The sequence below is a fragment of the Salmo trutta genome, chromosome 11, assembly GCF_901001165.1.
Source record: "Salmo trutta chromosome 11, fSalTru1.1, whole genome shotgun sequence".
NCBI classification, from domain to species: domain Eukaryota; kingdom Metazoa; phylum Chordata; class Actinopteri; order Salmoniformes; family Salmonidae; genus Salmo; species Salmo trutta.
The window spans coordinates 4,173,175-4,245,091 of NC_042967.1; the positions used below are offsets into that span (position 1 = coordinate 4,173,175).

Here is a 71,917-nt window from a genome sequence, read left to right on the forward strand (position 1 = left end):
AACAAAAAGTTGAATCATGATGACGTCAGTGATCTTCAGGTCGTAGCTCTAGAAAGAGGCCCGAGTTCTGGATTTACAATTGCGAGTTGGATGAAAGTTCCAAAATTTTCCCAGTCGTAGCTCGTTTTTCCCGAGTTCCCAGTTGTCTTGAACTAACTAAAGTCAGATTTTGCAGTTCCGAGTTAACAATTGTTTTGACCGCGGCACAAATCATACTTCATTGACAGCATGGCCAATGTTGAATGTTTATCATTTTAAACTAGGAAAAGAGACTCTTAATCTTAGACTTGGGACCACACAGCCATCCCACTGAATAGCAGGATTGACATATTTCATTTGTGAGCTAATATATTTAATTTGTGTGTAGCCTCCTGTAAGATGAGAAAATTCACTGTGTGCTCTCATCCATGTGCACATACACACACGTCAAACAATAGTCACACACACAAACCTTTATAATAGAAGAGTAGGCTAATATCACACACACACACACACAAACTACACACATGTTTTCCCTGACATACAGTACAGATATTATTGCACTGTAACACACACACACACACGGATACACACATACACACACTGATATACACACATACACACACACACACACACACACGCCATTTGCAGAGCTCCTCTCTCCCCCTCTATCTCTGTCAGACACACACAAATACACACGCACAGACACTCATTCTCCCTCCTACGCAAGCGCACAGACAGACGCACACACACACACACACACACACACAGCCAGACAGACAGACACACACACACATTTCCCTCTCTCGCCTTTCACACACACAGCTCTCTCATATACCCATCCCCCCTTTCTTTCTCACACACACATGTCCTTTCTCTCTCTCACTCACTCGCATACACACACATCCTCTCTCTCTCTCTCACACACATAGGCACACACACACAGTCACACATAGGCACACACATACAGGCTCACACACACAGTCACACACATACAGGCACACACACACACAACCGCATGCACATGCGCACACACACACACACACACACACACACACACACACACACACACACACACACACACACACACACACACACACACACACACACACACACACACAGGCACACATACAAACACAAAAGCACACGTACAGACACACACTCACACACAGAGGCATGCACACATTCTCTCTCCCGCTTGCTCTCCCTCTCACACACGAACACATGCAGACACATGCATGCGCACACACATTTTCTCTCCTGCTTGCCCTCCCTCCCTCCCTCCCTCACAACACACACACATTTTCTCTCTTGCTCGCTTTTACTCTCTCCTCCTCTCTCCTTACCTCTGTCTCTCACCCCCCCCCTTTCCACAGGCATCCTGGCTGCCACTCCTTCTCTAACAACCACACACTCACACTCACTCACCCTACTATCTGTGCACACAAACACCCCCCCCTCTCTCTCTCTCACACACACACACACACACACACACAAACACACACACACACACACACACACACACACACACACACACACACACACACACACACACACACACACACACACACACACACCCCTAAAACACACACCCCACCTATTTTACCCAAACATACATCCTGTCTTTCCTTTACAGTTAAACATCAACACACACACCACACACACACATACACAAACCCAAATGTAACCCAGCCTTTTTTTTCTTACTTGAGCCTCTCCCTCTCCCTCCTGCTCAAAAATCATTAATGCGCGCACACACACACACACACACACACACACACACACACACACACACACACACACACACTCACCCACACATATCCACCCCCACACACACATACACACACACACTACTCATCACTTGCATCGAGAATGTTCTTAAGCCATCCGGTCCTTAAGCCAAACCGATCCAAGAGACAATTCAAAATATAATCTACATACATTTATTTCATCCTTTCTGCATATCTCAAAGTCATACATGAATAATAAATATGGTTTCTATATCTTCCCACACCACACCAGAGTTTATATGAAACACAACAAAAGAAAATCAGCAACAGGAAATGTTAGTACGTTAGTTTGGAGTGTTTTAACAAAGTATCCATCAGTACTATGTCTAACTACTTTATATACCAGGGTTGGCTGGCATTCTCTAGTCACTCGTAGGCTCAGTCACTGGTAAACTTTCATTTACAAAGCCATTTTGGGTTTACTAGCATTTTATTTGTGCATTTTTATTGTTCAGAAATGTGGTGGGTACTCTCTTCGTTCGCAGGACTTTATCCTGCCAACTGTTCCAAATTTCCAAACTGAATTTGGTAAAAGGGCTTTTATGTACTCTGCGCCATCGGCTTGGAACGCCTTACAAAATACTTTTAAACTGGAAGAACTTGTTCCGATTGGTGTTTTTAAATCATTGATTAAGGATTTTGAGGCTGATTCCCTGACCAGTCAATGTTTTTAATTCGCTGTTTTATGATTTTGTTATACTCTTGTTCATTTCTATGCTGTTTTACTAGATTACCTGTAGTTTTTCATGTTTTCTGTCTGTAATGACAGACAACATGTCATTAATTGTGTAATGACTTGGTGCTGCCTATCTTGTCCAGGAGCCCTTCCTGGTTAAATAAAGGTTAAATACATTTTTAAAACTACTGTCTCTCAATCTCATCAATGAGGCCTAAACAACAGATACAGGGTTAGATCTGTTTGCATCCTCCTACTGGTTAATATTAGGATTGGGGATAAGGTAATCTGATCCTACATCTGTGGTTAGGGGCAACTGGCACTACACCAAGAGGTCATGGAAAAGGGCTAGTTGCTCCAGCAACCGTATGTATTCAAGTCAGCGTAAAAATGGAGGAGACTTTGCTACAGTGCATCTCAGTCTACAAAGGTACTAAAAACAATCCAGTCTGGCAATTTCAATTTTTCTTAAAAGTCACACACACAAGAATAGGGATGGCCATCCCTCCTCTTGGAGAGCTATTGTCTGCAGGCTTTTCCTCCAACCCTGCACGAACACACCTGATTCTACTGATCAGCTGCTCAAACCGCTCTAATTTGAATTGCGAACATGGTTTAACAACATCCCTCCTTCCAGCCCTACCAATTTGATGGCTACGCACAGATATTATAAGGGTCTGTTTCAACGGGGTTCATATAGTAATGATTGGGTTTTAAAAAATAATATATATATGTAGCAACCAAAAAAATGTTAACAAATCAAAATTTATTTTATATTCTTCAAAGTAGCCACCCTTTGCCTTGACGACAGCTTTGCACACTCTTGGCATTCTCTCAACCAGCTTCACCTGGACTGCTTTTCCAACAGTCTTGAAGGAGTTCCCATATATGCTGAGCACTTGTTGGCTGCTTTTCCTTCACTCTGCAGTCTAACTCATCCCAAACCATCTCACTTGGGTTGAGGTCGGGTGATTGTGGGGGCCAGGTCATCTGATGCAGCACTCCATCACTCTCCTTCTTGGTCAAATAGCCCTGACACAGCCTGGAGGTGTGTTGGGTCATTGTCCTGTTGAAAAACCAATGATAGTCTGACTAAGCGCAAACCAGATGGGATGGTGGATTGCTGCAGAATGCTGTGGTAGCCATGCTGGTTAAGTGTACCTTTAATTCTAAATAAATCACTGAGTGTCACCAGCAAAGCACCCCCACTCCATCACACTTCCTCCTCCATGCTTCACGGTGGGAACCACACATACGGAAATCATCCGTTCACCTACTCTGCATCTCACAAAGAACCAAAAATCTCAAATTTGGACTCAACAGACCAAAGGACAGATTTCCACTTGTCTAATGTCCATTGCTCATGTTTCTTGGCCTAAGCAAGTCTCTTATTATTATTGGTGTCCTTTTAGTAGTGGTTCCTTTGCAGTAATTTGACCATGAAGGCCTGAATCACGCAGTCTCCTCTGAACAGTTGATGTTGAGATGTCTGCTACTTGAACTCTGTAAAGCATTTATTTGGGCTGCAATCTGAGGTGCAGTTAACTCTAACGAACTTATCCTCTGTAGCAGAGGTAACTCTGGGTCTTCCTTTCCTGTGGCGGTCCTCATGAGAGCCAGTTTCATCATAGCGCTTGATGGTTTTTGCAACTGCACTAGAAGAAACTTTCAAAGTTCTTGAAATATTTTGGATTGACTGACCTTCATGTCTTAAAGTAACGATGGGCTTTTGTTTCTCTTTGCTCATTTGAGCTGTTCTTGCCATAATATGGACCTGGTCTTTTACCAAATAGGGCTATCTTCTGTATACCAGCCCTACCTTGTCACAACACAACTGATCGGCTCAAACGCATTAAGAAGGAAAGAAATTCCACAAATTAACTTTTAACAAGGCACACCTGTTAATTGATATGCATTCCAGGTGACTACCTCATGAAGCTGGTTGAGAGAATGCCAAGAGTGTGTAAGCTGTCATCAAGGCAAAGGGTGGCTACTTTGAAGAATCTCAAATATAAACTATATTTTGATTTGTTTAACACTTTTTTGTTGTGTTGTTTCATAGTTTTGATGTCTTCACTATTATTCTACAATGTAGAAAATAGTAAAAATAATTTAAAAAACCCAGAATAATTAGGTGTGTCCAAACTTTTGACTGGTACTATATATATATATATATATATATATATAGTTTTTTCTACCTTAAACCGGTTCAGAACTGGATTAGCAGAGTCTGGAGTTAGAGAAGGGCTGGAGCAAAAGCCTGCATTCTCAGTGGTTCTCAAGTAGGAGGAGCTGCACAGCTGGCATGTTTTGGTCCCTCTACTCACCACTAGAGGGCAGGGCACAGCCTGTATTGGACAGCTAAACTCATCACATCACTTCAAGGCACAATATGTGAGATTACCATCCACCAGTAATAAAAAGTTCTGGGACGAAGTTTCCCCTGGGTACAGATCTAGGATCAGCTTCCACTCCCCAATCCTAACCTTAACCATTAGTGGGAAAAATGCAAAACTGACCCAAGATCTGGTTTAAAGGGCAACTACACCGAATGAAATAGCCTACCCTTTCTCATACCTTGTCATAACCCAAAAAATGACCAATGTTCCATTGTTTGTAGTCTCTAAATGGGTAGGAAACCATTTAAGACTATTGGGATGCATCTTAATGTGAAACAATTTGTGGTGATTTCCATCTAATGCATGATACCGGCTCACAAGGACTGGAAATTGATATCACCGTCTTGAACCAGAAATCTACACTCCATTATCAAAGTGGATCCTGTGGCTGTCACCAACATTCCATCTCATTTGTGGGATTGTTTTGGGATCCAGGGGCCAGTTCATCAGAACATTTAATCCATATCAAAATGGACCTGTGTTGTATAAAATTCTGTTACCCTAATCAGATTGGAAATTTTACGGTATGGCCAAACAAAATTTTAGTTAGTTACTAGCCTAACGTTCTAACCGCTAGGCTACATGCCACCCAGTGGCCTATGTTTGTTAGCGGCAAGTGAAGCTACAGCGCAGAGCCCTTGTTAGAAAAGTATGTCTTGAATGACCAAAATTGCTTCAAAATCAACTCTGTTTTGTCACACATTGGTTGTACAGTATGTAGTAATATACCTTCTCATGCTTTCTCTTGTGTCCTTGTCACCACTGTATATATTTCTTTATTAACTTTAACATATACTCCTCTCCCTCTTTTCACAGAATCTTTATACTGGCTGTTGTCACTCTTTTCCTTCTCCTCTTCTTTCCATCTCTCTCTCTCAGACTTTCGGACTCCTGCATGCCTTCTCTCTTTCTTCTTCCACATCAGATCCTCCTACCTCATCCTCTCAAGCTACCTCTCTATCTCTCTCCCTTTCTTTCCATCGCTACCTCTCTCCCTCCCACTCTCTCTCCCCTGCTCTCTCGTTCCTCACTCACAGGCTACTTCTTCCAATCTCTACAATCTCATCTCAGGTTCCTCCTCCCTCTTGGCCTCCCTCTCGTTCCGCGCTCCTTGGGGGCGGCTCCGTCGGAGTGCAGGGCCTTCAGGGTCTTGGAGGCGGCGAGCGTCCAGTACTCCAGCTCGTTGAAGATGCGGTAGATCCAGAGCTTTAGCTGAAACGGGCCGCCGTTCACCGGACTACCTATCTACTCACGGGGGGGGGGGGGGGGGGGGGGGGGTTAGGGAGGGACAGACATAGACAGAGAGCAGACAGAGAGAGGGAGAGGAAAAGAGATGTGTTAGGACAGTGTTTCCCAATCTGTTCCCCGGAGATCCCGAGGGTGTCACGCCCTGACCTTAGAGATCCTTGTTATTCTCTATGTTTGGTTAGATCAGGGTGTGAAACGGGTAGGAAATTCAATGTTTTTTGTTTCTTTGTTTTTGGGCCGAGTGTGGTTCCCAATCAGAGGCAGCTGTCTATCGTTGTCTCTGATTGGGAATCATACTTAGGCAGCCTGTTTTCCACCTGAGTTTGTGGAATCTTGTTTTCTGTTTAGTATCTGTGCCTGACAGGACTGTGCGCTTTCGTTTTTGCCTTTTGTATTTTGTTTAAGTGTTTTTTGAATAAAAGTATCATGAACACTTTCCACGCTGCGCTTTGGTCCACTCTTCCTACCACCAACGAGAGCCGTTACAGAGGGTTGTATATTTTTGTTCTAGCACAAGCACACCTGATTCAACTGGTGGACTAACTAACGCCTGGTCAACCCCGGGATGTGCCCCATGAATAGATTAGGAAACACTGCACTAGAACATACAGTGGGGTCTGAAATTATTGACACCCTTGATAAAGATGATCAAACATGACTGTATAAAATAAATAATTAAAATACTGAGCTACTATAATATTATAACCGCAAAAAAATGGGGAAAATACATTATTTTATAATAATACAATTGCTCAGAGAAAGAGACTTTGTTTTACAAGTAATATTTTTCCTCCAATGAGGAATGATCTTAGACCATTCCTCATTGATATCCTTCGTCTGCACTTATAAACTGCCCTCTTCTATTCAAACCACAGGTTTTCAATGGTTTAGCAAGAGGGCGCCGACAGACATGGAAGCTCTGATTCTAGCTCCTAAGCAACTTTGCAGTATTATGATTTTTTTGTGTGTTATTTATTACATTATCAGCCCAGAATGTTTTTTGTGTTATTACATACAGATGGAAATAATTTTTGGATATCAGCGCGGCGGTAACTCACCAGCATTACGACCAGGAATACAACTTTCCAGAATTGGATCCTTTGTTCGCGCACCCCCCAGGGCAATTTAACTTATCCCAGAGGCTGCTCCAAGACGCCACCGGTGGAGAAGAGGTATTCGGAGTGGACTTCTAGTCCGACTCAGGAGGCATGCACACCATCCACCGCTTCCGAGTATATTACTTGCTAATGTTCAGTCTCATGACAACAAAGTAGACGAGCTCAGGATGAGGATCTCCTTCCAGAGAGACATCAGGGACAAGGGCAAGACAAGGGTAAGCCATTTAAGCATGTCAAACCTCACAAGACTGCCGGCCCAGACGCCATCCATAGACACATCCTCAGAGCATGCGCAGACCAGCTGGCTGGAGTGTTTACGGACATATTCAATCTCTCCATATCCCAGTCTGCTGTCCCCACTTGCTTCAAGATGTCCACCATTGTTCCTGTACCCAAGAAAGCAAAGGTAACTGAAATAAATTACTATCGCCCCGTAGCACTCACTTCTATCATCATGAAGTGCTTTGAGAGGCTAGTTAACCTGTCTGGGCTAGGGGGCAGTATTTTCACGGCCGGATTAAAAATGTACCCGAATTAAACTGGTTACTACTCTTTCCCAGAAACGAGAATATGCATATTATTAGTAGATTTGGATAGACAACACTCTGAAGTTTCTAAAACTGTTTGAATGATGTCTGTGAGTATAACAGAACTCATATGGCAGGCAAAAACCTGAGAAAATTCCAAGCAGGAAGTGGCCTGTCTGCGAATTTGTAGTTCTTCTTTCTAGACCCTTTCGAAACTACAGTATCCCTGGGGTTACGTTGCACTTTCTAAGGCTTCCATTGGCTCTCTAAAGCCTTCAGAACGCGGATTGAGGCGTCTCCTGTCTCTGGGCAGAGTATGGTAGCTCAGTTTGTCAGTGGTCTGCCCGGTGACTAAGAGATTGGAAATGCGCGGTCCCGCGACCATGTTGTTTTTTCTTTTCCTTTTTGAATGAATACACTATTGTCCGGTTGGAATATTATCGCAATTTTACGAGAAAAATATCATAAAAATTGATTTTAAACAGCGTTTGACATGCTTCTAAGTACGGTAATGGAACATTTTGAATTTTTTTGTCTCGATATGCATTCGCGCGTTACCCTTTGGATAGTGACCTGAACGCACAAACAAAACAGAGGTATTTGGACATAACTATGGATTACTTGGAACAAAAACAACATTTCTTGTGGAAGTAGCAGTCCTGGGAGTGCATTCTGACGAAGATCAGCAAAGGTAATACCATTTTTCTAATAGTAATTCTGAGTTTAGTGAGCACCGAAGTTGGCGGGGTCAAAATAGCTAGCCGTGATGGCTGAGCTATATACTCAGAATATTGCAAAATGTGCTTTCGCCGAAAAGCTATTTTAAAATCTGACATAGCGATTGCATAAAGGAGTTCTGAATCTATAATTCTTAAATAATTGTTATGTATTTTGTCAATGTTTATGGTGAGTAATTTAGTAAATTCACCAGAAGTTTTGGGTGGGAATGCATGTTCTGAACATCCCACGCCAATGTAAAAAGCTGTTTTTGGATATAAATATGAACTTGATTGAACAAAACATGCATGTATTGTATAACATAATGTCCTAGGAGTGTCATCTGATGAAGATCATCAAAGGTTAGTGCTTCATTTAGCTGTGTTTTGGGTTTATGTGACATATACGCTTGCTTGGAAAATGGCTGTGTGATTATTTGTGGCTATGTACTCTCCTAACATAATTTAATGTTTTGCTTTCGCTGTAAAGCCTTTTTGAAATCGGACAATGGGGTTAGATTAACGAGAGTCTTGTCTTTAAAATGGTGTAAAATAGTCGTATGTTTGAAAAATTGAAATTATTGCATTTTTGAGGTTTTGTATTTCCCGCCACCCTCTTCCACTGGCTGTTGAATAGAGTGGGACGGTGACGTCCCACCTAGCCCATAGAAGTTAAGGATCATATCACCTCTACCTTACCTGACAACCTAGACCCACTTCAATTTGCATACCACCCCAATAGATGGACAGATAATGCAATCGCCATCGCACTGCACACTGCCCTATCCCATCTGGACAAGAAGAATACCTACATCATAAAGCTGTTCATTGACTATAGCTCAGTCTTCAACACCTTAGTACCCTCCAAGCTCATCATTAAGCTCGGGGCCCTGGGTCTGAACCCCGCTCTGTGCAACTGGGTCCTGGACTTCCTGACGGGCCACCCCCAGGTGGTGAAGGTAGGAAACAACACCTCCACTTTGCTTATCCTCAACACTGGGGCCCCACAAGGGTGCGTGCTCAGCCTTCTCCTGTACTCCCTGTTCACCCATGACTGCGTGGCCACGCACGCCTCCAGCTCAATCATCAAGTTTGCAGACGACACAACAGCAGTAGGCCTGATTACCAACAATGACGAGACCACCTACAGGAAGGAGGTGAGGGTTCTGGCGGAGTGGTGCTAGGAAAATAACCTCTCCCTCAACGTCAACAAAATGAAGGAGCTGATCGTGGACTTCAGGAAACAGCAGAGGGATCACGCCCCTATCCACATCGACGGGACCGCAGTGGAGAAGGTACGGCAACTGCACTGCCCGCAACCGCAGGGCTCTCCAGAGGGTGGTGCGGTCTGCCCAACGCATCACCAGGGGCACACTACCTGCCCTCCAGGACACCTACAGCACCCGATGTCACAGGAAGGCCAAAAGATCATCAAGGACATCAACCATCCGAGCCACGGCCTGTTCACCCCCATATCATCCAGAAGGCAAGGTCAGTACAGGTGCATCAAAGCTGGGACCGAGAGACTGAAAAACAGCTTCTATCTCAAGCCCATCATACTGTTAAATAGTAATCACTAGCCAGCTACCACCCGGTTACTCAACCCAGCACCTTAGAGGCTGCTGCCCTATATTCATAGACTTGGAATCACTGGTCACTTTAATAATTGAACACTAGTAACTTTAATAATGTTTACATACTGCTTTACTCATCTCATATGTATATACTGTATTTTATTCTACTGTATTTTAGTCAATGCCACTCCTACATTGCTCGTCCTAATATTTACACTACCGTTCAAAAGTTTGGGGTCACTTAGAAATGTCCTGGTTCTTGAAAGAAAATACATTTTTTTGTCCATTAAAATAACATCAAATTGATAACAAATACAGTGTAGACATTGTTAATGTTGTAAATGACTACGAAAACGGCAGATTTTTATGGAATATCTACATAGGCGTACAGAGGCCCATCACCAGCAACCATCACTCTTGTGTTCCAATGGCACGTTGTTAGCTAATCCAAGTTCATCATTTTAAAAGGCTATTTGATTATTAGAAAACCCTTTTGCAATTATGTTACCACAGTTGAAAACTGTTGTCCTGATTAAAGAAGAAATAAAACTGGCCTTCTTTACACTAGTTGAGTATCTGGAGCATCAGCATTTGTGGGTTCGTTTAAAGGCTCAAAATGGCCAGAAACAAAGAACTTTGTTCTGAAACTCGACAGTCTATTCTTGTTCTGAGAAATCAAGGCTATTCCATGCGAGAAAATGCCAAGAAATTGAAGATCTCGTACAACGCTGTGTACTACTCCCTTCACAGAACAGCGCAAACTGGCACTAACCAGAATAGAAAGAGGAGTGGGAGGCCCCGGTGCACAACTGAGCAAGAGGACAAGTACATTAGAGTGTCTAGTTTGAGAAACAGACGCCTCACAAGTCCTCAACTGGCAGCTTCATTAAATAGTACCAGCAAAACACCAGTCACAACATCAACAGTGAAGAGGCAACTCCGGGATGCTTGCCTTCTAGGCAGAGTTGCAAAGAAAAAGCCATATCTCAAACTGGCCAATAAAAAGAAAAGATTAAGATGGGCTAAAGAACACATACACTGGACAGAGGAAGATTGGAAAAAAGTGTTATGGACAGACAAATCTAAGTTTGAGGTGTTCGGATCACAAAGATGAACATTTGAGAGATGGTGGAGGCAATGTGATGGTCTGGGGGTGCTTTCGTGGTGGTAAAGTGGGAGATTTGTACAGGGTAGAAGGGATCTTGAAGAAGGAAGGCTGTCACTCCATTTTGCAATGCCATACCATACCTCAGGGCGAATGCGAGGAGGAGGCACAGGACGTACACAACACAATGGGAGGGTAGGGTGGATGACAAATGTCTATGGCGGCGGCTCTGGTTCCGGGCGTAGTACCCCCACCGCCCGCTGATCCCCCCGCTTCTGTATGTCCAGAGGAACCAGACCATGGATCATCGTCGGAGGCTTCGGACCGCCAACCGCCGCTGAAGACTCTGGGCTAAAGGCCGCCGCTGAAGACTCTGGGCTGCAGACCGTCGCTGAAGGCTCTGGGCTGCAGACCGCCGCTGAAGGCTCTGGGTTGCAGACCGCCGCTGAAGGCTCTGGGTTGCAGACCGCCTCTGGGCTGCAGACCTCCGCTGAAGGCTCTGGGCTGCAGACCTCCGCTGAAGGCTCTGGGCTGTAGACCGCCTCTGGGCTGCAGACCTCCGCTGAAGGCTCTGGGCTGTAGATCTCCGCTGAAGGCTCTGGGCTGTAGACCTCCGCTGAAGGCTCTGGCCCGAGGAGCGTCGCTGGAGGCTCTGGGCTGAGGAGGGTCGCTGGAGGCTCTGGGCTGAGGAGCGTCGCTGGAGGCTCTGGGCTGAGGAGCGTCGCTGGAGGCTCTGGGCTGAGGAGCGTCGCTGGAGGCTCTGGGCTGCAGACCTCCGCTGAAGGCTCTGGGTTGCAGACCACCGCTGAAGGCTCTGGATTGCAGACCACCGCTGAAGGCTCTGGATTGCAGACCACCGCTGAAGGCTCTGGGCTGAGGAGCATCGCTGGAGGCTCCGGGCTGAGGAGCGTCGCTGGAGGCTCCGGGCTGAGGAGCGTCGCTGGAGGCCTGATGCGTGGGACTGGCATAGGAGGCGCCAGACTAGTAACACGAACCTCAAGGCGAGTGCGGCGAGCAGGAAAAGCACACCCCGGACTGGGCAGGTGCACTGGAGGCCTGATGCGTGGGACTGGCATAGGAGGCGCCAGACTAGTAACACGCACCTCAGGGCGAGTGCGGGGAGCAGGAACAGGACACCCCGGACTGGGCAGGCGCACTGGAGGGCCTGATGCGTGGGACTGGCATAGCAGGCGCCAGACTAGTGACACGCACCTCAGGGCGAGTGCGAGGAGGAGGCACAGGACGTACTGGGCTCCGGAGGCGCACCGGAGGTCTGGAGCTTAGAGCTCGCACACCACATCCTGGCTGAATGATGATTTGCGCCAAGCAAGGGCGGAGCGCCGGCACAGGACGAACTGGGCTGTGCTGGTGAAAGGGGGGTAGTGTGCGTAGAGCAGGCGCAGGATAACCTGGACCGAAGAGACGCACTGGAGACCAGATACGCTGAACCGGCGCACTTCAACCTGGCTGACGGCCAACTCTAGCACGGCAACAGTGAGGAGCTTGCACCGAGCGCACCAGGCTGTGAGTGCGCACCACCGCATAACCAGGTGCTTGCTCGGTCACTCGCTCCCCACGGTAAGCACGGGGAGTTGGCTCAGGTCTTAAAATCGCCTTAGCCAATCTGCCCGTGTGCCCCCCCCAAAAAAATGTTTGGTGCTGCCTCTCGTCTTTGCCTCTTGGTGGATATCGCGCCTCAAAGTATCGCCGCTCTGCTCTTGCTGCCTCGATCTCCTCCTTCGGACGGCGATACTCCCCAGCCTGCCTCCAGGGTCCTTTGCCATCCAGGATTTCCTCCCACGTCCACGACTCCCGCTGCTCCATACCACGCTGCTTGGTCCTTGGTTGGTGGGTGATTCTGTCAGGGCTTTCGGAAGGATCGGACCAATACGCAGCGTGATCGTAGTTCCACATCTTTTATTCAATAGTGAAACTAAATGCAATAAACAGGGAATACAAAATAAGAAAGCCATGACGCAGAGCAGGCATACACTACTCACAAAATGAATCACCCACAAACACCAGTGAGACAAACATCAACTTAAATATGGCCTCCAATTAGAGACAACGACAAACAGCTGCCTCTAATTGGAGGTCATGCCAAACAAAAACGAATCTAGAAAAACAAAAACTAGAAACTATACACAAAACAGACAAACACCCCCTGTCACGCCCTGAGCTACTCTACCATAGAAAATAACAACTTACTGTGGTCAGGACGTGACAATTCCATTCTTTTACTTTTAGATTTGTGTGTATTGTTGTGAATTGTTAGATACTACTGCACTGTTGGACCTAGGAACACAAGCATTTCGCTAAACCTGCAATAACATTTGGTAAAAATGTGTATGTGACCAATACAATTTGATTTGATTTGCGTTTCAAGTCCGGAGACTGAGATGGCCATTGCAAAATGTTGATTTTATTGCCAATTTAACAATTTATTTGTGGATTTTTATGTGTGCTTGGGATTATTGTCTTGCTGGAAGATCCACTTGTGGCAAAGTTTCAGCCTCCTGGCAGAGGCAACCAAGTTTTTGGCTAAAATAACTTGGTACTGGGTAAAGATAATGATGCTGTTGACTTTAACAAGTGCCCCAGGACCAGTGGAAGCAAAATAGCCCCATAACATCAAAGATCCACCACCATATTTTACAGTAGGTTTGGGATTTTCTGCTCATACATTCTCATTTCGATGCCAACCCCATCACTGGTGTGCGTGGCCAAAGAGCTCTATTTTCATGGCAAATGTCCAACAAATTGCCACTTGGATTGCAGCCAGTGCTTTGGTCAGATTACATGAAAATGAGGTCTTTGGCCACGCACACCAGTGCTGCAAGTGGATCTTCCAGCAAGACAATTACCCCAAGCACACATCAAAATCACATTGACTCGGTACCGGTACCCCCTTTATTTTGCCTCGTTACTGTTATTTTACTGTTACTCTATTATTTTTTTACTTTAGTTTATTTAGTAAATATTTTCTAAACTCCAATTTTTCTTGAAACGTCATTGTTAGTTAAGGGCTTGAAAGTAAGCATTTCACAGGAAGGTCTATCTACAACTGTTGTATTCGGCGCATGTGACAAATAAAATGTGATTTGATATGAAAATCCACAGAAATTGTTAATTGGCCGTAAAATTGTCCGTAATACTATGGCTGACCCTGTAAAACAACACATTTCACCCCACCTATCTGGTGTGACAATATAAAAAAGTCCACTGTTACTGTGCCTCATCCACTCCAAACCTTCATATTGTTTCCAACAGAGCAACACCTGTGAAGTGCCTTTATAAATGCAGAAAGTTATGTCTCTGGACTTGAAACCCATTGAAAACCTGTGGTTTGAATTGAAGGGGGCAGTCCACAAGAGCAGACGAAGAATATCTAAGATCTGGAAGGATTCTGTATGGAGGAATAGTCTAAGATCCCTCCCAATGTGTTCTCCAACTTATAAAACATTTTCGAAAAGGTTAAGTGCTGTTATCGTCATAAGGTGAGGTTTTGAAAAAGTGGTGTCAAAAATGTTGAAACCTACCTTTTAAAAATAATAAAATGTCTCTTGTTACACAAACTATTTCTCTGAGCATTTGTATTAGTATAAAGTAATATCATTTCCCAATTTCTTTTAGCATAATATATAGCTCAGTGTTTGAATTACTTATTTTATACAGCCATTATTGCTCATCTATATTAAGGGTGTCAATAATTTTAGACCCCATTGTATATACAGTTGAAGTCAGAAATGTACATACACTTAGGTTGTAGTCATTAAAACTTCTTTTTAAACCACTCCACAAATTTCATGATAACAAACTATAGTTTTGGCAAGTCAGATAGGACAAGTCAGATAGGACACAAGAAATTTTTCCAACAATTATTTACAGACAGAATATTTCACTGTATCACAATTCCAGTGGGTCAGAAGTTTACATACACTAAGTTGACTGTGCCTTTAAACAGCTTGGAAAATTCCAGAAAAATGATGTCATTGCTTTAGAAGCTTCTGATAGGCTAATTGACATAATTTGAGTCAATTGGAGGTGCACATGTGAATGTATTTCAAGGCCTACCTTCAAACTCAGTGCCTTTTTGCTTGACATCATGGGAAAATCAAAAGAAATCAGCCAAGACCTCAGAAAAAAAATTGTAGACCTCCACAAGTCTAGTTCATCCTTGGGAGCAATTTCCAAACGCATGAAAGTACCACATTCATCTGTACAAACAATAGTACGCAAGTAATAAACACCATGGGACCACGCAGCCATCATACCGCTCAGAAAGGAGACATGTTCTGTCTCCTAGAGATTAACGTACTTTGGTGCGAAAAGTGCAAATCAATCCCAGAACAACAGCAAAGGACCTTGTGAAGATGCTGGAGGAAACAGGTACAAAAGTATCTATAGCCACAGTAAAACGAGTCCGCTCTGGCCGCTCAGCAAGGAAGACGCCACTGCTCCAAAACCACCATAAAAAAGCCAGACTATGGTTTGCAACTGCACATGGGGACAAAGATCGTACTTTTTGGAGAAATGTCCTCTGGTCTGATGAAACAAAAATGGAACTGTTTGGCCATAATGACCATCGTTATGTTTGGAGGAAAAAGGGGGAGGCTTGCAAGCCGAAGAACACCATCCCAACCGTGAAGCATGGGGGCAGCAGCATCATGTTGTGGGGGTGCTTTGCTGCAGGAAGGACTGCTGCACTTCACAAAATAGATGGCATCATGAGGATGGAAAATTATGTGGATATATTGAAGCAACATCTCAAGACATCAGTCAGGAAGTTAAAGCTTGGTCGCAAATGAGTCTTCCAAATAGACAATGACCCCAAGTATACTTCCAAAGTTGTGGCAAAATGGCTTAAGGACAACAAAGTCAAGGTATTGGAGTGGCCATCACAAAGCCCTGACCTCAATCCCATAGAAGATGTGTGGGCAGAACTGAAAAAGCGTGTGCAGGCAAGGAGGCCTACAAACCTGTGTCACAGTCATCATAAGAATGGGACCAAAACGCAGCGGGTATATGAATACTCATCTTCTTTTATTTGATGAAAAACAAAACAAAACACTATTACCAAAAACAACGACGAAAAACAGTCCTGTAAGGCTCACAGTTATACACGGAACAACTACCCAGAAAACCCATGGAAAAAACACCCCTACTAAATAGGACCTTCAATTAGAGGCAACGAGGAACAGCTGCCTCCAATTGAAGGTCAGCCCAATAAACTAAACATAGAAATATAAGAACTAGAACAAACATAGAAATATAGTAACATAGATCATAACCAAAAAAAAATTAAACACACAAAACAAACACACCCCTGCCACGTCCTGACCAACTACAATAACAAAATTACCCCTTTTCTGGTCAGGACGTGACAGTACCCCCCCCCCCCAAAGGTGCAGACACCGAATGCACCTTAACCATAAGACAAACAAACCCCCCCCCTCAAAAAAAAAACTACAGGGAGGGAAGGGAGGGTGGCCACCGTCACCGATGGTTCCTGTGCAAAACCCCCCCTTCCCCAGTACTCCCCCCTACGGAGGTGGCTCTGGTTCTGGCCCTAGTCCCCAACCTAACCTGTCCACCCCCGCTGAAGGCTCAGGGCTAAGGCGTGTCGCTGGAGACCTCGGGCTGAGGCGCGTCTCTGGAGACCTCAGGCTGAGGCGTGTCTCTGGAGACCTCGGGCTGGAGGGCGACTCTGGCTGCGCCGGTTCCGGACTGGAGGGCGACTCCGGCTGCGCCGGTTCAGGACTGGAGGGCGACTCTGGCTGCGCCGGTTCCGGACTGGAGGGCGACTGTGGGCCGTCTCTGTCGGTTCCGGACTGTGGGCCGTCTCTGTCGGTTCCGGACAGTCTCTGTCGGTTCCGGACTGTAGGACGTCGCCGGAAGCACTGGACAGGGCACTGTCGCCAGAAGCTCTAGACGGGGCACTTTCGCCGGAAGCTCTAGACGGGCCACTGTCGCCGGAAGCTCTAGACGGGCCACTGTCGCCGGAAGCTCTAGACGGGGCACTGTCGCCGAAAGCTCTAGACGGGGACTGCGCATTAAAGGCCTGGTGCGTGGGGCTGGCTTTGGAGACACCAGACTAGGGACGCGCACCACAGGGCTAGTGCGAGGAGCAGGAACAGGACGTACTGGACTGGACAGGTGCACTAAAGGCCTGGTGCGTAGGGCTGGCTTTGGAAGCGCCAGACTAGGGACACGCACCTCAGGGCTAGTGCGAGGAGCAGGAACAGGATACACCGGGTCTTGAACACGCACTGGACGTCTGGAGCGCAAACCCTGCACAACCCGTCCTGGCTGGATTGTTACTGTAGCCCGGCACGGGCAGAGTGCTGGCACAGGGCGAACTGGGCTGTGCTGAGGCAAGATGGCTGCCGTGCGTAGAGAGCAGACACAGGGTAGCCTGGGCCCAGGGGACGCACTGGTGGCCAGATGTATTGCGCAGGCATACTTCTCCCTGGCTGGATGCCCACTCTAGCACGGCACCTGCGGGGGGCTGGTATCACCCGTACCGGACTGTGCGTGCGGATGGGCGAGACCGTGCGCACTTCCGCATAGCAAGGTGCTCTCTTGATCTGTCGCTCCCCGTAATAAGCACGGGAAGTTGGCTCAGGTCTCCATCCTGACTCTGCCCAACTCCCCGTGTGCCCCCCCCCCCCCCAAAACATTTTTTGGGGCTGCCTCTCGCACTTGCCACTCGGCGCGTATACCGCCTCGTAATGGCGCCGCTCCGCCTTGGCTGCCTCCATCTCCTCCTTAGGGCGTCGGTACTCCCGAGCCTGGTGCCATGGTCCTGCCCCGTCCAAAATTTCCTCCCATGTCCACGACTCCAGATACCTCTCTCGCTGCTCCCTCTTCCGTTGCTTGGTCCTTGGATGGTGGGTAGTTTTGTCACAGTCGTCGTAAAAGGTGGACCAAAACGCAGCGGGTATATGAATACTCATCTTCTTTTATTTGATGAAAACCAAAACAAAACACTATTACCAAAAACAACGACGAAAAACAGTCCTGTAAGGCTCACAGCTATACACGGAACAACTACCCACAAAACTCATGGAAAAAACACCCCTACTAAATAGGACCTTCAATTAGAGTCAACGAGGAACAGCAGCCTCCAATTGAAGGTCAGCCCAATAAACTAAACATAGAAATATAAGAACTAGAACAAACATAGAAATATATTAACATTGATCATAACCCCCAAAAAAAACGAAACACACAAAACAAACACACCCCTGCCACGTCCTGACCAACTACAATAACAAAATGACCCCTTTTCTGGTCAGGACGTGACAACCTGACTCAAAATTCACCCAACTTATTGTGGGAAGCTTGTGGAAGGCTACCCAAAATGTTGGACCCAAGTTAAACAATTGAAAGGCAATGCTGCCAAATACTAATTGAGTGTATGTAAACTTCTGACCCACTGGGAATGTGATGAAAGAAATAAAAGCTGCAATAAATAATTCTCTATTATTATTCTGACATTTCACATTTTTAAAATAAAGTGGTGATCCTAACTAACCTAAGACAGGGAATTTTTTTATTTTACCCCTTTTTTCTCCCCAATTTCGTGGTATCCAATTGGTAGTAGTTACATTCTTGTCTCATCGCTGCAACTCTCGTACAGACTCGGGAGAGGCGAAGGTCGAGAGCCATGCGTCCTCCGAAACACAACCCAACCTAGCCGCACTGCTTCTTGACACAATGCACATCCAACTCGGAAGCCAGCCGCACCAATTTGTCGGAGGAAACACCGTACACCTGGCGACCTGATCAGCGTGCACTGAGTCCGGCCCAACACAGGAGTCGCTAGTGCGCGATGAGACAAGGATATCCCTGCCGGCCAAACCCTCCCTAACCCGGACGACGCTGGGCAAATTGTGCGCCGCCCCATGGGCCTCCCGGTCGCGGCCGGCTGCGACAGAGCCTGGGCTCGAACCCAGAATCTCTGGTGGCACAGCTAGCACTGCGGGAGGCCCCCAGACAGGGAATTTTTACTAGGATTAAATGTCAGGAATTGTGAAAAACTAAATTTAAATGTATTTGGCTAAGGTGTATGCAAACTTCCGACTTCAACTGTATACAGTACATATAAACAACTGATTTGACCTAATCGTATATAAATAATTATTAACCAACTATGATTAATAAACAATATAATATAATCTGTTTGTTTAAACTAAAAAGTATTGTCCTTACATAAACAGTTTAGAAGCATATCATAAGTTCTTAATAACAAAAGCCTAATTTCTTCCTCTCCTCCTTGAACTCATCAGTGATCTGAAATATTAGAGATATCTGAAAGCAAAATGTTTCCCCCAGTCTTATCTGTCTTCTATACGTGGCCCTGGTTTACACTAAAAAGGGAAATTAACCTTGCTCTGCAACCAAGGTGCATGAATTGAGGAGCAAACTGAAGGGAAGAGGAAATTCAGCAATTCTCTTGGAAGACAGTGTCAGTGTATAAAATGCTTTGTTACTGTTAAAACCAACATGTTTTGGCCCGTAGCCTTCATCAGGGTTTACACTACATTATGTTCACCACACCAGCCATGTCAGATCAAGGAGGACTTCCAAGTAAGGAGGAAGGAGGAAGGATTTTATAGGTATTCAAGTACTGAAATGAGGCCTGCTGGGATAACTGAGGGTTTCCAGTAGGTACTGCATCTTAACCTTAAACATTTGTGGGGGAAATTCAAAACTGACCCCAGATTAGTGTCTAGGGGCAACTTTACTATACACCAGTAATTCTGTACCTCAGTGTTCTTCGGATCAGGAGTGAAGGCTGCAGTTCCAGCTCCGTCCTCCAGGAGGAGCCGTGTGCTCGCTAGCAGGTGCCCCAGCCGGTCCCTCACTGTTTTCTTCTGGCTTTCATATTGGACCCTGTCCCCGTCGTTTCCCACCCCCTCTTCCAGGCCAATGGCACGCTCCAGGAGGTTCCGGCACTGTTGCAGGGCGGAGTAGAGGCGCCACAACCTGTCATTCGGTGAGAGCTGGGAGGAGAGCAGCGGCACGGTCACCAGGCGCTCCCCGCCGACGGTGAGTTCCTCGGAGAACGCCTCCTTTTTTCTCTGAAATGGGGAGTGAGGAGGAGGGATGGAGAGAGTATGGAGGTGGAGAGGAAGAAGAGGGTGATGTCATGTAAAGAAAAAACACATTAGCAGTGTTTAAAAGTACATTTCCATGACAGTGAGTGGAGAAAAATGTATGTTTTTTTTGCACAACGAAACTGTTACACTGCAAAGGAATCACCACAAATGACCAAAGTCAGGCATAACACAACAAATAGAGCACAACCAAACTCAATGTGCTGATGCAACTCAAAGGCAGCACTGCTAATCCAGTTCTCTAAAAGAGATGAGGCATTGACAAAGGTTTACAGCTTAATGAATGCCACTACTGTATTTTGTTCATAAAATATAAAGTACAGACTTAACAAATTTGGGAAAGCGTTTCAAAGACACCACTTTTTCATATTTTGCAATACCACCATGGACACCACGTTTAACTGCTCCTGAGTCTGTCCGAATATGGACACCGTAGTAATGGGAAGCTGTGGCCATGAGGAATGCATATATGAATAAGTCACTCATTCCGAGTTAGTATTTAAACCAAACTGCATGTGGAATCTTCGAGGAAGTACAAAAGAGCTGACCTAAGAGACTGTCCAGTAAAGAGCATGTTTGCCCATTTTCCGATGATAGTCTAGCAATTTTCCTTGATGAGCAACAACTGGCAAATGTTTGAACCCTATTGCGGTTAGGACAACATCCGCCCTAACAGAGGGGGTTAGTGGTTCAAAGGGATGGCTGGTTCAACTACCAGAACCAACCTTCCCCAACTTCCCTCCAGGGGGAAAAACAGGCAGGATGTGTGACATCACAGGTGCCAAGTGCCGTGTGTGTGTGTGTGTGTGTGTGTGTGTGTGTGTGTGTGTGTGTGTGGTAGAAAGTTATTATATTCTATTGCATCTAGATCAGAGAATAGTGAGTGAGCTGTGATTCCTAGACTATCATGGGAAAATGGGCAAGTACTTCACCCCCAGTCACGACATTATGCCAAGGTGCTAACATTCTGACCCCCATGAAAATTATTCTGTGCCTGTGTGGTAGAATGATTACCGTGTAACATCGACAAGGCAGCCCTGCTTATACAAGAGCAACGGTCAAGTAAATGTGTATATTGGTTTGTAAAAGGCTACTAGACAGGGAGCAGTGGAGTGAGTTATGAACTTTGAGGGATAGGCCTATATTGTATAGATTGACCTGTCTAGAGGGAGAGGCAAAGGTAAGGCAAACCGGAGACAGCAAGCTCTTGATCTAACTGTCATGATCTATTTCAACACATTATTATGAGTAATGACTACGTGGTAATAGATCAGTTGAAAATCATTAGCAAATGTGTGGGCTGTGTCTTGAGTGAATTTACATAAACCGCATGTGTGTATTATGTTGAGTGATCTACCTAAACCAAGATTATTATAGTTTTGTGTTTTTATATTTGTTTTTATTTATATTAGCTTTAAGATTTGTGTTTTAAATTCAGTTTACTTCGTTTTTACATAAACCTTACTTGTTTTATAAAAACATTTATATTTTGTTTTAGTGTTACTGACAGAAAGAAGCCTATGTGTGGGAGACTAGGAGACATGTATGTGTTGTATAGTTTTAGTGTTACTGACAGAAAGAAGCCTATGTGTGGGAGGCTAGGAGACATGTATGTGTTGTATAGTTTTAGTGTTAGTGACAGAAAGAAGCCTATGTGTGGGAGACTAGGAGACATGTATGTGTTGTATAGTTTTAGTGTTTTTTGGGATGTAACTTCTTGTAACTGCGGGGAAGTAATGCATAAAGTGTCACACCCTGATCTGTTTCACCTGTCTTTGTGATTGTCTCCACCTACCTCTAAGCGTCTCCTGTTTTCCCCATTAGCCCCCGGTGTATTTATCCCTGTGTTTCCTGTCTCTCTGTGCCAGTTCGTCTCGTTTTGCCAAGTTAACCAGCATTTCTCCTAGCTCCTATTTTTCCCAGTCTCTGTCTTTTCCTAGCCCTCCTGGTTTTGACCCTTGCCTGTCCGGACGCCGTATCCGCCTGCCTGACCACTCTGCCTGCTCTGACCTCGAGCCTGCCTATCGCCTGGTACTGTTTGGACTCTGACCTGGTTTATGAACTCTCTCCTGTTCCCGACCTGCTTTTTGCCTACCCCTTTTGGTATAATAAATATTGGAGCTCAACCATCTGCCTTTGGTTGAGCTCAACCATAGTACCGTGCTGTATCGAAGAGCCCTCACTGCTGCTCGATCATCCTATTTTTCCAACTTAATTGAGGAAAATAAGAACAATCCGAAATTTATTTTTGATGCTGTCGCAAAGCTAACTAAAAAGCAGCATGGAGGATGGCTTTCACTTCAGCAGTAATACATTTATGAACTTCTTTGAGGAAAAGATCATGATCATTAGAAAGCAAATTACGGACTCCTCTTTAAATCTGCGTATTCCTCCAAAGATCCATTGTCCTGAGTCTGCACAACTCTGCCAGGACCTAGGATCAAGGGAGATACTAAAGTGTTTTAGTACTATATCTCTTGACACAATGATGAAAATAATCATGGCCTCTAAACCCTCAAGCTGCATACTGGACCCTATTCCAACTAAACTACTGAAAGAGCTGCTTCCTGTGCTTGGCCCTCCTATGTTGAACATAATAAACGGCTCTCTATCCACCGGATGTGTACCAAGCTCACTAAAAGTGGCAGTAATAAAGCCTCTCTTGAAAAAGCCGAATCTTGACCCAGAAATTATAAAAAACTATCGGCCTATATCGAATCTTCCATTCCTCTCAAAAAAAATTGAAAAAGCTGTTGTGCAGCAACTCACTGCCTTCCTGAAGACAAACAATGTATACGAAACGCTTCAGTCTGGTTTTAGACCCCATCATAGCACTGAGACTGCACTTGTGAAGGTGGTAAATGACCTTTTAATGACGTCAGACCGAGGCTCTGCATCTGTCCTCGCGCTCCTAGATCTTAGTGCCGCTTTTGATACCATCGATCACCACATTCTTTTGGAGAGATTGGAAACCCAAATTGGTCTACATGGACACGTTCTGGCCTGGTTTAGATCTTATCTGTCGGAAAGATATCAGTTTGTCTCTGTGAATGGTTTGTCCTCTGACAAATCAATTGTAAATTTCGGTGTTCCTCAAGGCTCCGTTTTAGGACCACTATTGTTTTCACTATATATTTTACCTCTTGGGGATGTCATTCGAAAACATAATGTTAAATTTCACTGCTATGCGGACGACACACAGCTGTACATTTCAATGAAACATGGTGAAGCCCCAAAATTGCCTTCGCTAGAAGCCTGTGTTTCAGACATAAAGAAGTGGATGGCTGCAAACTTTCTACTTTTAAACTCGGACAAAACAGAGATGCTTGTTCTAGGTCCCAAGAAACAAAGAGATCTTCTGTTGAATCTGACAATTAATCTGGATGGTTGTACAGTCGTCTCAAATAAAACTGTGAAGGACCTCGGCGTTACTCTGGACCCTGATCTCTCTTTTGAAGAACATATCAAGACTGTTTCAAGGACAGCTTTTTTCCATCTACGTAACATTGCAAAAATGAGAAACTTTCTGTCCAAAAATGATGCAGAAAAATTAATCCATGCTTTTGTTACTTCTAGGCTGGACTACTGCAATGCTCTACTTTCCGGCTACCCGGATAAAGCACTAAACAAACTTCAGTTAGTGCTAAATACGGCTGCTAGAATCCTGACTAGAACCAAAAAATGTGATCATATTACTCCAGTGCTAGCCTCCCTACACTGGCTTCCTGTTAAGGCAAGGGCTGATTTCAAGGTTTTACTGCTAACCTACAAAGCATTACATGGGCTTGCTCCTACCTATCTTTCCGATTTGGTCCTGCCGTACATACCTACACGTACGCTACGGTCACAAGACGCAGGCCTCCTAATTGTCCCTAGAATTTCTAAGCAAACGACTGGAGGTAGGGCTTTCTCCTATAGAGCTCAATTTTTATGGAATGGTCTGCCTACCCATGTGAGAGACGCAGACTCAGTCTCAACCTTTAAGTCTTTACTGAAGACTTATCTCTTCAGTAGGTCCTATGATTAAGTATAGTCTGGCCCAGGAGTGTGAAGGTGAACGGAAAGGCTGGAGCAACGAACCGCCCTTGCTGTCTCTGCCTTGCCGGTTCCCCTCTCTCCACTGGGATTCTCTGCCTCTAACCCTATTACAGGGGCTGAGTCACTGGCTTACTGGTGTTCTTCCATGCCATCCATGTGAGGGGTGCGTCACTTGAGTGGGTTGAGTCACTGACGTGGTCTTCCTGTCTGGGTTGGCACCCCCCCTTGGGTTGTGCCGTGGCGGAGATCTTTGTGGGCTATACTCGGCCTTGTCTTAGGACGGTAAGTTGGTGGTTGGAGACATCCCTCTAGTGGTGTGGGGGCTGTGCTTTGGCAAAGTGGGTGGGGTTATATCCTGCCTGTTTGGCCCTGTCCGAGGGTATCATCGGATGGGGCCACAGTGTCTTCTGATCCCTCCTGTCTCAGCCTCCAGTATTTATGCTGCAGTAGTTTATGTGTCGGGGGCTAGGGTCAGTCTGTTACATCTGGAGTATTTCTCTTGTCTTATCCGGTGTCCTGTGTGAATTTAAATATGCTCTCTCTAATTCTCTCTTTCTCTCTTTCTTTCTTTCTCTCGGAGGACCTGAGCCCTAGGACCATGCCTCAGGACTACCTGGCATGATGACTCCTTGCTGTCCCCAGTCCACCTGGCCGTGCTGCTGCTCCAGTTTCAACTGTTCTGCCTGCGGCTATGGAACCCTGACCTGTTCACCGGACGTGCTTGTTGCACCCTCGACAACTACTATGATTATTATTATTTGACCAACCATGCTGGTCATTTAGGAACATTTTAACATCTCGACCATGTTCTGTTATAATATCCACCCGGCACAGCCAGAAGAGGACTGGCCACCCCTCATAGCCTGGTTCCTCTCTAGGTTTCTTCCTAGGTTTTGGCCTTTCTAGGGAGTTTTTCCTAGGGAGTTTTTCCTAGCCACCGTGCTTCTTTCACATGCATTGCTTGCTGTTTGGGGTTTTAGGTTGGGTTTCTGTACAGCACTTTGAGATATCAGCTGATGTACGAAGGGCTATATAAATACATTTGATTTGATTTGATTTTGCCTCCTGTGTCTGAAATTTGGTCTTGCCTTGTGCCCTTATATAAGGGGCAATTCCATGGTAACGGAATTATGCTTTGACTCAGATTTTTCTCTTTAAAATGTATGCCAAACAAAACATTGATTTCAAAGTTTAACAAACCATACGATTCTACTCACAAGGACTAGTTTGAACAGTTTACAAAGAATTTCACAAAAACAAATTTCCTGGAATAACCGTGCAGATGCAAAGTTTGGTAGCAGAATTACAATAAAATCTCCCTCAGTTGTTTAACAACATTTTCCAAAAACTCTGTTTAATATTAGGAGATAGTGAACTACAGGAAAACGAGGCCTGAACACGCCCCCATTCTCATTGACGGGGCTGTAGTGGAGCAGGTTGAGAGGATCAAGTTCCTTGATGTCCACATCACCAATGAACTGTCATGGTCCAAACACACCAAGACAGTTGTGAAGAGGGCACGCCAGCGCTTATTCCCCCTCAGGACACTGAAAAGATTTTGCATGGGTCCTCAGATCCTCAAAGTTATACAGCTGCACCATCGAGAGCATCCTGACTGGTTGCATCACTGCCTGGTATGGCAACTGCTCGGCCTCCGACCGCAAGGCACTACAGAGGGTAGTGCGTACGGCCCAGTACATCATTTACATTTACATTTTAGTCATTTAGCAGATGCTCTTATCCAGAGCGACTTACAGTAGTGAATGCATACATTTCATACAATTTCATAAATTTTTTAAAAATTGTTTTTTCCTGTGCTGGCCCCCCGTGGGAATCGAACCCACAACCCTGGTGTTGCAAACACCATGCTCTACCAACTGAGCTACAGGGAAGGCTGGGGCCAAGGTTCCTGCCATCCAGGACCTCTATACCAGGCGGTGTCAAAGGAAGGCCCTAAAAATTGTCAAAGACTCCAGCCACCCTAGTCATAGAGTGTTCTCTCTGCTACCGCACGGCAAGCGGTACCGGAGCGCCAAGTCTAGGTCCAAAAGGCTTCATAACAGCTTCTACCACCAAGCCATAAGACTCCTGAATAGGTAACAAAATGGCTACCTGGACTATTTGCATTGACACCCCCCCCCCCCACCTCATTTTTACGCTGCTGCTACTCTCTGTTTATTATCTATGCATAGTCACTTTAGCTTTACCTACATGTACATATTACATAAATTACCTCAACTAACCTGTGCCCCCGCACATTGACTCTGTACCGGTGCCCCTGTATATAACCTTGTTTATTTTATTTGTTTCTGCCCCCAAACAAGACCACGCTTGTTTTTTCCGGACCAGACCAAATCTGAACCAATCATAGACGCTCTATGTCACAGTACAGCACAGTAGATCACAGTAGATTGGTGCATTTCTAATACCCTTTTAAAGATGCTAGATGCTGTTTAAGACCCCTTTTCCAGCTATTTGACCAGAAGTGGGTCCTAATTTTTAGGATGGAAAATGTATATATGCCTTAATTTAAAAAATATATACTCTTGGCTTTCATTTGACACCCAATTTGACATGCTCCTATGAACTTTACATGTTGGTGCTCATGGGTCCGTTAAGATGGATATGCCCTAAGGTGATGGGTCAGGTCATAGGTTAGGATAGGTTAGGTTAGGTTTAAAGGTAGACTCAGCGAGATAACATAGACGCACGAAGTAAACAGTAAACATTTTTGCAACAACCAGGAGCACTGAAGAGTGAGGCGAAACATCTCTGCTGTTTTGGTCCCGTAGCTACCACGTAGCAGCGTGAAGCGCACCTGTGCCAATACGCAGATACTCTGTGTGACTGTGTACGAGCATAGTCTTGCATCATGCTCATCTCAATGGACACGTTTGAGCGGATCGTTTTTGTCAAGTTGGTGACAATCGTTGGTCACCGCTTTTCAAATTGTGTTGCATTCTGAGGTAAAAAATTGTCTGACTTCAGCCTACCTGTCGACTGCATAAACTTTACAAAAATCATGTGGTCAAAGGGCATGAATTTTTGACTGCAATCGACTGCGAGTTGCTGCAGTTGCTCTTCACCAAGTTCATCCTGCAGCCATTGACTGCATTGTGAAGGCTCTATTGTCAACCAATCATTAGGGTATTTTTGTTTGACCCATGTGACCAAAAACAAGAACCAATTTGCTGTGATTTATGTGTACAGTGGATATACAAAATAAATGGGATAATTGAGGCTCTCTCTCACTAAGTGATTGTACAATGTGTAAACACAATATTATATTATGATTTCAGTTTGTGTGATATGGGGGTTAAATACATGTTTATTTCATCATTACGAAGAAAACCTTTTATAATCAATGGCAACACTGTCATGTTGATTTGAGCCTTGCTGTTGGAAAATCTGGTGTTGTTTGTGGCAATGTCATCTTGCCGAGTCTACCTTTCAATTATGAATTCAATCTCAATGTGAACCGTCAGATTCAAAAGCTTGAAACTCCCATAAGAAAAATTTGAAAACCCGAAACGCAACATGTAAAGTGTTTGTTCCATGTTTCATGAGTTGAAATAAATAGTTTTGTCACACAACACAATGCCACAATTTTGAGGGAGCGTGCAATTGGCATGTTGACTACAGGAATTTCCACCAGAGTTGTTGCCAGAAAATGTAATGTTCATTTCTCTACCATAAGCCACCTCCAATGTTATTTTAGAGAACTTGGCAGCACGTCCAACATTTTTCAAATGGGTTTGTTAATTATTTTATTTCAGTTTACTAAATACTTTTTTTTATGATTAGTTAGTTTTAGTTTCACTTTCACAGTTTCACTATAACCTTAGCAGATACCTTATTGCCTAATATTTTGCAGGCTATTGGGAAAGGGGCAGTGATGAATTTAGGCATAGGTGACATGGGCAGCCGCCCAGGGCGGCATCTTGCCGGGGGAGGCATGGGATGCCCTCACAATTTTTTTTTCTTTTTTTTGGTTGAAAAATAATAAAAAATGTTTAAAAAATATTATTTTATATCTCTCATTTGCACATCACATCAATGATATCATGTCACCGCGTTGGCCTGTGGGTCAATTAACCTTGTTGGAGTGGACGCCCTGATTCTAGTTTGTGAGCTAGGCAGGCTACTGCCTGGGAAGGTCTCCCACTCAGAAATACGAGAAGGTCTCCCACTCAGAAGTACGAGATGGTAGGTTGACCTCAGGCTCAGGGGCGGAAATCCCGGGGGGGACGGGGGGGACACGACCCCCCCATCCTGGGAAAAATATGATTTGTCCCCCCCAATATATCACTGAAACATAACTATGTAATTTAAATAATATTAATAATATGCAATGAAAGCAATTGTGCTGATTATAGACACTTAATAGCGCGTTTTTAAGTTTCAAAAGATTGCGACCCCCCCACCCTTTTCCTCACAATGGTTTCATCCACTGGCAAGGTAACAGAGGGGTTGTGTCTACTGTCTGAAAGGCACTCAATGAACGTAACAGACGTAAAGTTAATCCAGTCAATCGTGCACACACACTAGCTGAATATGCAGAGCTAGCGTGCAAATATTAACTATTAAGCTAGCTAGTACCTATTCCATTTATGTGGCCTCGTCAAAGATGGAATCTTTGCTATCGTCAATTTATTCCAAGATCTGCATGCAGATGATGTAAGTTAGTGCTTCAAAGTCCCTGTGATAAGGTTAGCGATAAACTGAAGTCCAAACTGAACAGAACTACACTCTTCTTCTACCATTGTCTTAAATATATTTAATGGTCTCGTTGCAAAAGCTAAATTGTCACAAGGGAACTTTTATTTATTTATTTTATTTAACCCGAGTAGCCAAGATTATAGCAAACACCACTGAAACGGAATTGGTGCTCGCTTGCTTTGCAAATTCAGCTATTGTTGGAAGCCAGCCAATATGAAACAAACTATTAAAATTACAAAAGGTTGCAGCATATGTTGTGTAAATGGTGAACTCATACAGCTGTCAACTCTTGTCATTTTAATCCGTTTCACATTTGCTAGCTACCTTTTAGATCGAAGCCCAAATAGAATGATAAAAGATAAGATGATAGATGCCCATCTCCTACTGTAAATAACCTACACACTGTGTGTGTGTGTAGCCAGCCAGCCAGGTAGAAAAATGGCAGAAAAATAAAAGACGGACATCAGATTATTTTTCAGTACACCAAAACGCAAAGTAAGAACCCTAGTAGCCTAATATCTCAAAGACTAGTTGATAAAATGTTCATAAGAAAGAAATGAAATTCTAATGGAAATGTTTCGCAATGATGTCATTAGGCAGAGCAGGCAACAGATGGCACACAGACAGCAGAGTTGGGGACATATATGCAGGGACAAACTGGCAGAGACGGAGTCTCAGGTAAGTTTGTTGAGTCTTTGTTTGGCAACATTATGAAAGGTTCTCCATTTTTTTGACTTGTAAAATAGGAACATAATTGGAAAATGCCATGGATACCCCCACTCTCAACTTAAACTGGTGACTGAACTAAGATTTGTTAAAGGCAATGGTATTGCTGTTGTGAGTAGTTGTGTAGTTTTGGGTACCGGTAGTTAGGAGTACGGCAAACACCTTGTTTCTTTGGTTCCTCAATATACATTTACCATATTACAATGTAGGCTATGTGTTACAGCACTACTTTTGGTGTCCCCTCAGGAATTGCTCTTGAGAAAATTTCATGTAATTGTCCCCCCCAAAGTTGATATCAGATTTTCGCCCCTGCTCAGACTGAAGTGGGAGTTCACCCAGGGAGCCATACCAGCTAGAACCGTCACTGGGGGAATACCTAGTCAGTTGTACAACTGAATGCCTTCAACTGAAATGTGTCTTCGGCATTTAACCCAACCCCTCTGAATCAGAGATGAGGGGGCTGTCTTAATTGACATCCGCGTCTTTGGCGCCCGAGGAACAGTGGGCAGAACGACCGATTTTTTACCTTGCCAGCTCGAGGATTTGATCCATCAATGTTTCGGTTAATGGCCCAAAGCTCTAACCACTTGGCTGCCTGCCGGGGTGGAGATTCAAAAGCATTGTCTTATAATTAGTTGGTTGATAGATAAAGGTTACATTCCTAACCGCTCCCTTCCTCCCAGCAAAAGAGGAAGGGGGCTGAGTCTATGCAGGTTGAGGTGTGTGCGTATGAGAGGGAGGATATATTGTATCTGGCTATTTGGCGGATAACCAAGAAGAATTTCATCATGCGCACCCCGTCCTTTACATAGTTCATTCATTGAGTGAGAACGCGATGCACATGGAAAAACGTGCATGTCCGGACATCGACATGTGCGCCAGAAAAAAAAAACACCTCTGTCATTCTTGTTATATGGGGCGTGCATGAGTATTCACATATTCACCCCCTCCTTATCTAGTTACATTCCTGGACCCCCACTCCTGGATCGGATGCCACACACACACACACACACACACACACACACACACATCAATCCATCAATAAATGTCCATTATCGCAATCCATGTGCATCAAGACATTTCCATATCCCAATCTTCCATATCCCTTTCATAGGCTAGGCTACTGGCTAAATAACATGTTTTGTCAAGCAACCAGTAGGCCTAATAACAGGTTAATAACTGCGAAGCAGAATGCAGCAGAATGAAATAGCCTGTCCAGACTTAACACTAGTTAACACTAGACAAAATACTTACATAAAGTTCCAATAAAAAAGTGCATTCATGGTGCAACTCCTCAGCAAGAGCAGCTGCCCTCGCGGTTCGGGACTGTTCCGAACCAGCCCCTCTTCTTGTACGTGTCCCTGCCATATTCAGTAGAGAAGCAACAGACTGGCACCGAATAGCAATAACGTTTTCTTTTTTTTTTTTTTTACTTTCCCTTATGCCTGCTAGTTTTCCTGTTTCATGGTGCTAAAAGTCAGACAGCCATCAAGAAGCGCGTCTCCGCCCTTTCTCGTGCTTCTACCAAGCCCGTTAATTCAATACCTTTCTGTGTACGAATTCCTTCCCTTACCTCCACAACTTTACCCGTTGTTACTATGTTCCAGTATTAAATATCCTTGTCTAGTGCCACACCTCCCCTTCCCCCGGTAGGCTTATGTCAGGCAGGCATGTGGAATTTAACGGGAGAACTAAAGCGGAGGCGTGGGAATGGGAGGAGTCGCACGATGGTAAGCTATTATTTATTCATGAAGAGTTTAAACGAATTAGCCTGACAGAATGACGAATCTATTCATCAAGACTAGTGATGCGTTGACGCGCTAGTCGGGACCAGGAAACTCGGAAATGTCAGACTTGCTAATTGGTTGTAGTTATACGCGTCCCGCGTTCAACCAGTTAGCAAGTCTGGCATTTCCGAGTTTCCTAGTTCCGACTTGCACATGAACGCGACATTTACATTTTAACATTTTTATTTAACCTTTATTTAACTAGGCATAAACTACATCAGGGGAAGGTCCGTCACAGTTTACTGCCTAAATGAATAACAGCTGATTTGATGATCAAGTAGTCGTTATAATTTGGTTATTGTGTGGCGCTATAGTTATTTCTTGTCAATTGACAGGAACGTGGGTTTATAACCATAGCATAGGGCCTCATGGCTCACAAGATTTATCATAGGCTAATATGCATAGGCTTAAAAAATAACATTTCTGAACCGTTGAGTGCGCGTTTTTCTTTTCCATTTCCCGGAACGTTCTATACTGCTGCCGGGACGGGATTAGTAACATTGTTGTCGATCGCGAGGATAGAGGAAGCCTGTTGTATCAATGCATTAGAGAAATAACGAGAGCACAGAGTCTGTAAACATCTAGAATGCGTTCGCATTAATAACCTACACCCAGAAACAAATCATTTTTGAAATTATAGGTGATAAATTGTTTTTAATAATGTAACAGTTGATTATGTAGTTTTGGTAGGCCAAGGGTGAAATCGATTTTATATAGGCCGTCATTGTAAATAAGAATTTGTTCTTAACTGACTTGCCGAGTTAAATAAAGGTTCAAAAATAGAAAATACATATATTGTCTTGAGGCCTTGAGTGTGAAAGATAACACCTTGAGGTGTGTTATTTCAGTGTAATTCTTAAGTTAAAATCACGCTAAACCAGTTCAATGGGAACTTTTGAGGATTAAATGTATTAACTCAAATGTCAGACGTTTTATTCCTTCCAAAATGTCAGATTTGTCTAGACTTGCATCATTCAGGTATGTTCCAAAGTGCAATACCACTTCGATACTCCGGGTGACATAGTGTCCACTTCACAAACAGTGAAGCCATTTTGGCTTATATGGACGCTTTTCTTTTTCCCAACGCAGTTAAGCCAAAACTACGCCCCGTTATTCAGCGCAGAGTCAGTGACCTTCCAAGGTAATAATTAGCTGCCTACAGTAATGCAGGCCTATTATTATCATGTTTGGTAAAATTTGCCCATGTAATTATTTTTCAGAGTTTGGATGAGTTGTAAAAATGTGTCAGAGAAATCTGCTGAATTCCCTCAGTTGAAGGTCAGCTAATAACCTAGGCTACTTAACGTTACTATACGGACACGTTCCTTATTAGCGTCGTTTCAGCAACATTAGCGTCCCACCAGTAACATTAAGACTTACAACGTTCGGCTTTTGCCTTCAAAATCAAAGTCTGTAGTAAAACGCTATGTGTATGATACGAAATCAATACAAAAAAAAATCTGCTTTGCATAGTGCATAATGTTAAAATTATGTTTCAAATGTAAAACTACATCATGGAAAAATCTAAACGTGTGACTATTTTACCCATGCAACAGAAAATAGCAATTCACTGGAACACATATTTGACTTTAGAGGAAAAAGTTTAGTACCTGTCTCACCAAAAGACTCAGTTTGGTCTCTACTAACCAAATATGTTTAATTTTGCAAGGGTACTATGTCCTACGGACTGTTGCTAGCTTTTTACTCTGCCCCCTTCATAGCCTCCTATGCAATACACTGTATTGGACTGTCTACTACCTGTCTCAGCTAAAGTGGGGTGGAAAACACTCAATAGTGTGAGTTTGAACAAAAAGCTATGTCATAAGAAGTGTTGCCGGACTTTTAGCTGGTCGAACAGCTAAAATGGGGTGCCTGGACACGATACGGTTCAAATATAGCACAGTGACATAGGATGCATATAGTATATTGTCATACCAAAATACTGTATAATGCAAAAGACAAATATCTTACAATCTTCCTTCTGGTGGACACTTTAGACAAAAATACAACATACAATATGTTTATTCAGAAAGTCAAGAGAGATGCAAGTAAATTTGGTCCAAAAAAGTATACTTTATTCATAAAATATTACAATGACGTTAATTAATCAAATTGATCATCAACAATTACACAAGTTTCAAATTAGTTTCAAGTTTTATTGTCACGTGCACAAGTACAGTGAAATGCTGACTTGCTCGCTCTTTCCCAACAATGCAGTATTCAATAACAAATAGTATAAAGTCAACAACAAAAAATGAAACACACAAGAAACAAGAAAAAGATGAGAAAGTAAGCTATATGCAGGGTCAGTACCAGGGACACTGGCGTGGTTAAGGTAGATAGGTACACGTAGGCAAGGGTAAGGAGAAAGTGACTGGTAGCAGGATAAATAATAATAACAATCAACATGGCAGCAGCATAAAGGAGCCCTAATACGAGGTTCGGTTTGCACCTACCAGAACTTGGCTAGCTGAAGCGAACATCTGTGCTTTGCATTATCCCTTAAATATACATTTGCTTGCAAAACGAGAAAAACATTGCAATATTATAGTTTGTTCCTCTTGAGACACCGCAGCAATAACACTGCCATAACGCTTCCTCAAAATATTCCTAATCAATCAAAGATAAATACAGGCTTTAGTGGTGGGTGGGTGTGCTGGTGTGTGAGTGTGTGGGTAGAGACCCCTCAGTGGCATATAGTGCAGATAGTCAGTGCAGATAGACTGTGGGTGAGGATGGGCAGCTATTTTCTAGTTGTTCAAAAGTCTCAGTGCCTGGAGTCACCATTATACTCAATGAACCTGATATACACATTCTTACATAACATTAATGCAAGAATCTTTTTTTCTGATAATTCATACAAAATCTCATACTATTGTGACTGAATTCACTGATGTTATCTCCAAATAGGACTGCGTAAGTGAACAAACACACATAGGGACCACAACTACTTCCATCTACTCCTGTCTTCACCATACTGAGCCGCACCAAAACCAAACCCTTAACCTACACTTTACCCACACAATCGGGTTCGTATCCTAAGCCCAATCCTGCCCCTTACCCTAAACCGGGTTCGTATCCAAATCCCAACCTTACCCTCCCCATACACTCATACATCACTCTTTGCCTTCTTTGAGCCCACCACTGTCTTTATTCATGTTTTGTATAGTCTGATGTTTTGTTTTGACTCCTATTTTGTTATTTGTCTTTTTCTATAATTGTAAAGTGACTTTGGGTCCTTGAAAAGCACTAAGTCTCATACATTATCATTATCATCATCTACCTGAGCTTTGAAATTCCCACAATGATTAGAAAACACCTATTTCAGAACAATGTCCACAACCTTTCCATGTAATGCCAAGTACTGTATAGACAGATATTTCTTTTGTGCGTGAAGAATGCCCTCCATTTCCTTCTCATACTGCTTTATGGAGTCCATTATTTTAACACTCAATGGAACACTATTGCGAGCACATTACTTCCCTTTTCCATGTTTATAGCTATGGCCATCCAAGGTGCTTTTAAATTCACAGATATCATTAAATATTTTAAAAGACACCAATTGCTTGCTATTCTAAATACCTTAGGCAGAACATCAATACTCTCAAAACAGAAATTCTGTAACTGTTGGCTAACAAAAGAACAAGAAGCACATAAATACAATGTGATCCTCCAAATGAGATTTTACAAGATCAAGGTGCACATCAATTTAGTGGTGGGTGGGTGTGTGTGTGGTGATGAGTGTGCGTGTGTACAGTACCAGTCAAAAGTTTGGACACACCTACTCATTCAAGGGTTTTTCTTTATTTTTACTATTTGTGAAGACATCAAAATTATGAAATAACACATATGGAATCATGTACTAACCAAAAAAGTGTTAAACAAATCAAAATATAATTTTTATTTGAGATTCTTCAAAGTAGCAACCCTTTGCCTTGATGACAGCTTTGTACACTCTTGGCATTCTCTCATCCAGCTTCATCTGGAATGCTTTTCCAACAGTCTTGAATCAGTTCCCACATATGCTGAGCACTTGTTGGCTGCTTTTCCTTCACTCTGCGGTCCAACGCATCCCAAACCAGTCTTTGCCCAACAAAGTGATTTTAGGATATATAAGTTATCCTGTACGAGCTTTTGTGCCAAATACATTATGTTGTTACAGGTGTCAAGCTTATGGACATGTGGCAGCAGTGTATGGGAGGGAGGTTCCTAGGTGTGAGAAGTGTGCAGAAGGACATGAGACAAAGGAATGTGTAGCATTGGGGAAAGTAGTGGTATGTGTTAATTGTAGGGGTGCCAATGGGGCTGGGGGATCAGAAATGTCCCGTGAGAGAGAGGCAAGTTTAGGTTTCCTGGTTTAGAGTAGTGCAGAAGTTGTCATATGCTGAGACAGTGAAGAAAGTAGAGGAAGTCGGTTCAAGGGATCCTGAGAGGAGTGGTTTGAGTAGTAGATCTGCACTAGTAAAGAGGGATAGGACAACAAGTGATATATCTTTCAGTAAGATTGGGTTACATTTTTTTATAGCAATGGTTATCAACTGGACTGCAGGGATGGAATGTACGTTGCAGAAAATGGAGGTTGTGGTGGCAGCTGCAGAGAGGTATTTGGATGCGCGAGACTATTTGGGTGCGCGAGACTTCAGAGACGTCAGAAGAGTTACACGGTGTCTTAAGTGGTGGTGTCCCTTACTTTCAGGTTGTTGGCCTGAAGTAGGACTAAATAGATTTAAATAGTGGATTAGGGTGGTGTTATTTCTTTGTGTGTTTTTTCAAATAGAGTACAAAGGAGTTGTACTCCAGTCTAGTAGGTGGAGGTAATGAAACATTTACTGGATGCCAACCGCCGTTAAACCTCATCGAATAAGAAGTAGTAGTACGCAGGGAACTTTTATTTTGAAGATTTTCGAAATTCGGTGACCCAGGGGTGCTTTTTTGTTGTTGTGTCGCTTACACTTTCCTTTGGATAAGCAAATTGTAGCTACACCAACAACAGAACTACAACAAACATCTTCATACGGAGTATAACTGCTAGTTCAATCAAACATAAGACGAAGACCGCAATTTGTGTGACTGGATTAAAGCGAAAGAAGGACGAAGAGACGGAAAAAATATAGATACTAGCTAGCTAACGTAAGGCTAGCAGCAAGCTGACATGAATTATCTCGTTGGCTATGGCGTGTCCTCTGATTCTGACAGCGACGGGGATGTTGGAAACAAGAAGTAAGTTACAATTCAGGAATAGAATTTAGCAAACTTTGTGGAAGAATCATTGAAAAGATAGACGTGTGTTCCATAGAGCTCGCCAAGTTGTAGTCCTAAAACCCGGGAATTAGTTACCTCTGGTTCGTTCAGACCGAGGTAAAGTTGGTTTTATATTCACACATTGACATTCAGAAATTCGCCAAAAGCCATTTACAAATGTAAAAATCATTAACTAATTCACCGTTTGTCACAGAATCATCAAACTGGATGATGTATTCTATAAATGTCTAGCATACTTTTGCAACCTTGGTTTTGAATACAAATTCCAGTTTTGATTTGATAGAAATACATAATCTATGAAATGCAATTTAAAGCTGTATAAATCAATAACGAATTCACCGTTTGTCACAAACATCAAACTAGGTATGATTTATTCTATAAATGTCTAGCATACTTTACAATCTTTTTTTAATGAAAAATTCCAGTTTTGATTTGATAGAGGGCAGCTTCATTAAATAATACACACAAAACACCAGGCTCAACGTCAACAGTGAAGAGGCGACTCCGGGATGCTGGCCTACTAGGCAGAGTTGCAAAGAAAAAGCCATGTCTCTGTCCAGTTGCTGTGTTCTTTTGCCCATCTTAATCTTTTACTTTTATTGGCCAGTCTGAGATATGGCTTTTTCTTTGTAACTCTGCCTAGAAGGCCAGCATGGTCTATTTAATGAAGCTGCCAGTTGAGGACTTGTGAGGTGTCTTTTTCTCAAACTAGACACACAAATGTACTTGTCCTCTTGCCCATTTGTGTACCGGGGCCTCCCACTCCTCTTTCTATTCTGGTTAGAGCCAGTTTGCGCTGTTCTGTGAAGGGAGTAGTACACAGCGTTGTACGAGATCTTCAGTTTCTTGCCAATTTCACGCACGGAATAGCCTTCAGTTCTCAGAACAAGAATAGACTGATGAATTTCAGAACAAAGTTCTTTGTTTCTGGCCATTTTGAGCCTGTAATCGAACCCACAAATGCTGATGCTCCAGATACTCAACTAGTCTAAAGAAGGCCAGTATTATTTCTTCTTTAATCAGTACAACAGTTTTCAGCCGTGCTAACATAATGACAAGAGTTTTCTAATGATCAATTAGCATTTCAAAATGATAAACTTGGATTAGCTAACAACTTGCCATTGGAACATAGGAGTGATTGTTGCTGATAATGCACCTCTGTATGCCTGTGTAGATATTCCATAAAAAATCTGCCGTTTCCAGCTACAATAGTCATTTACAACATTAACACTGTAATTCTGATCAATTTTATGTTATTTAAATGTACAAGAAATGTGCTTTTCTTTCAAAAACAAGGACATTTCTAAGTGACCTTAAACTTTTGAACGGTGGAGTATGTTATGGCTCACTCTTAGTTTTCCTTAACTCCACTGTGGAATGCCCATGTTGATCCCCTTGGTTGTCTTGGTCCTCTTGATCCATCCACATGTCTTCTTTGTTAGTCAGACCTGACCCCTTCATCCTGTAGTTTTTTCCTGTAATCTAATTTAATATGACTGAAGATGCAGAATTTTATGCCAGGCCCCTTCTAATAGGGTATAACAGACTCGTTAGAACTTTGACCACATGCCCTCTAGACTGAATTTTTACTTAAAACAAAAGTTGTAAAAGTATGCTAGATATTTATAGAATAAATCATGCGTAGTTTGATGTTTCTGTGACAAACGGTGAATTAGTTATTGATTTATATTGCTTTAAATGGCATCTTATAGATTTTATGTATTTCTATGAAATCAAAACTGGAATGTTTACTCAAAAGAAAAGTTGTAAAAGTATGCTAGACATTTATAGAATAAACCATATCTAGTTTGATGTTTCTGTGACAAACGGTTAATTAGTTATTGATTTTTACCATTTTAAATGGCTTTTGGCGAATGTCTGTTGAATGTCTGTTCAATGTGTGAATATAAAACCAACTTTACCTCGATTTCGTTCAGCCATTCCTATGGGGAAAGAATAGGGTTTGTGGATAAATGCAGAAAATAAGGTCTGAGGTTAACACAGGTTTAGGAGATTTTATATGTTTTTGTTCTATGAGATAATATCAGTCAGTTTTATTTAATTTAACATTTTATTTTATCAGGGAGTCATATTGAGACCAAGATCTCTTTTTCTCGAATTGCATACATTACAGAAAATACACGCGTCAAAATATAAATACAAAATGCAAGCAGAAAGAAAAACACGGTCATCAGTAATAAGATCCTCAAACAGTTTTCTGAGTTGCCCTAGAGGCACCAAAACATTATTTTAAGAACATTTAGAAGATTCTTCCACAAATAAGATGCAAGAAAACTAAAAGCTGATTTCCATAACTCAGTAGAGACCAAAGGAATTTCCAGGGTTAGCCATCCCTGAGACCAGGTGTGGTAACTCGTATGTCTAAAGTTTAGTAAAGATGTTACGTACATTGGGACTTTTTGTAAAAGAGCTTTTATAAGCGAAAACATAGCGACGTATCAACCTACGTGACATCGAACGAGAGCCAACCAACTTTCTGGTTGAGGATGCAGTGATGAGTCCTAAAATTGTCTGCCGTAATAAAGCGCAGTGCGCTGTGATAAGCTGCATCTAACGGCATTAATGAAGTGGCAGCTGTGTTCCTCTAGATTATGTCGCCATAGTCTAGAACCGATAGGAACAGCATCCATTTCTATAGAAGAAGCCCATTTTTATTCTCCGCAGCTGAACTCATTTGTCGATATGCTTTTTAAAAGACAGCTTCTCATCTATCCAGATGCACCAGATATTTGTAAGCAGGGACACGATCGATATGGACACCATCCAAAGTACATATGCTTAAATCATCAGAGTTATTTCTATGCGCTCTAGGGTAGTTTAGTTTTACCTGCGTTCATTACTCATTTCAGGTCAATCAAGTTTTTCTGTAATACAATTAAGGTAGACTGTAGTTCAGACAGAGCCTGGTCAACCGTGGGGACAATAGAATACACAACACTATCATTGGCATATTACGTGCAGGTTGTAATTGAATGTAAAGAGTATAAAGTACAGGACCAAAAATCGACGACTGCGGGACACCTTCTTTAATATCCGGGAAACCTGATTTAACACCGTTAAGTAGATACACATTGAGTTTTCTCTGTCAAGTTATTTTTAAACCAGTTACATGCAGCCTGGTCTAGACCATTTTGAGGAAAGCCTCTGGATTAGCAGTGAGTGATCAAAAATATGGAAAGCCTTTGACAGGTCAATGAAGAGGGCAGCACAAGGTTGCCTTTTATCCATACAGTTAACCGCTAAAATATTTGAATCCTTTGTTAATTCTCGGCTAAGATCTTTACACTACAGCTAGTATACCAGATCATTTCTACATGTTGTTTATTTGAAGGACTGAGAGCAAGGTGGATGGAGAGACCCAGAAGAAGAGCCGCAATTTCCTCCTAGAGTCCGGGTCAGCCTCCAGCGAGTCAGACTGTGACTTCAACCCAGAGGAAGAGGGGGACCCCGTATCTCAACTAAAACCTAAATGCCCTCCTCCTGCCTGTATGGCACTCCCCTCTGAGTCCTGGACCCCTCTCCTCCCCGCATCCTCTAGTTTCCTCTCCCACAAACTCCCCCCTCCAACCCTCGGGGCCTCATCCAAGAGTGGCGTATTCGCCAACCCCTTTAAGGCGCAAGCCGACCAGAAGCTCAACGTCTTGCAGAAGCACGTCCCTCTCACTCTGCTGGCCCGGCCCTCCCAGATAGGAGGCAAGAGGATGTGCGTGGCGTACAGGAAGGACGGACGCTGCAGGTTCGGGATCAAATGCAAGTTTGCCCATGACAGCGACCTCCAGAGCTCCATCATTCCCAATGAGTATGACCCCCCTGCGGGTGACGATCCCGGATCGGACCAAGCTGACCCCAACGCGGGGGGCTTTTCATACACGGGTCGCCAGAACTTTCACCACAACCAGGGAGGAGACCCTGAAGAGGAGGGTCAGCAGTCTAGGAAGAGGAGAGTAGGGCTGAGTAACACCCTAGTGCCTCCTAAAAGGTCAATGAAGAATTATGCAATGCAGAGGAAGAGAGAACAGGTCAATTTGAACTGAGTGACTTGCACAGGGATACTGTCAGCAGCAATACACTGTGTGCGTGTGCGTGTGCGTGTGTGCGTGCGTGCGTGCGTGTGTGTGTGTGTGTGTGTGTGTGTGTGTGTGTGTGTGTGTGCGCGCCCTCACATCGTTTTAGTGTGTGACAGAGAAAATGGGAATATGTTCCAATTTTGTACCTTTATTCTGCACTCATTTACTCCCCCTCATGGATGTAAAAGGAATGGACTGGTGTAAAATAGGGTTTAAACTTCTCCCTACCCATGATTACATTAATGTAATGGAGTGAGTGCAAACTTCTGTTAGAAGAGAAGATAATCAGACCACAGCCAGAGAGTATTCTATAGGATACCTATAGCACACTTCCAAATTTCTGTTCAGTCCAGTACATATACTTCAGATTGGTAGTTTCTACATGAAACGTTTTTGTAGTTTCATTGAAAACGTATTCCTTTCTGTAAGAAACTGTCCATTGGAAATATAAGCTACAATTTGTCATTGTTAAATAAATGCTTTAAATGTTTGTAACTTGTGTTTGTGATCACTTAATGATGAATGGGCATAGGAACTGGCGATACGAATAAAGTTATGGATCGAGTTTAGCGGTTGAAACAGCTTTGCTTTGATTAGAGAAAGATTGAAAGAAGAGGCAGCACAGGGTTACTTTTTTGGATCAGTTTCAACACACTCCGGCATCAGTCACAGTGTAAGCACACACACTTAGCTCCTGCTTTTTGGGATGGATCTATTGGAGCTTCTACACACCGGTGAATGACGCTTCTCTTTTGGAGTCTAAAGCCAAAAACTGCAATGAAGGCCAAGATCGAGCGGAACAGACAGCGGACTCTGATGCTGAGGCAAGCCCCGACTGGCTAGTAGACCATTGGCAAGAGAGCGGGGTGGCACCTCGGCTAAAGTCTCAAAAAACAGTCGACTTTGGAGGAGGGTTCTTCATTGATTGGAGAGGGACAGGAGGAGCAAAGGGGAGCTAAGGTGCGCATCAACCAGGTATGTACATTTTATAACTCATCAAACATTGCAGGAGGCAGCGGGGTCATATCTGTTGCGTTAGGTCAGCGTCTATCAGAGGTCATCTCTCTAGCTGCTATGCTGTCTTATCTGTCGAAGATGTCAGATGTGGAACAGAAAAAGATCCACTGGTTCATGTGTACTGATTCATGCCACAGCAAATTCCAGTGACCGAGTGGAGTCAGTTTCTTTCTATAGCCTAGCTACCTGAAACAATGGCCATGATTCAATGGTTTACGACACAGTGACAACCAGCCACTATCTGAATGACTGTTAAGAAGCTCCGGTTTTTATTTTTTACTAGGGCACCTTGGCTGACTGACTCCTAGCACTCTCTGCATTGATTGTAAGTTGCTCTTGATAAGAGCGTCTGCTAAATGACTAAAATATCAAATGTAAATGTACTAGTAGTGTAGACGGTGTTGAGTTAGCCTGGGTGCCATGTCTTGGTCTGACAATTCCACAAGCAGTTGGCTAGAGAGCAGAAATGCTCCTTAGAGGTGTGGTGCTCCGAGGAGGCTAAGGAGTCCGGAGAGAACAGGGAGGTGCAGAAGCGCTTCAACAAAAAGGTCAAAGGTCAGTAACACCTTTTTTGTGGGATTTTTTGTTGTTGAATAAACATTGGGACAGACAATAGGCTTTACAGACAACAGAACGACTGTTCTGATCCTCACTCGGACACACGGCCACTCATAAGTTACCTAATATAGATCAAACGTACCACCTCCAGTGGATTGTGGGTAGCGGGTGATGCAGTTTTTGTTTCTTTATTGATTTAAAAGCACCTGCTCACTGAGCTTGCCAGGTATCACTTGTGTTTATTCATCTTACTGTACATATTAAATGGATTGGATTGTTATTTACTCTGTTGTGAACATAGCTGTGTCGTGCAGTGAGGAGCAGCATGTGGACAAAGGACATCAGTGCTCACCAGCACGGCCCTGAGGAACTAGTGGATGAAGAGGAGGATCTCTACGGGAAGGTCTGTAACACCTGTGGACACGAACTGACCTATGAGAAGATGTAGCTTAGTGTCCTTTAAACCTTATCTTGGGGTCCCACAGGGTGAGTTATTTTCTTGTGGACCACTGGTAGACGCCGGACACAAAACTGAGATTCAAATAACTTACTATGTACTTGACCCAATTCCTTGCTGAAGCAAGGAGGCAGGCCTTCCTGAAATGTTATACATGCCATACACAATGTGGCCACAAGAGGGCAGACACACATGAACATTCCTCTACATGTTGTGCTGCTGTTATACTATAAAATATCAACTTAATAATTTCCCTTTTATATTGACCATTTGTAAGATAATGTAATATGTAGAAGGATCTATGTCTGAAAAATGTAATGTTTTTGCAATAACTTGAATATTTAGTTGGATTACTGTGGATGAATAAAGCCAGGATTCAATCAGGTGTAGACCGTGGAAGATCCGAAAGTAATTTCCGATTGAGCCGACATATGCAGCATTTACTTTGAATGTTATTTCGATGACCTCTAACATTGCCATAAACTGGCCATCTTTTGCCTGATCTACGGGCTTGATTCAATCAGATCAAGTGATAGCCGACACCCGCTTAGCTGGTGTTTCGATGGTGTAACTGCGTTAGAGCTGTCAAATCAGTGAGCAGCTGCTCGCGGGGTCATTGTCACAAAGACGCACCCGTCCCACTTGCATTAGATGTTCAGAATGAGAGTGTAGGCTATATAGAAACAATGAGACTCCGATTGAAAATCATTCAACAAAATGAGAATTTCTATCAACCTGATCATGGTTCAGGCTAGACCTCACGTTCCAGTGTTCGAACTTGTAAACAAGGCTGCACGGGGATTTCTTTCGACGTGACTCCGTGCAGCCAATGTCAACTCCAGGTATAATGCTGTAAACCGCTTGTGGATTGGGCAGCTATAACGCAGTTCCAACACCGCTATAAGGGTGTTGGCTAACGCGGATCTGATAGAATCTAGGCCCTAATGTTAGTGCATAAGGCTGTTTTTTGTATCTGTCTTTTGTTTTCCATGGAAAATTCATGACTGTAGTATTGTGATACTGGTATCATGAGAACCAGAGGAAGATGGTGGGAGGAGGGGCTCATTGTAATGGCTGGAATGGAATATGGGAACAACGTGTTTGACTCAGTTCCATTTCAGCCATTACAATGAGCCCATCCTCCTATAGCTCCTCCCACCAGCCTCATCTGATAACACAAATCTAACACAAACACAGAAGGCCAGTTGATGGGTATAGATGGCTACATCACTTTATGTACAAAAGGCAACAACTCACACACAACTGCCCTGATGCGGGTAGATCTAAAAAGCTACCAAAAGTGACTATAAATACATATTTCTGTGATCCTATATATTTCAAATTATGCCACAATACATTAGGAGAGGGACATAGCTAGACCTCTCCCTTAATTACTGCCTTTCCACATCGTTCCCAGTTTCTCCTAACCTCAATCCAGACTGAATCATGTTATGTTTCACTTTCCTAATTAGTGATAGTAATGCGAAACAGCTGAATTCAGTTTCAATTTCCAGGCTAGTCCCCCACCCATACCCACACAGACTAGTCTAGATAAGTACATGTTGCATGTGTACTTCTGTGGCATCAGTCAAGACATCCTCCTCTTCTACTCCGTCTCCCTCTCCGCCCCCTTCCCAAACTACCTCTCCCTCCCCTACAGTCTCACACTGTTGAAGGGTGTTAGCGGAAGGAGAGGAGGCAGAGAGAACAGAATCGTCCAGAGTGTAGCTTTCGCTACAACCCACAGTGGTTGGGTCCTGAAGCTGAATGTCCTGAGTTTGGGGTTGGACCTGGGCCATGAGAGGGAGGTTGGCGGTAGAAATATGGGAGCTACTCTGGAGGGTTTGGAGTTGCTGGGGAGTGGCTAACAGGGGGATCTGCTGGAGATGGTTCTGCGACCCGTCGACGGTCTGGAAGGTCATGTGAAGAATCTGTGGCTGCTGATTCTGCTGCTGCTGATAAGACTGCAGGGTCATTTGCTGGAGCTGGTGGGGCTGATGTTGCTGGGTCACCACCGAGCTGGAATGAAGGGACAGTTGCTGGATCTGGGCCTGCTGCTGCTGCTGATGCTGCGGGGAAGCGGCCGCCACCTGCTGAACAAAATGAAGGGGCATCTGGAGCTGGAGGGTGTGGTGGGGTTGCTGCTGGGTGTCGGAGGGCGACGGGGGGTCGATGGGAGACAGGGCAATGGTTAGGGGCATCTGCATGGCATGGAGGCCCTGGTCCTGACTCACTACTACCACCTGGTGGCTCACCTGACCCATCTGAGCTACCTGTTGCCCCATGTGGGTCACTTGTTCGCCCACTTGGGTCACCTGCCCCAGCGGAGCCACCTGTTGCCCCACTTGAGTCATCTGCTGGGCAGGCTCCAGTCGTACCAGCTCCCCCTGGTTCCCGACAGAACCCATTCCCGAGGCCTCCAGCAGGGAGGCGGGGGTAGTGATGAGGGCCCCTGCGTTGGCCGCCAGGGCCTCGGCGATGAGCACCTCTGGGTGGCTCTTGGCCTTGTGGGCCACCACACTGTCCTTCTTCTCAAACTTCTTGTTACAGATGGAGCAGGAGAACTGGTAGGTGGCATCAGCGTCATGCTTCTTCATGTGCCAATTGAGGGAGGCCTTCTGGCGGCAGGTGAAGCCGCAGATCTCACATCTACAGGAAGTGAGGGAGAGAAAGAGGGAGAGTGAAGTAGAATGTAAGAGAGAAAGGGGGGGGTACATTCAGGGGGTCAGATGAGGTGCAGGTACAGACAGGTGTAACATTTACAGTTGAAGTCAGAAATGTACATACTTAGGTTGGAGTCGTTAAAACTAATTTTTCAACCACTTCACAAATTTCTTGTTAACAAATTATAGCAAGTCAGTTAGGACATCTACTTTGTGCATGACAAGTAATTTTTCCAACAATTGTTTACAGACGGAGTATTTCACTGTATCACAATTCCAGTGAGTCAGAAGTTTACATACACTAAGCTGACTGTGCCTTTAAACAGCTTGGAATATTCCAGAAAATGATATCATGGCTTTAGAAGCATCTGATAGGCTAATTGACATCATTTGAGTCAATTGAAGGTGTACCTGTGGATGTATTTCAAGGCCTACCTTCAAACTCATATTGTACTTTTTGGAGAAATGTCCTCTAGTCTGATGAAACAAAAATAGAACTGTTTGGCCATAATGACCATCGTTATGTTTGGAGGAAAAAGGGGGAGGCTTGCAAGCCGACGTACACTATCCCAACCGTGAAGAACGGGGGTGGCAGCATCATGTTCTTCACAAAATAGATGGCTTCATGAGGAAGGAAAACTATGTGGATATATTGAAGCAACATCAAGACATCAGTCAGGAAGTTAAAGCTTGGTCGCAAATGGGTCTTCCAAATGGACAATGACCCAAAGCATACTTCCAAAGTTGTGGCAAAATGGCTTAAGGACAACAAAGTCCAGGTATTGGAGTGTCCATCACAAAGCCCTGACCTCAATCCTATAGAACATTTGTGGGCAGAACTGAAAAAGCATGTGTAGCAAGGAGGCCTACAAACCTGACTTAGTTACACCAGCTCTGTCAGGAGGAACGGTCCGAAATTCACCCAACTTATTGTGGGAAGCTACCCGAAACGTTTGACCCAAGTTAAATACTAATTGAGTACATGTAAACTTCTGACCCACCGGGAATGTGATGAAAGAAATAACCTGAAATAAACCACTACTTTTATTTGGCTAAGGTGTATGTAAACTTAGGACTTCAACTGTAAATAAATGGAATTAATGAACAACCAGGCAAACAAGTAAATGAGGTTGGAGATGGAAACTCACTGCAGTGGTTTCTCTCCAGTGTGGATCATGCGGTGCACGGCCAGGTTGTGGGAGCTCTTGAAGGCGCGGGCGCAGAACTCGCAGATGTAGTCCCTCTGGTCTGAGAGAGGGAACAGAGTGAGTTAGCAGTAGCTCAACACAGAAAACAATGACAGGTCAAGCGCTGATTGTACCTTTGTGTAAATGTTAAGTGAGGATAGTTAGATATAGTATTCAGTGTGGGTGTCTGTGGATCTCTCCGTGTGTGTTTACCTGTGTGGTGCTTGGCATGGCGAAGTAGCTGTTTCTGCAGCCTGAAGAGTCTTCCACAGGATGGGTGAGGACATACAAACTTCTTCTTCAACAGGTGCTGGTACTTAATATGGTGCTGGGAATTACAGGAAAAAGAGAGTCAGAGAGATGAAGGATGGGGGGAAAAAAGCAAAATATTATTCACCAGTGTTGGGGTCAATTCCATTTCAACACTCAATTCAGGAAGTGAAATTGAAATTCAATTGCATGCATTGAAGAAATTCTGAATTGAAATCGACCCCAACCCTGTTCGTGCACAACTCAATCTTATGATAGCTTGGGTGCTTAATCGTAGCCATGGCGACCACTACAGTTGCTATGGCAGACCTGCAGGTAGCGAGGGTGAGCCAGGACTGTGCCACACCCCTCCATCTCACAACGCACGTACTGCACCGGGGGCTTCTTCCTGTGGGGGCGGGACATGACAGAACTGTCAATCATGTGTGTCAATCATCATGTATGTCAGGTGAGGGTTTGGCTTTTATACATATGATTTCACTGATGTTTTGTTAGTTGACTGATATATAGAGTATTGTTGCAGTTGAACAGCAATGTCAACTTTACCTTCTTTTTGGGAGCCGGGGACTTTTGTCATCTTTCCTTCGCCTGCCTCTCCTGAGGGAAATGGAGAGAATAAAAGAAGTTGGAGAACTCTATTCAAGCAAGGAGTTAAAGAGACCAAACCAATGCCAGATCCAATTAAAATGTCCATTAACGTGAAAGAAGTTAGCCCTTGCACACCCTTCCTTTAAAGTCTGCAATTGCACACACTGTGTTATGGATTTAACAATGGTGGAAACAGCAGCCACTTCCAATGCTTTAAAATACATGATGGGGAGAGTGAAAGTACACACTTTGGGAGAAGGTTGGAGAATGGGGGGGGGGGGCTTACTTTCTGGGCACATCCCCCTCTCCGAACTCATTCTCCAGCTTCACATCTGTGCCCTCTATCTTGATTCCTGGCTCCTTCTCTTTCTGTCTCGGAGGGGGTTTGCGCCGTGGTTTGGGGACATCCCTGAGAGACGGAGGATCCATTTAGAAGGTCAACAGACAGGTCACATGGGTAAAACAACCATTTATATGCATGCATACACACCCATTCACACAAAGGGAATAACACATTGGAGCTGACAAACACACACTCACAAATGGAATGCATTATGACAGACACATAAACACACACACCTAGTAGTCTCAGCCTCTGGGTTGTAGCTCTGGTCGTTGAGGTCATCTCTGAAGGGAATGTCATCATCACTGCTGATTACCTCCTCCCCACTGTAACAACCACAGTGCTCAAACTCATAGCCTTACATACACACACGCAATGATCCTACCACACCTCCACTAGCTAAACATTTATGTGGACCATTGATTATTGCCTATTCTGATCAACAAACACTGCTGTCTCGCCAACGTTACCTCTGTGACTGTGGCTGGAAGCTGAGGTCTTTCGGGTAATCTTGGAAAGGAGGCTCATCTTCTCCTCCCAAGAGAACATCTTCCTCATTCTCCTCTTTTTTCTCACTGAGGCGAAAGGAGTCAGTGTTACTACAGCAGCACAGAGAGACAGACCCAAGCCCCCCTCTCTCTCTCTCTCTCTCTCTCTCTCTCACACACACACACACACACAGCCATGAGATGAGTAAGAATGTGTGTGTATACTCACATCCCAACTGTCTTCTTTTCGACTACCTTTGCCTCCACCTCCACTGGAAAAATAAATCACAATGCCAATACAACAATTACAATTTAATTGGGCTTTTCAGGATGACACATTCCTCTCTGTCTCGGAACGGGCCCAACCCCCCCACAGGATAGAGGTAACCGACCAGAAATCGAACCCCAGGTGTCCATGCAACCCAAGACCTTGTTAGCCCACACAGTTTAATGCCAAACACAATTTAGCTGGTTGGTGTGCCTACCGGTTGGGGTGTCGGTGCCAGGCTCACTCTTGCACACAGGTTTGGCGGACCCCCTGGCACCCCGGGCAGAAGGGGCCTTGGCACGCGCCTGAGCATTCTGTGAGTGAGGGGGGGCTGGAAGGGGCAAAGTGAGTGCCATCATAAACACCTTGAATTAGAATATTGCAACAAGTCTTATTAGTTTGTTACTGTAGACACATGTCTGTCTAGTTTATCAAGCAATGTATGAGGGTGGTCACCTACCTTGAACAGTGGGTTTCTTTGGGTCCCCTGAGCTGCAGAGAAAGATAGTTATCAAAATAGTGAACTTCTCGGCTAACTGTTAATCTAGCTATGTACAATGTGACATCATCATGAGTTGATGTCATTCAAGACTGCTACATACAGGTCACAATTTGACAAAACCGCTAGCACCAGGAATGAGGAGAAAACGGGTACATTAGACATTAAAACCAGGTATCACCCCTCCCCATTCCTCCTCCCTTTTATAAAAGGAACTGTGCTGGAATACGTACATTTCAGAGAATACAATTAGCAGCAATGCATGCAACCGGTTTTATGGCATTAAAACGTTGACAAGCAAACTTGGCTGGCTAACAATTTCACAGGCATTTAAAGATGTTACGTGTATTGCAGAGGACACGGCTATATTGCAATGTATGGTGTACTAAAGGCGTATACGAACGTACTCATGAGCTTGACTACTGTCGTCATTCCCGACCTCTTCTGTACTCTCTGTTGAAGCTGCGGAGGAGGCATTTTTCCTGGGTCGTGGACAAGCAGCCTTCCTCCGGCGGTTTACGGCTTTGTCAGGGCTCGATTCTTCTGCGTCGTCACTCTTCTCGCTCTGCAACCAAGCTGGTACCGTTCGTGTAGACCGGTCTCGTAACACTCGTCCAGAACTCGGAGTGCCTGGTGTTGATCCATTTGTACACGGTGAAGGAGAAACCCCCTTCTTCCGGCCGACTCCTCGGCCTCTCGAAGTCCTGCGCGGGGTGACCGCTGCACTCGAGGCCGGGGATTGGGCCGTGGCCTTGTCGTCTTCGGGCTCTTCCCTTTTATTGTTATCGCCGATTTGCGGCTCCATCACCGCGTGTTCCTGGTTCCTACCCTTTTGTCCCGGATCGTATTTATTACTTTCTCTGATACTGTACTGACAGGGGAAAAAATGATTACATTTGATACAACATCGATCAAACGCTTGGATTGTTAACTAAAGGCCGTAATCCGACTGTGACATAATTCACAGAATTCGGGCCTTGTCCGCAAATTATAAGCATTCATTTATTGATCAATAATTTTTTTTAAACTTTCTTAATTCTTACTATAATAATAAACCAATATCCATTTTTAAAGAACCAGACACTATTTTGCATTCTTAAAGCTATAGTAAACCTAACTATTTGCACGGGCCATGTCGCGTTACCACTTTGTTGCGTCTCCTTTAAGCCAAAATAAAACCAAGGTTAAATGCATAAGCAACATATTGTTCAGCAGTTGCACACGTTCGCAGCATCATCCCCCCCAAAAAACCTATATGTTCAGACCACATAGCACGTGTTGGTTCCATCCCGAGTGTTTACAGATCTGTGAAAACGGGCGCGCAGGAGCTGTGCACTGAGTCCGCGCGCACAGACAGCCTTCCTCGTCATGGGAAATGTAGGCCGAGTGCAAACATCATACATGTTGTTTTATCTGATTTTATTTTGAATGTAACGTCTAACACAAAGTACAGTGAATGTAAGAGTACATTGTGTTATCCAGTCCTTTCTTTGTAAATGATACAATGTTTTGTTATTTTATGTTTTTCAAGTTTTTTTCGCCACTAGATGGCTGTGTATCCTTAAGTGGAGTGACTGTTCTAAAATAACTGGGTAGCAGACAGGGGGCGCTGTCCGGAAGCCACTACCAACAATCTTTCACAGTCTTGGGTCAGAATTAGACGTTCATTCATGTTTCTCAAACATACAACTTCAAAGGTTAAGTTTAGGCATTCTAGAAGAAAAATAAACAAATCAAATCAAATGTATTTATATAGCCCTTCTTACATCAGCTGATATCACAAAGTGCTGTACAGAAACCCAGCCTAAAACCCCAAACAGCAAGCAATGCAGGTGTAGAAGCACGGTGGCTAGGAAAAACTCCCTAGAAAGGCGGGAACCTATGAAGAAACCTAGAGGAACCAGGCTATGAGGGTTGGCCAGTCCTCTTCTGGCTGTGCCGGGTGGAGATTATAACAGCACATGGCCTAGATGTTCAAATGTTCATAAATGACCAGCATTGTCAAATAATAATAATCATAGTAGTTGTCGAGGGTGCAACAAGTCAGTAACACAAGAGTAAGTGTCAGTTGGCTTTTTCATAGCCGATCTTTGAGAGTATCTCTACCGCTCCTGCTGTCTCTAGAGAGTTGAAAACAGCAGGTCTGGGACAGGTAGCACGTCCGGTGAATAGGTCAGGGTTCCAGCAGGTCTGGGACAACAGTTCTGGGACAGGTAGCACGTCCGGTGAACAGGTCATGGTTCCATAGCTGCAGGCAGAACAGTTGGAACTGGAGCAGCAGCACGGCCAGGTGAACTGGGAACAGCAAGGAGTCATCAAGCCAGGTAGTCCTGAGGCATGGTCCTAGGGCTCAGGTCCTCAGAGAGAGAGAAAGAAAGAAAGAAAAAGAGAGAATTAGAGAGAGCATATTTAAATTCACACAGGACACCGGAAAAGACAAGAGAAATACTCCAGATATGACAGACTGACCCTAGCCCCCCGACACATAAACTACTGCAGCATAAATACTGGGGCTGAGACAGGAGGGGTCAGGAGAGACACTGTGGCCCCATCCGATGAAACCCCCGGACAGGGCCAAACAGGTAGGATATAACCCCACCGACTTTGCCAAGGCACAGCCTCCACACCACTGGAGGGATATCTCCAACCACCAACATACCATCCCGGGACAAGGCCGAGTATAGCCCACAAAGATCTCCGCCACGGCACAGCCCAAGGGGGGTCGCCAACCCAGACAGGAAGACCACGTCCGTGACTCAACCCACTCAAGTGACGCACCCCTCCCAGGGACGGCATGGAAGAACACCAGTAAGCCAGTGACTCAGCCCCCATAATAGGGGTAGAGGCAGATAATCCCAGTGGAAACACACCCCTATTAAGGCGAGGTGCTGGCTAGCGGAGTAGAAAACTTCGGTCTCAACATGATCTTAAGCCATTCTTGTGATTATTGTGACTCTGATCTCCTAGAGTGTGCGGCTCTCCCTTATTTTTAAGTTTAACTCTGAATTTTAAGGTTATGGTTAAGTTTTGGCATCAACTCCGAAGGGTTAAAGGCTTAAAACAAACATCTCAAACAACTTTCTATTGCTGGATTCAGACTTGCAACCTTTGGAATCAGAGGCAGATGCTCACTGTTGCCCCTAGTGGCTAGTTTCCAGATAATCGCCCTACTGACTGGCTGACTGCTGACTGCTACTTCATGGCCTACACATTCTCAGCCCATTCACTTTCATTAATTTCGTAGTACAGTATTCCAATAAATACATTTTTCTTTGATACATTTGCTTGTTGTACATATATTTCTTTTGACAGATTGTTCATATACGTCTTTGTAATTTATCAGTCGAAAAAGGCAACATTTATACAACGTGTATTACACTTTAATACAGTGAATTATAAAGGCTTTATGCTGGCTTCATCTCTAATGACATTTGTCATTCTCAGTCCAGTGATGTAAGATTTTCTTGTTTAAATGTCCAATGCAGATGTTTTTATCTCAATATCAAATAATTTCTGTGTAACAATTAAATACTGTGATGTTTTCATTTGAAATGGTAAAAAATAAACAAAAATAGCTTCTTAGCAAAGAGAGATTTCTCAAGCACAAATGTTGCTAGGACTATCTGGAAGTGGTCTGAGTAGGGAGGGGAAAACTGAACTAGCTGTTATTGGCAGAGGGGTTTGGAACTCTCTTTCTTATTGGTCTATTAACTAATTTACCACCTGGTGACGTCACCAGGCAGGCCCAAACTCCATCCCACCAGGTTTGCCTGTTGTTCAATTCTTTTTTTTCTTCATTGTATTCACAGGAATGCCTCTGTATTGATGTGTAATATTGTTATTAATGTTGCAATACAAAGAAAAATAAATAATAATTAAAAAAAAGTACAAATCACGTTTTGACTGCACTGGATCTTTAAAGTGGACTTTCACGTAAAATGTATTTATTTAATTATATATTGAACATGAACAATAACAAAAAAATAAAAACATTGAAATATACTGACAGGAGTACATAAACTTAATATAGACGGGTATTATACGTCAAAAGAAAATTTACATTTGTCAAAAAGTTTGGTATGTACTGCATTTTTCTTTTTACATTTTCTGATCATTTCAAAATAATGTTTCAGTTCCACCTTAAACAACTTAAAAAGCGGTTTGTTCTCCGCCCACTTCATCTTATGAATAATCTTCCTAGAAAAATAAGTAAATTAACAATTGAATCGGGGTCCATATCAGTTGGGTCAAAATAAAACATAATGTCAATATTTTCCAAAGAAATGTTAAAAGCGGTTTCCCTTAAAACAAACTATTCTAAATCAATCTAAAATCTTCTGACATGAGAGCCGACATGCACCTGTTGGAGTGTTAGATAAATTACTTATTCATTCCCAAACAGCACCACTGGGCTGCAGTGTTGACCACCATCTTTATCACTATGCGGCTTTGGTAACCGGTCGGGAGAGAGAAATCTGTATGATGCTTTTCAACAAAGGGCACACACCTGTTGGAATGCTAAATGGAGGACTCACCTTTCTACATTTCACAGCCACTTGGTGGCATGTCAACCATTTTTGGAGTGGCACACTACATGCTGCTGATTCTGTACTGCCTCCAGCCGCTTAATGTGCTTGGGCACGGGCTGACTGGGACAAGAATTTAGCCCTGGCAATTTATCCACACCAGCCCACATCACTGCGCACACCGCCAACTTTAAAATGGTTTATGAGATTGAAGAACACATTGGGAGGGATCTTAGACCATTCTTACATAAATCATATTTTCAGATCCTTGATATCCTTCATCTGCAATTATTGACTGCCCTCTTCAACAAGGACGGACATAGTGATTTGGAGACCCCAGGCAGAGGCCAGTCTGAGGCCCCCCCCCCCCCTACATTTTTTAAATCGGTTTTATAGTAAATACATGTCATTTAATTGTAAAAATGTATTACATTTGAATGTGCCATGAACACAACCAAACATGATGTTTTCATCTGAGTTGCAAACAAATCCCTTCACGTTCATCCCAAAAATTCCAGCATTCGAACAGTGCATTGTGCACCTGCCAACTTTCCTTCAATTCGCAAGTGGCAAATACTATCTCACTGGAGAAAGCATCCGAGCAAACTTAACAGTGGCCCTCTGACTCACTATATGTAGGGTTGGGGGCCTTGAGCGGAACATGGGGTATCCTCAAGCAGAGAAATTATGCCCAGCTCACGAACGAGGCCCCTTGATGATGTGAGGCATAAGGTAATTGCCTGTTCTGCCTAATGTTAAATCCGTCACTGCTCTTCAATTCCAACCACAGGTTATCAATGGGGTTGAAGTCTGGAGACTTAGATGGCCATGTGTTCAATTAACCATTTTGGGGGGGATTTTGATGTGTGCTTGGGGTTATTGTCCTGCTGGAAGGTCCGTACTGTCACAGATTTACACACATAATATTACAAATTGGCCTGAGACCTCATTGACCTTAATTTTTAATTATTATTACAGGGCTCCAGTCTAACATTTCTCACTGGTGACACTAACTTTTACAGTTGGTGGCACCAGCCCATGATTTGGAATCATCTTATAAAGTCATTCATAGTCCTTTATTACGAACTATAATAAATAGACTACTGATTCAAGAAATACGTTTACATCTAACACATCCAAGCAGGAATGCATGATTCAAGATATTTTGATGTGCAACTTAATTCAGTGATTGAATTTGTGATGCATTTTGGGTTGACAATTACTCAAAAGTTGCTATATTTTAATGTCAAAATAGGACTCCAGAATTTCCTGCAATTCCATTTTTAAATGTTGTATGATCAGAACTCGTTTTTCTCTTGAGCGCATAGGGGAAGAGGATAGTGGCTCGGTCATCATAGCAGCAGGCCCCAGCGAGGGCACAGGCACATGGGCAGGGCAGACACTTTCATTACAGGAATCATGAGGATATTGCACTTTACTGTTTGACCAAATCATGGTTTTAGACGGCCAAAAAATAGGACATTTTGAGTGAGGTGACAATGTAGAATATGCTCTTTCTACATTAATAAGCACCCTTTCCGTTTTTAATGATCCTGGCTGTCTAACTGATGACAGAGTTGGAGCAGGTCTCTTTGCTGATGCCGCGTTTGACTTTCAACGTGAGGCTGAGGTCACACAAACAATCAGAAGAACCGGGTCAGCCCATCTTGATAAGGATGGAGGTCTGCGCCCGTGTATTGACTTTCGAGGTATCAACCAGATCACTGTTAGGTACAGTTACCCGCTACCTCTCATAGCCAGTGCGATCGAGTCTATGCACAGGGCACGCTTCTTCACCAAATTGGATCTCAGGAGCGCTTACAACCTGGTGCGTATCCGGGAGGGGGACGAGTGGAAGACTGCTTTCAGTACCACCTCCGGGCACTATGAGTACCTCGTCATGCCGTACTGGTTGATGAATGCTCCATCAGTCTTCCAGGCCTTTGTAGACAAGATTTTCAGGAACCTGCACGGGCAGGGTGTAGTGGTGTATATTGATGACATCCTGATATACTCCGCTACATGCGCCGAGCATGTGTCCCTGGTGCGCAGGGTGCTTGGTCAACTGTTGGAGCATGACCTGTACATCAAGGCTGAGAAATGTCTGTTCTTCCAACAGTCCGTCTCCTTCCTAGGGTACCGCATTTCCACTTCAGGGGAGAGAGTGGAGAGTGACCGCATTTCAGCCGTGCGTAATTGGCCGACTCCCACCACGGTAAAGGAAGTGCAGCGGTTTCTAGGGTTTGCCAACTACTACCCGAGGTTTATCTGGGGCATTGGTCAGGTAGCGGCTCCCATTACCTCACTGCTGAAGGGGGGGCCCGGTACGTTTGCAGTGGTCGGCTGAGGCGGACAGGGCTTTTGGTCACCTGAGGGCTCTGTTTACCTCGGCTCCCGTGCTGGCTCATCCGGATCCCTCTTTGGCGTTCATAGTGGAGGTGGACGCGTCCGAGGCTGGGATAGGGGCCGTGCTCTCTCAGCGCTCAGGTACGCCACCAAAGCTCAGCCCCTGTGCCTTCTTTTCGAAGAAGCTCAGCCCGGCGGAGCGAAACTATGACGTGGGGGACCGGGAGCTGTAGGCTGTCGTCAAGGCCTTGAAGGCGTGGAGACATTGCCTTGAGGGGGTTAACTTGTTTAGGATAGGGGGCAGTATTTTCACGGCCGGATAAAAAACGTACCCGATTTAATCTGGTTATTACTCCTGCCCAGAAACTAGAATATACATATAATTGTTTGATTTGGATATAAAACACTCTAAAGTTTCTAAAACTGTTTGAATGGTGTCTGTGAGTATAACATAACTCATATGGCAGGCCAAAACCTGAGAAGATTCTAAACAGGAAGTGCCCTCTCTGACCATTTCTTGGCCTTCTATAGCCTCTTTATCGAAAACAGAGGATCTCTGCTGTAACGTGACATTTTCTAAGACTCCCATAGGCTCTCAGAAGGTGCCAGAACGTTGAATGATGGCTCTGCAGTTCCTGGCTGAAAAACAGTAGCGCATTTGGATAGTGGTCGATCTGAGAACAATGAAACAGGTGCGCGCGTGCACGTGAAGAGTCCATTTTACATTTTCAGTCTTTGAACGAAAACAACGTCACCCGGTCGGAATATTATCGCTATTTTAGGAGAAAAATCGCATAAAAATTGATTTTAAACAGCGTTTGACATGCTTCGAAGTACGGTAATGGAATATTTTTAATTTTTTTGTCACGAAATGCGCCGGCGCGTCACCCTTCGGATAGTGTCTTGAACGCAAGAAAAAACACAGCTATTTGGATATAACTATGGATTATTTGGAACCAAACCAACATTTATTGTAGAAGTCCTGGGAGTGCATTCTGACGAAGAACAGCAAAGGTAATCCAATTTTTCTTATAGTAAATCTGAGTTTGGTGAGTGCCAAACTTGGTGGGTGTCAAAATAGCTAGCCATGATGGCCGGGCTATCTACTCAGAATATTGCAAAATGTGCTTTCACCGAAAAGCTATTTTAAAATCGGACATAGCGATTGCATAAAGGAGTTCTGTATCTATAATTCTTAAAATAATTGTTATGTTTTTTGTGAACGTTTATCGTGAGTAATTTAGTAAATTCACCGGAAGTTTCGGTGGGTATGCTAGTTCTGAACGTCACATGCTAATGTAAAAAGCTGGTTTTTGATATAAATATGAACTTGATTGAACAAAACATGCATGTATTGTATAACATAATGTCCTAGGAGTGTCATCTGATGAAGATCATCAAAGGTTAGTGCTGCATTTAGCTGTGGTTTTGGTTTTTGTGACATTATATGCTAGCTTGAAAAATGAGTGTCTGATTATTTCTGGCTGGGTACTCTGCTGACATAATCTAATGTTTTGCTTTCATTGTAAAACCTTTTTGAAATCGGACAATGTGGTTAGATAAAGGAGAGTCTTGTCTTTAAAATGGTGTAAAATAGTCATATGTTTGAAAAATGGACGTTTTTGGATTTTTGAGGAATTTGTAATTCGCGCCACGCCCTATCATTGGATATTGGAGCGGTATTCCGCTAGCGGAACATCAAGATGTAAGAGGTTAAACACCCTTTTCTCATCTGGACTGACCACCGCAATCTGGAGTACATCCGGGCAGCGAGGAGACTGAACCCTCGCCAGGCAAGGTGGGCCATGTTTTTTACCTGTTTTGTTTTCACCCTATCCTACAGACCAGGTTCCCAGAACGCAAAGGCAGATGCACTGTCCCGGATGTATGACACAGAGGAGCGGCCCATGGGTCACACCCCCATACTCCCGGTCTCTTGTCTGGTGGCACCGGTAGTGTGGGAGCTGGACGCGGACATCAAGCGGGCGTTATGTACAGAGCCCACTCCCCTCCAATGTCCAGCTGGGCGTCTGTACTTTCCGTCTGCTGTCCGCGACCGTTTGATCTATTGGGCTCACACGTCACCCTCCTCTGGTGATCGGTCGGACAGCGCGCTGTCTTAGTGGGAAGTACTGGTGGTCCACTTTGGCTAAGGACGTGAGGGTTTATGTTTCCTCCTGCTTGGTGTGCACCTGGTGCAAGGCCACTAGGCACCTGCCCAGAGGCCACAACGGCCGTGGTCGCACCTGTCGGTGGATTTCCTAACGGCTCTTCCTCCCTCACAGGGTAACACCACGATCCTGGTCGTTGTGGATCGGTTTTCTAAGTCCTGCCATCTTTTCCCTTTTCCCGGTCTCCCTACGGCCCTACAGACTGCGGAGGCCCTGTTTACACACGTCTTCCGGCACTACGGGGTGCCTGAGGACATAGTATCTGATCGAGGTCCCCAGGTCACGTCAAGGGTCTGGAGGGCATTCATGGGACTTCTGGGGGTCTCAGTCAGCCTTACCTCGGGTTTTCACCCCGAGGGTAACGGGAAGGTGGAGAGAGTGGGCAGGGCAGGCGGAGCGGCAGGCTCTCGACCCGAAACCTTCACCCTCCGCCTGCCCTGCCGGAACCTGCGTCCACAGTTTGTGGGGCCATTCAAAGTCCTGAGGAGACTGAACAAGGTTTGTTACAGGTTATAGCTTCCCCCCGATTACCGTATTAACCCCTCGTTCCATGTGTCTCTCCTCAGGCCGGTGGTGGCTGGTCCACTCCAGGAGTCTGAGGTGCAGGAGGTTCCTCCGCCCCCTCTGGACATCGAGGGGGCCCCGGCGTATGCAGTTCGATCCATCCTGGATTCGAGGTGTCGGGTGAGGGGCCTTCAGTACCTCGTGGAGTGGGAGGGGTACGGTCCGGAGGAGAGATGCTGGGTGCCGGTGGAGGACGTGTTAGAGCCGTCGATGCTGCGGGAGTTCCACCGTCTCCATCCGGATCGCCCTGCGCCTCGCCCTCTGGGTCATCCCCGAGGCCGGTGTCGGCGCGCTGCTGGAGCCGCGCGTCAAAGGGGGGGTACTGTCACGACTTCTGCCGAAGTCGGTTCCTCTCCTTGTTTGGGCAGTGGTCGACGTCACCGGTCTTCTAGCCATCGCCGATCCACCTTTCATTTTCCATTTGTTTTGTCTTTGTTTTCTACACACCTGGTTTCATTCCCCAATTACATGTTCATGTATTTAACCCTCTGTTTCCCCCATGTTTTTGTGCGTGATTGTTTCTATGTTCATTTGGTACGTTATGGCTGGTTTTCGACGGGTGCTGTTTTCACCCGTGCGTAATTGATTACCGTTTATTGTTGGTCAAGTGTATTGTTACCTTGTGCCTTTATTTTGAGTAAAGTACGTTGCTCACTCATTCTGCTCTCCTGCGCCTGACTTCATGCACCAGCTACACCCACCTTCTGACACCGTCTCTTTAACTGATGTGGTTCTAACCCTCTCTTTAACTGATGTGGTTCTAACCCTCTCTTTAACTGATGTGGTTCTAACCCTCTCTTTAACTGATGTGGTTCTAACCCTCTCTTTAACTGATGTGGTTCTAACCCTCTCTTTAATTGATGTGGTTCTAACCCTCTCTTTAACTGATGTGGTTCTAACCCTCTCTTTAACTGATGTGGTTCTAACCCTCTAACTGATGTGGTTCTAACCCTCTCTTTAACTGATGTGGTTCTAACCCTCTCTTTAACTGATGTGGTTCTAACCCTCTCTTTAACTGATGTGGTTCTAACCCTCTCTTTAACTGATGTGGTTCTAACCCTCTCTTTAACTGATGTGGTTCTAACCCTCTAACTGTTAAAGAGAGGGTTATAACCTCTCTCTCTCTCTCTCTCTCTGATTTAAAACATACGATAAGAAAACGGCTCTATGTCCATATATGGAATTCCTTACTAATAGGTCGCATTCCTGCTCCAGGGCCACGGTCCAATATGAAAGTCTATGCCCATATATGGAGTTCTTGCGCCAAGGCTGCGTTCCAATACGGAAGTCAATGCCCATATATGCACGTTCCTGCTGTGGATTAGATGTGTTGTCTGGATCCTGAAGGGGTCTACAAAGAATACACAAACAGGGAGAGTACCGCAGCTACATTGATTTAAAACAATGTTTTTTTAAACATTGATTTAAAACATAGTTTTTGATCTCTTTGACACATACAGTAGCTTAGGCGACCTGGTTTCTTGGCAACACTGGTAGCAGGTGGCACTGCCACCATACCAGACAATACAATTATAACCACTTGAGATAATAAAACAGGACGAATGACCGTTAATAAAACAAATGTTGTTTCATTCTCAGGTCACCTGCTACGTCATGTGTTTGCACAGCTCCAATCTGTATTTTACTATGCAGAGAAAATCACATTAAACCGAGTCCATTCATTTTAGTAATGTGCATTTGAAAAACAATAGAGATTGTGAAAGAAAACAAATGAAAAGGCAACCATGTTTACATCACGACACAAATGTCATCCTGGCTACAATACAAGTATAACCACTTGAGATGAGGAAACAGAACGGAATGACTGTGAACCAAATAGATGTTTCATTTTCAGGTCACACGCTATGTCATGTTTGCGCAGCCTTTGTTTTATTTTTTTAGAGACCTTCAGAGCTCCTTTTGTTGTAGAAGAATTTTGACCTTTCGGGACATGACAACTGCACCGAGCCTCGGTATTGCTTTGTCTCTTCTGATCAAACTCTTACTGCATGCACTGAGGTATGGACCTACAGGGTGGAGCCAATGGGGTGGTGGGAGGAGGAGGTAGGGAGTGGTACCTCTTCGGGAATGCTCTAAATCTTTTGTTTTGCCCAGCAAGGTGGCTAAACAAGATGCAAGTGGTTCTGAGATGCTTTTGGAGGACGTGCCTCTGGCGTTTTCGCACTGGGTAATTAGGCTATGTGTAGATCTGGGTGGTTTTGATGATGTTCACAGAACAGGGAAGTTGGTCGCTTACTGTCACATGTGTTCAGGAAATCTGTGTCAGACCTATTATTCAAGATGGGTTCTGGACTGGAGACGAGAGTTTGTTACATTGATGTTTTGAAAACAATTATGTTTTTATCGTCATAAGTGGGATTATCATTGTTCTCATTGTCATTGATACCATTGCGAGCAAGCGAATAAAAAATAAATAAAAATAAAAGTTGAACCTGTTGTAAAAATACTAAACAACATTCGTACAACACTTAACAACTTCACCAAGAGAATTTAGCCTTTTGGGAATGGTTTTAGAATGACAGTCACAGGTACCAGGGTTTGAGTCCCAGTCAGGGTACTCCTGTGATTAACTACATTGGTGTCAGCAGTTGGATACCACTATTTAAAGCATGTCCTTGCCCAGTTTTAGTCACAATTCATTTTTCAGAGGAAAAGTTATGCCATTTTTCATTATTGATATGCTAGCTGAGTACACCAAACATTAGGAACACCTCATTTGCCCTCAGAACAGTCTCAATTTATAGGGGCATGCACTCTACAAGGTGTCAAAAGCGTTCCACAAGGATGCTGGCCCATGTTGACTCCGATGCTTCCTACAGTTGTGGCTTGTGGCTAATGAAGATTGGATTAAGTTGAGCAGATCGGCATGGTCACGGCTCTATGTCCATATATGGAATTCCTTACTAATAGGTCTCATTCCTGCTCCAGGGCCACGGTCCAATATGAAAGTCTATGCCTATATATGGAGTTCTTGCGCCAAGGCTGCGTTCCAATACGGAAGTCAATGCCCATATATGCACTTCCTGCTGTGGATTAGATGTGTTGTCTGGATCCTGAAGGGGTCTACAGAGAATACACAAACAGGGAGAGTACCGCAGCTACATCATCCAATGGTTTTTTTCTACCTGGAATCTGAGACCCGACTCCTGCATTTAAACATTTCTCAAGTAGGATATATTTCATTTATAAACATAATTATCATTCCTTGTGAAGAATGAGAGGTAGTATTGAGTGAGTTTTGCAAAGGAAGTCCCGCACCTGTGTCTATATCACATCTGGTATAAATTCAGAAGAGATCATCGTTCTACTACTTCCCTTCTAATACTTGTAAGCTTCCTTTTTTGTGATTGTATTTCAAGATTTGCTACGTGCAATTATGTCTGTTTCTGTCCAGTTTTGAGGAGCGTCTGTGCGAGCTGGTGAGACAATACGAGAACCTTTATGGTTGTATTCGGAGAATCACGCAAAAGACAACAATGTCACAAGTGTAGTGAGGAGTAGGCAGTCGCAGGTTTAGAACTACTGAGTTTATTAAAGCACCATAGATCAAAGCGGGACGAAACCCAAGGTGCAAAATAATAAAGTACTCAGGAAATAGTAGGAGCGATTCTCCTCAGGAAAACAAGCAACATTTACAATGACCAACAAAGCAAATGACAGAGGGAGTATATATAGAGTGGGGATTGGAACCAGGTGTGTGTAGTGATGACGAGACAAGTCTGGGGTTGATGAGGGAAGGGCGTTTGCCAGCAGCAGGTTCGGCAGCAGCTAGAAGGCCAGTGACACCGAACGCCTGAGCTGGACAGGAGGGGGAGCCAAAGCGAAGGCTAGTGTGACAAACAGCTGGAGGGAGATATTACGAAATTTTAAAATCGATACCGATACTGTATCAAAGAAACACGGGATCACGGGAAACATCGTCAGAAACACAGCAATATGCCAGATACGGTATGGTACTCATCATGCAGCAGAGTCCTTTTGTACAGTGTGCGTGTGTAACAGTGTAGGTTCCGTCCCTCTCTTCGCCCCAACCCGGGCTCGAACCAGGGACCCTTGCACACATCAACAACTGACACCCCACGAAGCATCGTTACCCATCGCGCCACAAAAGCCACGGCCCTTGCAACGCAAGGGGAAACCCTACTTCAAGTCTCAGAGCGAGTGACGTCACTGATTGAAATGCTATTAGCGCGCACCACCGCTAACTAACTAGCCATTTCACATCGGTTACACGTGTTTGTGATCTTATGTTTAGCAGACGTAGTTAGAACATGTGAAACCAGCTCTTTTCTGGATGGGAGAAATTGTGAGTGGGAAGCATTCTGTGCCCGTGTTATCACAATGATTAGTAGGGCTAGTACAAACATCTGAAAACAGACACTGTGGTGTGTGTGTGCTAATTAGATTTAGCTGTTTATTAAATCAGTTATTTTGAGTAAGCATTTTAACTCAATGGAACCCATGGAGATGTTTTAAGATTGCCTGCAATGTATTCTAATGTATTGGCTGTCTGCTTGTAAGTGTTGTAGGTAAGTGCTTGTACATTTTTCGGACAGCCCAGAGACAGAGCTAAGCCCATCTACAGATGGTTTATCGCCCCTTGGTTCATCAGCTCTCTCTCCGGCCTGGTTCATCACCTCCCCGGGCCCATCTCCCCAACGCCCAGGCCCTTCTCACCAATACCCAATGCATCGACACCCAACGCACAGTCCAGGTGGCACCCTTGCTCTCCGCCCTGCAACCCCATCGACCTCCACCAATGGCTGGAAGAGGAAGACGGCTGAGGATCCTCTGGATACTGACATTACGCAGTGGGTGGATGTCTTAAAGAAACGGCAACATGAGTTAAAAGAAACCAGCAGCGGTGTCCAGCAAAGGTTGGCTATGATGTCATGGTACCATGGATGGCGTCTACTCCTGATCACTGTCTCCCTTTTCTCAGGGACATGGCAATGTACTTTCACAGGACCATCGATCAGTAGGTTGTGTCCGCTGAGTCCACTCTCGAGTGAGACAGAGCCCTCTGTCTCACCCTAAAAACTGGTGTTGTGTTCTTTTTTTTCTTTGCATGTTTTTGCATTTATTTATTTCCTAATTCACGTTACTTTATTTTTTTCTTTTATTTTCCATTTATTCACACTTTTCACACGTGTATTACATTGCACTATGTTCCTAAATGAATATCTATCTGCCAATATATTTGTCTGGTTATTTGTACTTTGGCATAAGCTATTTAGATGAGGTTAATGTCTTGGAGATCTGTCCTCATTGTCAACACCTGGACCCTCAATCTCACCCATGTACTGTAACTCAGCAGGAAGGTCTCCATTGAAAGGCCACTACACATGACCAGGTACAACCTTGTGTTATGTTGATTAGGTAAATGTCTTGAGGGTCTAGCCTTATTGTCTACAGATTGACAGCCATTCTCACCCATGTACCATGGAAGGAAAGTCTCCATTGAAAGGCCACTACACATAACACAAGGTTAGGTCAATGTCTTGAGGGTCTAGCCTCCAAAGAAGATATGACAAACTAAAACAACACATGGATGAAGTGACTAGCATTATGGTAGTCTTTATTGTGCTTTGTAATGTGTGAATAACAAAAACAGCTAAATCCAAACAGCAAAACCAAGTGTGTAGCTCACAACATTTTATATATATATATAAAAAGAGTCAGCTGCCCCCCATATATATATATATATATAGTCATCAGCCAGAGGAAGAGAACATATGGCTCACATGTTTTTTCCCCAAGCCACACTCAAACATTAACTGTAGGGTGCCACGCGTGATAGCAGCATCCTGGAAAGACACTTGACCAGCTGGTGCGAGGAAGTAGTTCTTGAGGTTGTTGCGCACGTCAGTAGCTACTCTGGTTGCCCTGTCTGCCGACATGTGTCTTGGGTCCAGGAAGCTGGTGTCCCCTTGTACCACCTCTCTCCATTCTCCTGGACGCAGGTCCTCAGTAGGCGTGGAGTGATCAACAAACGTGGGGTGAATGTACCGTGTTGATGACTCTGTGGTGTCAATGTCTACAGTGTCTGTGGTGCAAAGGTAATTGTGGAGGGCCACACAGGCCTTCTCAATGGTCTTAGCTTTCTTTGGGGAAACCTCAAGGGCTTGTCCCAGGATCCTCCATCTTGCAGCAAGGATCCCAAAGCAGTTATCTGAAATTCTTCTGGCTCTCGAGTGACGATAGTTGTAGATCTTCTTGACACCATCAAGGCCAGAAGAACATTTGAATAAAATAAGCATTCCCATTAGTATTGAACAGGAACACAAAGGCTATCAAATGTGTACCGTAACAACTGTGTAGCCTATGCTTTGGACATAGGCCCCCATCCTCTTACTGGGATGCCAGCTTACTTATGTGAGGCATATAATTACAATGTCTACATTGATATAATTTTCACATCATATGTATAGTCACATGTATTTAGCATATCTTACCTGGATATGGTCAAATCAGGTTTACCATCATAGGGAATGCCTCGTCTCCCACAAAGACATATGGGCTCAGTGTTTGGGACCCCGGCAAGCACTCAGGCCTTGGTAGCGGAAGCTGGCCTGCAATGATTTGGAAGCTGAGCTTGCTTCATGAGAAGATTCCCGCATTTCCCTCCAGACCATATGCGCCCAAGTTGTTCATGGTGAAGCCAATTTTGCCACGAAGGGATAAGCAACAAAATCTCCCTTCAGGACAGGCACACTTCCATGATGATGGCCCAAACTGTGGAGATTCCTGGCTTATAACTCATAGGGATACTTTGCTGTGTGCTGCCACTCGCCAAAAGCCGGAGGGTCACAGTCTTTCTGCAGCACTTACGAGCAAGCTGTGAGTTATCTTGTGCGAGATGTGAGGGGTAAGCTGCTGAAGCAGGTCTTGAAATTTGGCAACTGACATCCAAAATGATTGACAATGTCTTTCCTTGTCAATGCTTCGCATTGGTTGGACAAGTGATGTATATTCTCCAACGTCCACTTTTGTAATGTTTAAAGGACACACTTGCGATTTTCTCAGTCTTTTTCTTTTCTTCTCCTCATGAGTATTAAGAGCAGTTCTTGCTGTTCAAGCTCTAGCAATTGCAATTCACAGAGAGACATGTTTGCTTCTGCTTATGTGGCTAAAAAGTAGCGTCGTAAAGCATAGAACACCTGACTAGGCTGACATTTAGCTAGCTAGCATTTGTAAACAGGCATATAACACCGAATGTGGAAGTTCAAATGTTGTCACTAGCTGGAGTCAAAAAGAATGCCTTGGTCCCTCTTGCTTGGTAAGCTCCTCTGGCTTCCCAAGCCCCCTAGTGGATATACACTACACATGGTGGACTTCCTCTTCAACGAAAAGAGTCAGCTGCCCCCCAAAAACGACTCCACCCACATGCACGCACACATGCATGTACATCAACTGAGCGGAGCTTGTAGCCACCTTAAAGCTCTCCTCCCAAACCTGCGTTATAAACGGCACTATATAGATAGTACAGTGAAGAAGTATAGAATGCCTCCAAGAGCAATGTGTAGTGTGGGCGCAGCAGTACCAACACTAGACCAGCCCCCTGCACAAAATATCTAATTCTTTAAGTTCTTTTGATTTTGCCGTGCAAACCTTGTGACTCTAAATTGCAATTTACCCTCTGGGAAAACTGGGCGACAAATGGAGCTTTCGGCATGTGTGATCCTGGATAGCTGCAAATAAAAGCATGTCTCGTTTGTGGCTTTGAGTAATGGTAGTTAATTATTTTGTGTAATGAAGTGAGCAGGCCTGGAACCTGATTAGTCATACCAGGAAGTGAGTCCAAACCTGTTTCTTTCTCCCCTTCTGGGTCGACCACACCCCTCTCTATCTCTCCCTAAGCATAACCTAGGAGTGCTACATTGTGGACAATGGCGAGGTGGATGAGGCCATGATTGTATGAATGACTTATGATTTTGGTCAGGCCTCAAGGGTCAACACCCCTATGCGCACCACAATGCCATGTGATGTACAGTGACCACTGGCAGTGAGAAATAAGTGCCCCCAACACCACTTCCAGCTTTTAGATCAAATCAAATCAAATCACATTTATTTATATAGCCCTTCTTACATCAGCTGATATCTCAAAGTGCTGTACAAAAACCCAGCCTAAAACCCCAAACAGAAAGCAATGCAGGTGTAGAAGCACGGTGGCTAGGAAAACCTCCCTAGAAAGACCGAAACCTAGAGAGGAACCAGGCTATGAGGGGTGGCCAGTCCTCTTCTGGCTGTGCCGGGTGGAGATTATAACAGAACATGGCCAAGATGTTCAAATGTTCATAAATGACCAGCATGGTCAAATAATAATAATCACCGTAGTTGTCGAGGGTGCAACAGGTCAGCACCTCAGGAGTAAATGTCAGTTGGCTTTTCATAGCTTGATCTCATAGCATGATTTTAGTGAGTTACAGTTCATATAAGGAAATCAGTCAGCTGAAATACAGATATTCATCTGTTAGACACAGATACAACGTATACATCAGCAAACTACTCTCTCACATGACACCATACATGCTGTCTGCTATCTACCCAGTACTGTTGAAACTGGGATTCATCCGTGAAGAGCACACTTTTCCAGCGTGCCAGTGGCCATCGAAGGTGAGCATTTGCCCACTGAAGTCAGTTACGACGCCAAAATGCTGTCAGGAGAATACCCTGGTGAGGACAACGAGCACGCAGGTGAGCTTCCCTGAGATGGTTTCTGACAGTTTGTGCATCATTTTTCCATTGTGCAAACCCACAGTTTCATCAGCTGTCTGGGTGGCTTGTCTCAGACGATCCCTCAAGTGAAGAAGCCAGGTGTGGAAGTCCTGGGCTGGCGTGGTTACACGTCGTTTGTGGTTGTGAGGCAGGTTGGACGACTTTAGAGGCGGCTTATGGTGGAGAACATTACATTGTCTGGCAACAGTTCTGGTGGACATTCCTGCAGTCACTATGCCAATTGCACGCTCACACAAAACTCGAGATGCTGATATATCCTGTTGGGGCTAGGGGGCAGTATTGAGAAATTTGAAAAAAATATGTGCCCATTTTTAACTGCCACCTACACCAACTCAGAAGCTAGGATATGCATATTATTACCAGATTTGGATAGAAAACACTCTGAATTTTCTAAAACTGTTTGAATGGTGTCTGTAAGTATAACAAAACCCATATGGCAGGCATAAACCTGAGAAAACCTGAGAGAAAAAAAGAATTTTGTGGCTGTACTATTTTTTTGTGTCATTGTTTATTAGATACCACAGTGAGAAAGGATTCATTTCGCAACTCCTACGGCTTCCACTAGATGTCAGCGATCTTTATAAAGTTGTTTGAAGCGTCTATGATTAACAGAGACCAAATTAGAATGCAGGGAAGTTGACGTCCCTGGGATGTCGTCACTTCCATTATTGCCTGCACCTGCGCAATCATGAGACGCGAGACATTTTTCAAAAACGTTTTTCTAGACACAGGTGAGGTCGGGTTGAAACATTACTGATGTTTCACGTTAAAAATGGCTCTAAAGATTGATGCTAAACAACGTTTGACATGTTTGAACGAACTTTTTGCCGTGACTTCACACCCCCCCGCGCTACTTTTTAGTAGCCACCGAAGCGCTAACAACATGGAACAACTTGGAGTTATTTGGACATCAATTATGAACTTTGTCAAAAGAAACCACATTTGTTGTGGTCCTGGGATGCCTGGAAGTGCCAATGGATGAAGATAATCAAAGGTAAGGGATTATTGACAATAGTATTATTGATATTACATGGTTACAAGATGATGCTAACCTATATAGCCTAGCCTATTGTTCTTAGCACAGCACCCGGTTTATTGCAACTTGTGATTTCCCAGTAAAGTTATTTTGAAATCTGGCAATACAGTAGCATTTACGAAATGTTAAACTATAATTATTTGAATGACAATATTATAATTTACCAATGTTTTCGAATAGTAATTTTGTAAATTGTAACGTTGTTCACCGGAAGCATTTCAGAGAAGAAAAAAATCTGAATTTCACCGCTACTGTAAAATGCTGTTTTTGGATATAAATATGAACTTGATGGAACAAAAAATGAATGTATTGTATAACATAATGTCCTAGGAGTGTCATCTGATGGAGATTGTCAAAGGTTGGTGCATAATTTTAGCTGGTTTCTGCTTTTGGTGACGCCTGACCTTGAATTGAAAATGGATGTTTGTACTTTTGTGGCTATGTACTGTCCTAACATAATCTAACTTTATGCTTTTGCCGTAAAGCCTCTTTGAAAATCGAACAGTGTGGTTAGATTAAGGAGATGTTTATCTTTTAAATGGTGTAAAATAGTTGATTGTTTGAGAAATTGAAATTGTTAGATTTTTGATGTTTTGAATTTCCAGCCTTGCTAGCAATCCCGTCTCGGGGTTCATTGCTAACCTGTAGCCCCAACAGCATGATCATTACACAGGTGCACCTTAAATATATAAATATTTATATATGAGTACCAGGTACTCATATATATATATGAGTACCAGTCAAAAGTGTGGACACACCTACTCATTCAAGGGTTTTTCTTTATTTGTACTATTTTCTACATTGTATAACAATAGTGTAGACATCAAAACTATGAAAGAGCACATATGGAATTATATTTTATAGTTCAGATTCTTCAAAGTAGCCACCCTTTGCCTTGTTGACAGCTTTGCACACTCTTGGCTTTCTCTCAACCAGCTTTATGAGGTAGTCACCTGGAATGCATTTCAATGCCTAGCTAAAAGTTAATTTGTGGAATTTCTTTCCTTCTTAATGTGTTTGAGCCATTTAGTTGTTGTGACAAGGTAGGGGTGGTATACAGAAGACAGCCCTGTTTGGTAAAAGACCAAGTCCATATTATGGCAAGAACAGCTCAAATAAGCAAAGAGAAACGACAGTCCATCATTACTTTAGAGATGAAGGTCAGTCAATACGGAACATTTCAAGAACTTTGAAAGTTCCTTCAAGTGCAGTTGCAAAAACCATCAAGCGCTATGATGAAATTGGCTCTCATGAGGAACGCCACAGGAAAGGAATACCCAGAGTTACCTCTGCTGCAGAGGATAAGTTCAGTAGAGTTAACTGCGCCTCAGAAATGGCAGCCCAAATAAATGCTTCATAGAGTTCAAGTAACAGACACATCTCAACATCAACTGTTCAGAGGACACTGTGTGAATCAGGCCTTCATGGTCAAATTGCTGCAAAGAAACCACTTCTAAAGGACACTAATAATAAGAAGAGACTTGCTTGGGCCAAGAAACACAAGCAATGGACATCTGATGAGTCCAAATTAGAGATTTTTGGTTCCAACCACCATGTCTTTGTGAGACGCAGAGTAAGTGAACGGATGATATCCGCATGTGTGGTTCCCACCGTGAAGCATGGAGGAGGAGGTGTGAGGGTGTGGGGGTGCTTTGCTGGTGACACCCTCTGTGATTTATTTTAAATTCAAGTCACACTTAACTAGCATGGATACCATAGTGTTCTGCAGCTATACGCCATCCCATCTGTTTTGCGCTTAGTGGGACTATCATTTGTTTTTCAACAGGACAATGACCAAACACACCTCCAGGCTGTGTCAGGGCTATTTAACCAAGACGGAGAGTGATGGTGTGCTGCATCAGATGGCCTGGTCTACACAATCACCCGACCTCTACCCAATTGAGATGATTTGGAATGGTTTGAACTGATATCTGTCAGAAAGATATCAGTTTTGTCTCTGTAGATGGTTTGTCCTCTGACAAATCAACTGTACATTTTGGTGTTCCTCAAGGCTCCATTTTAGGACCACTATTGTTTTCACTATATATTTTACCTCTTGGTGATGTCATTCGGAAACACAATGTTAACTTTCACTGCTATGCGGACGACACACAGTTGTACATTTTGATACATGGTGAAGGCCCAAAATTGCCCTCCCCGGAAGCCTGTGTTTCAGACATAAGGAAGTGGATGGCGGCAAATGTTCCACTTTTAAACTCGGACAAAACAGAGATGCTAGTTCTAGGTCCCAAGAAACAAATAGATCTTCTGTTGAATCTGACAATTAATCTTGATGGTTGTACAACCGTCTCAAATAAAACTGTGAAGGACCACGGCGTTACTCTGGACCCTGATCTCTTTTCTGACAAACATATCAAGACTGTTTCAAGGACAGCTTTTTTCCATCGACGTAACATTGCAAAAATCAGAAACTTTCTGTCCAAAAATTATGCTGAAAAATGAATCCATGCTTTTGTCACTTCTAGGTTAGACTACTGCAATGCTCTACTTTCCTGGCTACCTGAATAAAACACTAAATTAACTTCAATTAGTGTTAAACACGGCTGCTACAATCTTGACTAGAACCCAACAATTTTATCATATTGCCCCAGTGCTAGCCTCTCTATACTGGCTTCCTGTTAAGGCTAGAGCTGATTTCAAGGTTTTACTGCTAACATACAAAGCATTACTTGGGCTTGCTCCTACCTATCTCTCTGATTTGGTCCTGCCGTACATACCTACACGTACGCTATGGTCACAAGATGCAGGCCTCCTTACTGTCCCTAGAAGTTCTAAGCAAACAGCTGGAGGCAGGGCTTTCTCCTATAGAGCTCCATTTTTATGGAATGGTCTGCCTATTCATGTGAGAGACCAGACTCATTCTCGACCTTTAAGTCTTTATTGAAGACTCATCTCTTCAGTAGGTCCGATGATTGAGTGTAGTCTGGCCCAGGAGTGTGAAGGTGAATGGAAAGGCACTGCAGCAACGAACCACCCTTGCTGTCTCTGCCTGGCCGGTTCCCCTCTCTCCACGGATTCTCTGCCTCAAACCCTATTACTGGGGCTGAGTCACTGGCTTACTGGTGCTCTTCCCTGCCGTCCCTAGGAGGGGTGCTTCACTTGAGTGGGTTGAGTCACTGATGTGATCTTTCTGTCTGGGTTGGCGCCCCCCTCCTTGGATTCGTGCCGTGGGGGAGATCTTCGTGGGCTATACTCGGCCTTGTCTCAGGATAGTAAGTTGGATGGTTGAAGATATCCCTCTAGTGGTGTGGGCTGTGCTTTGGCAAAGTGGGGGGGGGGGG

The 71,917-nt window shown here is 44.0% G+C and overlaps 3 protein-coding genes across 6 annotated transcripts; 1 reads left to right on the forward strand and 2 right to left on the reverse strand.

The window, feature by feature from the left end:
* Positions 1-5,590: 5,590 nt before the first annotated feature.
* LOC115202112 (uncharacterized) lies at positions 5,591-31,407 on the reverse strand. Its single transcript, XM_029766003.1, has 3 exons — positions 30,992-31,407; positions 19,904-20,218; positions 5,591-6,089 (listed from the first exon to the last, which is right to left on the reverse strand). The coding sequence occupies exons 1-3, from the start codon at positions 31,103-31,105 to the stop codon at positions 5,907-5,909; spliced, it is 612 nt and encodes a 203-aa protein (XP_029621863.1). The 5' UTR covers positions 31,106-31,407; the 3' UTR covers positions 5,591-5,906.
* Positions 31,408-32,577: 1,170 nt separating this feature from the next.
* On the forward strand, positions 32,578-41,472 carry LOC115202113 (uncharacterized). Of its 2 annotated transcripts, none has more exons than XM_029766004.1 (2): positions 32,578-32,665; positions 40,139-41,472. In XM_029766004.1, exons 1-2 carry the CDS (start codon positions 32,586-32,588, stop codon positions 40,839-40,841), a joined length of 783 nt encoding a protein of 260 aa, XP_029621864.1. In that variant the 5' UTR covers positions 32,578-32,585; the 3' UTR covers positions 40,842-41,472. The 2 variants fall into 2 exon arrangements, with proteins under 2 accessions (XP_029621864.1, XP_029621865.1); XM_029766005.1 differs by lacking the exon at positions 32,578-32,665 and adding an exon at positions 36,363-36,744.
* Positions 41,473-44,111: 2,639 nt separating this feature from the next.
* On the reverse strand, positions 44,112-50,462 carry LOC115202114 (E3 ubiquitin-protein ligase ZFP91). Of its 3 annotated transcripts, none has more exons than XM_029766006.1 (13): positions 50,331-50,462; positions 49,620-50,083; positions 49,174-49,205; positions 48,931-49,044; positions 48,675-48,717; positions 48,428-48,532; positions 48,194-48,283; positions 47,901-48,023; positions 47,573-47,623; positions 47,336-47,414; positions 46,970-47,084; positions 46,718-46,817; positions 44,112-45,555 (listed from the first exon to the last, which is right to left on the reverse strand). In XM_029766006.1, the coding sequence occupies exons 2-13, from the start codon at positions 50,015-50,017 to the stop codon at positions 44,454-44,456; spliced, it is 2,352 nt and encodes a 783-aa protein (XP_029621866.1). In that variant the 5' UTR covers positions 50,018-50,083; positions 50,331-50,462; the 3' UTR covers positions 44,112-44,453. The 3 variants fall into 3 exon arrangements, with proteins under 3 accessions (XP_029621866.1, XP_029621867.1, XP_029621868.1); XM_029766007.1 differs by having other exon boundaries at positions 50,357-50,453; XM_029766008.1 differs by lacking the exon at positions 50,331-50,462 and having other exon boundaries at positions 48,931-49,078; positions 49,620-49,657.
* Between the last annotated feature and the right edge of the window lie 21,455 nt (positions 50,463-71,917).

What these genes read in the sequence shown, in the direction of transcription:
- LOC115202112 (XM_029766003.1), bottom strand. Translation starts at nt 31,105, where the DNA reads ATGGCAGGGACACGTACAAGAAGAGGGGCTGGTTCGGAACAGTCCCGA. An exon ending in CTTTTTTATTGGAACTTTAT is followed by an intron (nt 20,219 to 30,991) that starts GTAAGTATTTTG and finishes TCCCCATTTCAG; the next exon opens with AGAAAAAAGGAGGCGTTCTC. An exon ending in CTGATCCGAAGAACACTGAG is followed by an intron (nt 6,090 to 19,903) that starts GTACAGAATTAC and finishes CCCCGTGAGTAG; the next exon opens with ATAGGTAGTCCGGTGAACGG.
- LOC115202114 (XM_029766006.1), bottom strand. Translation starts at nt 50,017, where the DNA reads ATGGAGCCGCAAATCGGCGATAACAATAAAAGGGAAGAGCCCGAAGAC. An exon ending in CCCCGGCTCCCAAAAAGAAG is followed by an intron (nt 47,415 to 47,572) that starts GTAAAGTTGACA and finishes CCGCCCCCACAG; the next exon opens with GAAGAAGCCCCCGGTGCAGT. An exon ending in CTCACCCTCGCTACCTGCAG is followed by an intron (nt 47,085 to 47,335) that starts GTCTGCCATAGC and finishes TGTAATTCCCAG; the next exon opens with CACCATATTAAGTACCAGCA.
- LOC115202113 (XM_029766004.1), top strand. Translation starts at nt 32,586, where the DNA reads ATGGACGCTTTTCTTTTTCCCAACGCAGTTAAGCCAAAACTACGCCCC. An exon ending in AGAGTCAGTGACCTTCCAAG is followed by an intron (nt 32,666 to 40,138) that starts GTAATAATTAGC and finishes GTTTATTTGAAG; the next exon opens with GACTGAGAGCAAGGTGGATG.